The sequence below is a fragment of the Coregonus clupeaformis genome, unplaced genomic scaffold (assembly GCF_020615455.1).
Source record: "Coregonus clupeaformis isolate EN_2021a unplaced genomic scaffold, ASM2061545v1 scaf1332, whole genome shotgun sequence".
Classification (NCBI taxonomy): Eukaryota; Metazoa; Chordata; class Actinopteri; order Salmoniformes; family Salmonidae; genus Coregonus; species Coregonus clupeaformis.
The window spans coordinates 27826-99914 of record NW_025534786.1 but is presented as its reverse complement, the minus strand read 5'-3'; the positions used below and the strand labels follow the sequence as shown (position 1 = coordinate 99914).

General features: G+C 44.3%; 1 protein-coding gene and 1 long non-coding RNA gene across 2 annotated transcripts; one reads left to right on the top strand and one right to left on the bottom strand.

The window, feature by feature from the left end:
• Positions 1-18048: 18048 nt before the first annotated feature.
• LOC121561193 lies at positions 18049-19126 on the bottom strand. The gene is made up of 2 exons (XR_005999169.2): positions 18973-19126; positions 18049-18707 (listed from the first exon to the last, which is right to left on the bottom strand). It is a non-coding gene; the product is annotated as an uncharacterized LOC121561193 (long non-coding RNA).
• Positions 19127-51397: 32271 nt separating this feature from the next.
• Positions 51398-66889, top strand: uchl3 (ubiquitin carboxyl-terminal esterase L3 (ubiquitin thiolesterase)). The gene is made up of 9 exons (XM_041873811.2): positions 51398-51553; positions 51744-51755; positions 52497-52625; positions 53057-53213; positions 54611-54696; positions 54896-54943; positions 55201-55276; positions 55843-55901; positions 66066-66889. The coding sequence occupies exons 1-9, from the start codon at positions 51512-51514 to the stop codon at positions 66147-66149; spliced, it is 693 nt and encodes a 230-aa protein (XP_041729745.2). The 5' UTR covers positions 51398-51511; the 3' UTR covers positions 66150-66889.
• Positions 66890-72089: the final 5200 nt, after the last annotated feature.

Here is a 72089-nt window from a genome sequence, read left to right as displayed (position 1 = left end):
GGAAAGTTGATTGAAAAAATAAATCAACAGATCACTGTGGACTGTGCCTCACTGCTCAACGTCAGAACGGCTCACCACCCCACTCTGACATGTGAACATTTATACAATAATGTACATCTTGATCAGGACAGTATCAGAACCTTTGCCAAGGACCTAAAGGATGCAACACTTGGCAGGGACCCACACACCCATAACCTCAGCAACAGAGCCCCGGCCCATCACAACACAGCTCTACTAGACCCGGCCCATCACAACACAGTTCTACTAGACCCGGCCCATCACAACACAGTTCTACTAGACCCGGCCCATCACAACACAGCTCTACTAGACCCGGCCCATCACAACACAGCTCTACTAGACCCGGCCCATCACAACACAGCTCTACTAGACCCGGCCCATCACAACACAGCTCTACTAGACCAGGCCCATCACAACACAGCTCTACTAGACCCGGCCCATCACAACACAGCACTGCCCACTACTCCAGGGTCGGGCAGAACACTGTCCTTCAGAGAAGTACACCACATGATGCAGTCCACACCATGTATCATTCAGATCATCAGCCTACATATGCTGAGGTAACCTCTGGCAAAAGACACCTAGAACTATCAGAGATTGGAGAGGTGCGCCAACTACTGCATCTAATATGCAGACTACTGGGATAGAGAGACCCTTTCATTCACACGCACTAACACACACACACACACACGCACAGGGTTGCAGAATGCATTGTACTTATTTTTTGGGCCATTCTTATTAATTTGTTTACAACTATCCTTTATTTTATTGGCACTGGTATTTTAATATATATATGTGTGTATGTGTATATGTATGTATATATATGTGTGTGTGTGTGTATGTATATATATATATATATATATATATATATATATATATATATATATATATATATATATATATATATATATATGTAACCCTCTCACCAGGCTCGAATTTGACTCTCACAATATTACCTTATTTAGAATATCTGAACAGCATGGGATATTAGGTGAGAAGGACATCTCCAATAAGAATCCCTATTGTAAACTTGCTAGGGTGAATGACAAATAGGGTATTAACTTCAGATAGAATGATTATAGACTTGGTTATTATTATAAGGATATGCTTTCCCATGCATTAAATGAAACTGAAAAAGTAAATGACTCCACCAATACAACAGACATAAGGTTCAATATCTATATTAATCACACTTTCAATGTATCACATTAAAAAAAATAAACCCCAATGATTTTTCCACAACCCATGTCCAAATTATTTGCAAGCTTGCTTAAACCCTGGGCGCACGTTGGAGCTCATAAAAAAATGACGACATACATAAAGTCCCGAAGTCCACCCCACATTTGTAGTTACTCACTACTTGTCACACCCTGGTTCTGGGACTCTATATGTTGAGCCAGGGTGTGTTCATTCTATGTGTTCTGTTTCTATGTTGGGTGTTCTAGGTTGTGTATTCTATGTTTGCCTGAGTGACTCCCAATCAGAGGCAACGAGTGTCAGCTGTTTGGCTGGTTGTCTCTGATTGGGAGCCATATTTAAACTGTATGTTTTCCCTTTGTGGTGGGGGTTTTTTTGTTCCGTGTTCGGTCATTGATACCGTGGACGTCACGAGTCGTGTTTTGTTTTGTATTTTGACGCTTTAACTAATTAAAGTCATGTTTGTTCATCACGCTGCGCCTTGGTCTACTCCTTACCTCGACCTTGACAGAAAAACCCACCATGCAACGACCAAGCAGCGTGTCCAGGGGCAGCTCTTGGGCTGGACATGGGAGGAAGCGCCGGGAGAAGAGTCGGTGGAGGCACGCCGTAGAGAGGAGCTACGGCGTGATCAGGGTCATCGTCAGACGGTCGTGAGGCAACCTCAGAAATTTTTTAGGGGGGGGCACACGGCATGGACGACGGGGCTGACGGAGGAGAAAAGGGGGCGGATCCAGAAGGCCACCAGGCCAGGGGTACACCGCCCTGTACGTCCTGTGCGGATGCCTCACAGAGAGTGTGTGAGGGTAGGCATTCAGCCAGGACGGGTGGTGGCCGCTCTTCACTCCAGGCCTCTTATCCGTCTCCACAGCCCGGTTCGGCCTGTCCCTGCTCCACGCACCAAGCCTACGGTGTGCGTCGCCAGCCCAGTCCGGCCTGTCCCTGCTCCACGCACCAAGCCTACGGTGTGCGTCGACAGCCCAGCCCGGCCTGTCCCTGCTCCACGCACCAAGCCTACGGTGTGCGTCGACAGCCCACCCCGGCCTGTCCCTGCTCCACACACCAAGCCTACGGTGTGCGTCGACAGCCCAGCCCGGCCTGTCCCTGCTCCACGCACCAAGCCTACGGTGTGCGTCGCCAGCCCAGCCCGGCCTGTCCCTGCTCCACGCACCAAGCCTACGGTGTGCGTCGACAGCCCAGCCCGGCCTGTCCCTGCTCCACGCACTAAACCTACGGTGCGCGTCGCCAGCCCGGTCCGGCCTGTTCCTGCCACCCGCACCAAGTCTACGGTGCGCGTCGCCAGCCCGACCCGGCCTGTTCCTGCCACTCGCACCAAACCTACGGTGCGCGTCGCCTGCCCGGTCCGGCCTGTTCCTGCCACTCGCACTAAGCCAGGGGTGCGAGTCGTCAGCCTGGTAAGGCCCGTTCCTCCTCCACGCACAAAGCCAGTGGTGCGAGTCGTCAGCCTGGTAAGGCCCGTTCCTCCTCCACGCACCAAGCCAGGGGTGCGAGTCGTCAGCCTGGTAAGGCCCGTTCCTCCTCCACGCACAAAGCCAGGGGTGCGAGTCGTCAGCCTGGTAAGGCCCGTTCCTCCTCCACGCACCAAGCCAGGGGTGCGAGTCGACAGCCTGGTAAGGATCGCTCCTGTTAAGTCCAGTCCTGCTCCAGCCGGCGGGGCCAGACTGGACCAGGGGCACTATGGGGGGTGTATTGGAGGGTGGTGGTCAAGGCCGGAGCCAGAACCGCCGCCGAGGAGGTATGCCCGCCCAGCCCTCCCCTGGTTTGTTTAGTTGAGGCGCGGTCGCAGTCCGCGCCTTTAGGGGGGGGTACTGTCACACCCTGGTTCTGGGACTCTATATGTTGAGCCAGGGTGTGTTCATTCTATGTGTTCTGTTTCTATGTTGGGTGTTCTAGGTTGTGTATTCTATGTTTGCCTGAGTGACTCCCAATCAGAGGCAACGAGTGTCAGCTGTTTGGCTGGTTGTCTCTGATTGGGAGCCATATTTAAACTGTATGTTTTCCCTTTGTGGTGGGGGGTTTTTTGTTCCGTGTTCGGTCATTGATACCGTGGACGTCACGAGTCGTGTTTTGTTTTGTATTTTGACGCTTTAACTAATTAAAGTCATGTTTGTTCATCACGCTGCGCCTTGGTCTACTCCTTACCTCGACCTTGACACTACTTGTAGATAATGCCTCAGCAAAATATAGTAGTTCCGTGCAGGTGTCCGCACAAGATCCACAGCGAACACAGCTATCAATGCAGCCAGTACTCGGTAGCAGCAACAGACATCCGTTGGAAACCCGAACTCGTGGATCGTCACAAGCAATTCTCTCCAAGTCTTGCACGATGCTAGGCTAACCTCTAGGATGTCGAATGTCTCCACAATGCGACGGCAGCTTCAGTCTCCACTAGGTCTTTCTTAACGAAATAATAAACACTCTCTTTTAGAAATAAAATCAGGATTTCCCTTTAAAAAACTCTATAGGTATGGTTTTGTTCTCTCTTTATCGTTTCCTTTGGTCTTTTTTCCTTCACCAACCCCACTAACGTCTCTCCTCTCCCTTCTTTCAACCTTTCCCTCTCTTTCCTTTCCCAGCAACCAGTCCACTCTCCCATTGGCCACAACTTAACAAGTTACCTCATTGGTCAAAACTTTAACGAGATACGTGGGAAACTTAAACTTAAAAGTAAACCAACCTATTCACTTGTAATTTTTTTTAAAAACATTGCTTCAAAAGAAATGCATTAATGACATTACAAATCAGGAGCTATTCGATCACCTTTTAAATCTAATACCAATGAATTATAACAAATAAACTCTATACTTGGTTTTTAGCAAGGTATTACATATATATATGTATATATACACTGCTCAAAAAAATAAAGGGAACACTAAAATAACACATCCTAGATCTGAATGAATGAAATAATCTTATTAAATACCTTTTTCTTTACATAGTTTAATGTGCTGACAACAAAGTCACACAAAAATTATCAATGGAAATCAAATTGATCAACCCATGGAGGTCTGGATTTGGAGTCACCCTCAAAATTAAAGTGGAAAACCACACTACAGGCTGATCCAACTTTGATGTAATGTCCTTAAAACAAGTCAAAAAGAGGCTCAGTAGTGTGTGTGGCCTCCATGTGCCTGTATGACCTCCCTACAACGCCTGGGCATGCTCCTGATGAGGTGTCGGATGGTCTCCTGAGGGATCTCCTCCCAGACCTGGACTAAAGCATCCGCCAACTCCTGGACAGTCTGTGGTGCAACGTGTCGTTGGTGGATGGAGCGAGGCATGATGTCCCAGATGTGCTCAATTGGATTCAGGTCTGGGGAACGGGCGGGCCAGTCCATAGCATCAATGCCTTCCTCTTGCAGGAACTGCTGACACACTCCAGCCACATGAGGTCTAGCATTGTCTTGCATTAGGAGGAACCCAGGTACAACCGCACCAACATATGGTCTCACAAGGGGTCTGAGGATCTCATCTCGGTACCTAATGGCAGTCAGGCTACCTCTGGCGAGCACATGGAGGGCTGTGCGGCCCCCCAAAGAAATGCCACCCCGCACCATGACTGACCCACCGCCAAACCGGTCATGCTGGAGGATGTTGCAGGCAGCAGAACGTTCTCCACGGCGTCTCCAGACTCTGTCACGTCTGTCACATGTGCTCAGTGTGAACCTGCTTTCATCTGTGAAGAGCACAGGGCGCCAGTGGCGAATTTGCCAATCTTGGCATTCTCTGGAAAATTCCAAACGTCCTGCACGGTGTTGGGCTGTAAGCACAACCCCCACCTGTGGACGTCGGGCCCTCATACCACCCTCATGGAGTCTGTTTCTGACCGTTTGAGCAGACACATGCACATTTGTGGCCTGCTGGAGGTCATTTTGCAGGGCTCTGGCAGTGCTCTTCCTGCTCCTCCTTGCACAAAGGCGGAGGTAGCAGTCCTGCTGCTGGTTTGTTGCCCTCCTACGGCCTCCGCCATGTCTCCTAATGTACTGGCCTGTCTCCTGGTAGCGCCTCCATGCTCTTGACACTACGCTGACAGACACAGCAAACCTTCTTGCCACAGCTCGCATTGATGTGCCATCCTGGATGAGCTGCACTACCTGAGCCACTTTTGTGGGTTGTAAACTCCGTCTCATGCTACCACTAGAGTGAAAGCACTGCCAGCATTCAAAAGTGACCAAAACATCAGCCAGGAAGCATAGGAACTGAGAAGCGGTCTGTGGTCACCACCTGCAAAACCAGTCCTTTATTGGGGGTGTCTTGCTAATTGCCTATAATTTCCACCTGTTGTCTATTCCATTTGCACAACAGCATGTGAAATGTATTGTCAATCAGTGTTGCTTCCTAAGTGGACAGTTTGATTTCACAGAAGTGTGATTGACTTGGATTTACAATGTGTTGTTTAAGTGTTCCCTTTATTTTTTTGAGCAGTGTATATTATTATTATTATTATTATTATTATTATTATTTACATATTTTATTCCAATGTACTTTACTCAAACCAGTGAATATCACTTATTATAAATGAGATCATTAACTATCAGCTCTTGGAATATCCAGGGCCTGTACTCTTCACATTTTGGTTATAAAACAACAACTCCAGAATGTATTAAAAACATCAAGGGACAGGACATCATAATCCTACTGGAAACATGGTGTCGTGGAGACATAGGTACTCAGTGTCCCTCAGGCTATAGAGAACGTTTACTACCATCAATCAAACGTAAAAATGTTAAATGGGGCCGAGACTCAGGAGGAATCATCATTTGGCATAAGCAGGACTTAGCACTGAATGAAATGAAAAAAGGTACTAATCACATTTGGTTAAAACTTAACAAAGGTACAATCTATTGTGACAATGATGTAGACATATGTGCAGCTTATGCTCCTCCTTCAGATTCATCATATTATGATTATCCATTTTTTGACAATCTCCATACAGAAATCATTCAATTTCAGGCAGAGGGTAAAGTGCTTCTTTGTGGAGGTTTCAATGCAACAACAGGTTCTGAGCCTGACTACACTGATGCGGGAGGTAACCACCACATATTTGGACACCCCTCCTTGTACAGTAGCCCAATTATAAATAAGAGAAACAGTCCTGACCAAATACTGAACAAAAATGGGAAGGAGTTAGTGCATCTCTGTCGAGCATTAGGCCTATACATGCTTAATGGTAGAATCAGAGGGGACACTTTAGGTCAGTTTACTTACTGCTCAGCTCTTGGGACAAGTGTAGTCGATTATGCCATCACTGACATTGACCCCTCCTCCATTAGTGCATTTACTGTCAGACCACAGACACCATTGTCAGATCACAGTCAGATCAACGTGTTTCTGAAGAAATTAACCGGCAATATTAATTAAAAAAAACAGCCCAATAAACTCTACAACATGAACCATTCGTACAGATGGGCTCAAAACAGTGCAGAGAGATTCGTTGAAACATTGAACTCAAATGATATGAAATGATGAACTCAATATAGTTTTTCAATAACTCACAATACCAAAACAACAAAGAAGGTGTCAATTCGGCTACTGAAAACATCAATTTTATTTTCCAAAAAGCAGCATAGAAAACACATTTGAGAAAACCAAAGAAATGCAACATCAGAAACAAAAAACAAACTGTTTCTGAAAAATGGTTTGATAACGAATGTAAAACAATTAGAAAACACTTAAGACAAGTGTCAAATGAAAAACATAAGCAGCAAAACAACCCAGATCTACGCTTAATACTTTGAAACTCTGAAACAGTATAAACATACACTGAAACGCAAGAAATTGAATTATACCAACAAGACACTTGATGAAATTGAAAGTGCAATTGACCAAAATCAGTTATGGGACATGTGGAACAATTTAATCACAACAAAGCCACAATAATTAGCCATACAAGATGAAGGAATTTGGAAAACTTATTTTGATAATCTATACAAAAACATCCCACAAAAAGATTTACAACAGAACCAATTATTCAAGAAAAATGGAACATCCTTGAATCAGTCATTAAAAACAACCAAAATCCATTAGATTACCCAATAACCCAACAATAACTAAATGAAAAGCTAATATCTATAAAATCAAAGAAGGCCTGTGGTCTAGATAACATCAGAAATGAAATGCTGAAAAACAGCACACCTGAGTTGCAAAATGCTGTGCTTAAATTGTTCAACATAGTTTTAACTTCTGGCTGCTTCCCTGATGTCTGGAACCAGGGGCTCATCTCCCCTATCCACAAAAGTGGAGACAAATCAGACCCCAATAATTACAGGGGAATTTGCGTACTTTGGAAAGGTTTTCTGTAGCATTTTGAATTCAAGAATTCAAACCTTTCTTCAATAATTTTTTTTATAAGTAAATGTCAAATTGGCTTTCTCCCTAACCATCGCACTACTGACCATATATACACCTTACACACACTAATTAATAAACATGTCCACCAAAAAAAAGAGGGCAAAATCTTTGCTTGCTTTATCGACTTTAAAAAAGCATTTGATTCTATTTGGCATGAAGGGCTATTCTATAAAATTCTCCAAAGTGGGCTTGGTGGTAAGGCGTATGATTTAATCAAATGTATGTACACAGAAAACAAGTGTGGAATAAAAATCAAAAACCAAAGAACATAATTATTTTCACAATGTCGAGAATGGTCCACCACCCAAAGGACATCCAGCCAACTTGACACAACTGTGGGAAGCAATGGGGTCACCATGGGCCAGCATCCCTGTGGAACGCTTTCGACACCTTGTAGACTCCATGCCCCGACGAATTGAGGCTGTTGGGGGCAAAGGGGGGAGGGGTGCAACTAAATATTTAGAAGGTGTCCTTAATGTTTTGTACACTAAGTGTACTGTACATCTTTGGCACTGTCATCATAGAGATCTGTCAATATACTGTCTCATGTCTGAAATACTGTCATCAGAGACAATTGCTAGGTGCCTTTTGGCAAACTCCAAGCAGGCTGTCATGTGCCTTTTACTGAGGAGTGGCTTCCGTCTGGCCACTCTATCATAAAAGCCTGATTGGTGGAGTGCTGCAGAGAGGGTTCTCCCATCTCCGCAGAGGAACTCTGGAGCTCTGTCAGAGTGACCATCGGGTTCTTTGTCACCTCCCTGACCAAGGCCCTTATCTCCCGATTGCTCAGTTTGCCCGGGCGGCCAGCTCTAGGAAGCATCTTGGTGGTTCCAAGCTTCTTCCATTTAAGAATGGAGGCCACTGTGTTCTTGGGGAACTTCAATGCTGCAGACATTGAAGTTGTGAATGATGAATAGGAGGCCCAACCTGAATGGATCTGTAGGACCGAGGTCAACCGGTGTTCCGCTGCTCCATCCTTCTAACCGAGTGCTGCTGGAGAGAGAAGGGGTCAGCCAGGCCCCTGTGATGGCCTCCTATTTCAGGTCCTCGACCTCTCCTCCCTGCAGGCTCTCCCTCAGGATCCACCTCCTGATGACCTCTGGCCCAAGAGGCCCACAGCAGACCACAGAGAGAGGAGAGACCTCCAGCCCATGGCTACTGTCCAGGCTGGACGCTGTGCGTCTCCCGGTTGGTTTAACAGCAGCAGCAACTCTCTGGTTCCTGCCCCGCCCATCCAGCTGCCTGCCCAGACCAACAGACGCAGAAGCAACAAGGACCTCTCCTTCACTGAGGTTCTGAAGAACAACACGCTTCTGACTGATTCCCGGCCCAGCAGCCCAGAGAGCCTGCACCAGCCTGAGATGATGAGGGCAAGAAGCCCTGTAAGCATCACTAGCCCTGAGGGGAGGCCTAGCAACCCTCGGCGCACCACTAGACGGCCTATTAGCCCTGTTGGCCTGGTTCAGTCTGATGTACAGCCTTCCAGACCTGAGGGGATGCCTAGCAACCCTCGGCGTACCACTAGACGGCCTGTTAGCCCTGTTGGCAGGGTCCAGTCCGATGTACAGCCTTCCAGACCTGAGGGGATACCTAGCAACCTTCGGCGCACCACTAGACGGCCTGTTAGCCCTGTTGGCCTGGTTCAGTCTGATGTACAGCCTTCCGGACCTGAGGGGAAGCCTAGCAACCCTTGGTGCACCACTAGATGGCCTGTTAGCCCTGTTGGCCTGGTTCTATATCGTGGAGCTCCGCCCCATAGGGGAGCTCTGCTCCTAGTGGTTTACCCTCTGCCCTAAGGCAGCAGCAGCCTGAAACAAATTTATGCACACACCTGCAGCCAATGGGAGCACAGGTGTCCCTATAAGAGGGGATGCCTCCCCTCAATCTGCCTCCCATTATCTTCAGCGACTGGACGACTAGACTGAAGAAGCCAAGAAGAGACGAAGAGAAGACTCAGGAAGAAATCGCCGTCGATGAGCCAGCCATCGACGTCTTCTAATATGAGCACACCAGGAGATTTCCACCCCCAAAAGCCCTTTTCAGGGCTCAGTGCCGATGTACCTCCATGGCATCTACGGACCCCCACGACCTCTGTTTCGTGTGTTTGGGGCCGCAGCATGCCAAGGAAGGGACCGGCAATCCCCCTAATTGCGCCTCCTGCGCCCTCCTTCCTATGAAGGTGAGGAAGCAGCGTTGGGCGTTTTTTAGGGAGGATATCCCCCTAGAGGATGTACTGTCTCTTCCCGCCTCTGCTCCACAGTCTAACAACGGGTAGGTCTGAGTTGACCAGCGAGGAGATTGAAGAGGCGTCCAGGATTTCTGGCGCTATTCTTCATCTGACACAGGCGTCAGCGATATGCGCAGGCCGGTCCATGGCCACCTCGGTGGTCATGGAGCGTCACCTCTGGCTGTCAATGACGGCCATGAAGGAGACGGACAGAGCCTCGCTGCTAAACGCTTCCGTCTCTAGCGAGGGCCTCTTTGGGGTCGCCGTTAAGGAGGCGACGGAGCATTTCGGCAAGCTAGACGAAGAGAGGAAGCACCTGGCTAAACACCTGCCATTGGCAGGCAAGTTTAGCAGGGCCTCAACTAACCCGTCAACCTCTAACGCCCCCAGTAGAATTACAGGGAGGCGACGGGCCAGGCGACAGGCGCCTACCACCGACAGCAGGCGAGCGGGCTCGGCCCCCCCAGCGACGACAGTGGTGGCGACGATTCAGCCGGCGAGAGAGGTCGTCACAAAACCGTCCTGGCAACACCAGAAGGTCAGCCAGAAACGACGGCGTCAATGACGGGACGAGGGGGAGAGGACGGATGACGGCTCGGCGCTGGACGCGACAGAGCCCACTGTTACCCCCCACCCTATTGTTCAGGGCATGGAGGGAAATGTTTATTGTTGTTATGTGAATAAATAGTTGGCTCCCACTGACATTGTCACAAAAGAGCCCTTTTTCCATGACACATTGCAGAGTACTACATGTCCGATGAATCTCTCCCACCATCCTTAGTGTAGCTCAACCCACCGAAGGTGCGTAGTTGAACACACACAGGAGAGGAAGGAGAAAAAGGTAGCAAGGCGTAGCCTTAGCTCACCTAATAAAGATATTTTACTACAGACTCCTAGGAGCTCTGTAGTAAAGGTCTCACATAGCAGGCAGCTGTCTCAGTCTAAGTATGACATGAAGACGCAGCCGCTAGCTGGGAATGACGCCTTGCTTCAGGCTAACGCCTCAGCAAGCGCAGTTCAGACCTGTGCGACGTTCACGGAGGGCCGAAATACTAGAGTTACAGGTGTAACCGATGTATGGGCGCCCCCGGTTAATTCAGAACGTAACAATACCCACTACTCTGAGTACAGCTCACCACACCTAGAGTGTGTAGTTGAGCAACCTCATGAGACCAGTGAAAAATAGGTATTGTGGCGCCACCTTGTGGTACCAGTTAGAGACCACACTTTCCAGACTCTGTTGAGTACTGCAGTGGACGGATCTCATGGCAAGCAGCAGTCTCAGTCAGACAATGCTATCCGGGGAGGGCGCTCTGTCTCAGGTTAATACCTCAGTCAGTGCAGCTCAAAACCGTGCTACGTTCACGGAGGGCCGGAATACTAGAGTTACAGACATAACTGACGTATCAAGGCCTCCGATTCTCTCAGAACGAGCTGATGTTTCCTCTCCCTTTCGAGGGGGGCCCGCCTTGGGCTATTCCACCAACCCAGTGTTGGGGAATAGCGGCGGCGAGGGCCATAGAGGAATACAGGTCCTTCCTACTGGATGCACCACAGCTTCGTGCGCGCCCGCTTTCTCTGCATTGCTGGCAGTGGCATCGAAGCTGTACCCTCTCACACTGGCTAGAACAGACGTTGCAGAAGGGTTATGCCCTCCAATTCCATCGAACCCCACCCCCGTTCAGGGGAGTGGTGGAGACGGTGATGAAAACGCCAGACAAAGTGGCCGCTCTGATGTCAGAGATTACGGAACTTTTGGCGAAGGAGGCGGTCACAGTAGTTCCCCGGGAGCAAAGGAACAAAGGGCTATATTCGCCTTATTTCCTAGTGCCCAAAAAGACGGGGGGAGTGAGGCCGATTTTGGATTTACGCACTCTCAACGAGAGCATAACCAAACGACCCTTCCGAATGCTGACGACAAAACGTCTACTGGAATGTGTCCAGAAAGGAGACTTTTGTACAAGCATAGACCTAAAGGACGCGTACTTCCATGTGCCGATACAATCGCGTCACAGGAAGTTTCTGCGGTTCGCCTTTCAAGGGGTGGCGTACGAGTTCACGAGGATGCCATTCGGGTACGCCCTGGCACCTCAAACGTTTTCCAAATGTGTGGAGGCGGCATTGGAACCGTTGCGTCGTCAAGGGATAAGGCTATTAGCCTACCTAGACGACCTGCTGGTTCTCGCCCCGTCAGCAGAGCTGGCGTTCACTCACACAACACAGACAGTGATTCATCTCACGCGTCTGGGGTTCGCTGTGAATTAGAAAAAGAGCGCACCCTGGCCCAGTCATCAGATTGTCTACCTGGGGCTACAGCTAGACACTGTAATGATGAGGGCTCGAATTTCGGACCCTCGAAGGGTAGCATTGTTGCTAGCCCTGAGGAAATGTCGTCCGAATCGCACAGTGACGGCGCTGTCGATCATGTCACTTTTGGGTCTCATGTCGTCAGCCCACTCTGTGGTCCCGCTGGGACTCCTGCACATGCGCAGAATACAGCGATGGTTCACCCAACTAAGACTAGACCCAGTGCGTCAACGTCATCGGTTGGTGGTGGTTCCTCTCTCGCTAAGAGCAGACCTGGACTATTGGAGGAATCCGAGCGTTCTCACGCACGGAGTCCCGATGGGCAAGGTGTCATCCTACATTCCAGTATTTACAGATGCTTCTCTGACTGGATGGGGAGGGACATGTCAGACTCAAGCGATAGGAGGTGTGTGGCCTCAATCAGGTCGTCACATAAACATCTTGGAGTTGGAAACGGTTCGACTGGTTCTGACCCACTTCGCGCCTACCCTTCGGGGTCGCGATGTGCTGGTCTGGTCAGACAACCGGACCACAGTGGCTCACATAAATCGCCAGGGAGGAGTCAGGTCTCCTGTTCTCCACCGGGCGGCAGAGGAATTGTGGCTATGGGCTCACAAGCACCTTCGCTCGTTGAGAGCAGCACACATTCCGGGCTACTTGAACGTAGGAGCAGACCTCATGTCAAGAGGGGGTCCTCGAGACGACGAGTGGTGTCTGCATCCGGACATTGTTCTCCAAATTTGGGAACAGTTCGGGAGAGCCAAGGTGGATCTATTCGCGTCACGCGTGAACGCGCAATGTCCCCTATGGTTCTCTCTGAGGGAACAGGACGAACCACAACTGGGAAGAGACGCATTCGCGCACTACCCATGGCCGAAAGTTCTCCTGTATGCATTCCCTCCGCTGTCTTGCATTCTCCCACTGCTAGCCAGGGTGAGGTCAGAGGGGCTGTCAGTGATACTGATAGCGCCCGATCGCCCGGGGGCTCCGTGGTTTGCGGAGATGAGTCAGATGTTGATTGCGCCACCTTGGCCAATTCCACATCGACGGGACGCGTTGACCCAGGCGAGAGGCTCGATAGGGCAGTGGCCCATAATCGGCCAACCACTGAAGGCTTGGTTCCTGAATGGGACAGGTTGAGGCGCCGTGGGTTATCTGATGCAGTGATCAGAACCATACAAGGTGCACGAGCCGGTTCCACTTCTAGGATGTATACCAGCAGATGGAACGTTTTTTCACGATGGTGTGACACACAAGGTGTGGACCCCATGAACTGTCAGGTTGAGAGTGTGCTCTCTTTTCTGCAGTTTATGTTTGATAAGCAGAAATCGCCCTCCACCATTAGAGTGTTTGCAGCGGCAATTTCAGCTGGTCATGAGGGGTTTGGCGGAACGAACGTGTTCAGCCACCCTTTAGTGAAACGTTTCTTATTGGGAACGCGGCGGCTTAGGCCAATGCCTAGAGCCACGCTGCCCCAGTGGGATTTGGCTTTGGTACTCGAAGCGCTATGTAAGTCGCCGTTCGAGCCATTGAATCAAATACCCCTCAAGATGCTGTCTATCAAGACGGCACTGTTGCTCGCCTTGACTACCGCTAAGCGTGTCAGTGATTTGTGTGCCCTGTCGACGAGACCCGACTGCCTTGCCATTAATGGCGATCTGAGCAGAGCGGTGTTACGTCCTAACCCGCCGTTTGTGCCGAAGGTTATTAGCAGTGCATATAGATCACAGACCGTGGAGTTGTGGGCTTTTTCTCCCCCTCCTCATGGGGAGAGGAGTGAGGAAAAGCTTCATTGTCTGTGCCCAGTGCGCGCTTTGGCGTGTTATGTTGAGCGCACAGCAGCGATTAGGTCATCGCCTCAGCTGTTTGTGTCACGGTGCGGCTGCATTAGGTAGACCACTTTCAAAACAGCGATTGTCTCACTGGCTTTGTGAAGGTATTGAGACAGCTTACGAGGCAGCGGGCGACAACTGCCTCAGGGTATCAGAGCTCACTCCACTCGTGGAGTAGCAGCTTCTACTGCCCTCTTCAGAGGAACAGGGGTAGAGGATATTTGTAGAGCAGCGTCATGGTCGACACCGTCTCCATTTATCCGTTTCTATCTCTTAGATATGTCTTCTAACTCTTTGGCTCGGTCTGTACTCAGCAAAGCTGAAAGGAGATTTTGAGCCAGGAAGAGAGGATAAAGCAGGACTATGGACAGGTTCCAATCAGGTCCGCTTTGGTTAGGAAAACATGTTTTTTGATAGATAGGCTTTCTATCTCTCTGGCTCGATTGTACTCAGCATAGCTGAAGGGGAATCTTGAGCTAGAAGAGAGAAAAGCAGGACGATGGACACAGGTTTCTATCAAGTCCGCTTTGGATGGAAAGCATATCTTGTGGCATGACTCTTGACTGACAGGTTCAGTACAGTAGAGGCATGTATTGAATTGACAGAATGTGAGGTCATCTATCTGATTGTTCAGTTTAGAATGACTTATATTTTGTTCCTGCCTACTAATCTCTGGGATTCCATTGAGTGAGTGAGGCGGTCTACTGTGCACATAATGTAGAGTGACACTTGGTGTCATTCCATTAGTGGTCGGTAGTGTTTTCACAGGATATTGAGGCACATCTATCTGCTAGTACAGATTAGTGTAGCTTCTATTCTGGTGATCTGCCCACTAGTCATTGGCATTGCCATTGAACTAGGTGGGGCGGGTCTTTAACCGATGACGCGGTATATTGTGACGCCCGGAGGGGTTTTTAGTTGCAGTACTGCGGGAATTGGTTGCGGCCATTGCTAGGCTTGACCTTTTCATTTTTTAATGGGAAGTGTTAGGCTCGGCAGGGAGTACATTTTGGAGCGCTACGCTCCTACTTAAACCACTAGGAGCAGAGCTCCCCTATGGGGCGGAGCTCCACGATATAGAACGATTAGTTACCGGAGTGTAACTCCAGTTCTATGAGTGGAGCGGAGCCCCATAGGACTTAAGGCCCTGCCGACCCTCTCTAGTCTCGCTGAAGATAATATCTCGGGAGGCAGATTGAGGGGAGGCATCCCCTCTTATAGGGACACCTGTGCTCCCATTGGCTGCAGGTGTGTGCATAAATTTGTTTCAGGCTGCTGCTGCCTTAGGGCAGAGGGTAAACCACTAGGAGCAGAGCTCCCCTATGGGGCTCCGCTCCACTCATAGAACTGGAGTTACACTCCGGTAACTAATCGTTCAGTCTGATGTACAGCCTTCCAGACCTGAGGGGATGCCTAGCAACCCTCGGCGCAACACTAGACGGCCTGTTAGCCCTGTTGGCCTGGTTCAGTCTGATGTACAGCCTTCCAGACCTGAGGGGATGCCTAGCAACCCTCGGCGCACCACTAGACGGCCTGTTAGCCCTGTTGGCCTGGTTCAGTCTGATGTACAGCCTTCCAGACCTGAGGGGATGCCTAGCAACCCTCGGCGCACCACTAGATGGCCTGTTAGCCCTGTTGGCCTGGTCCAGTCTGATGTACAGCCTTCCAGACCTGAGGGGATGCCTAGTAACCCTCGGCGCACCACTAGACGGCCTGTTAGCCCTGTTGGCCTGGTTCAGTCTGATGTACAGCCTTCCAGACCTGAGGGGATGCCTAGTGACCCTCGGCGCACCACTAGGAGAAAGTGAGGCCCAGTAATTCTGTGTGTCCCATTATGCTTGAGTCTCGTCCTACCTGCCCTGCAGTTAGTCTGGTCCAGCCTGAGTCTCGTCCTACCTGCCCTGCAGTTAGTCTGGTCCAGCCTGAGTCTCGTCCTACCTGCCCTGCAGTCAGTCTGGTCCAGCCTGAGTGTCATCCTACCTGCCCTCTGACTATGAAAGAGCTGTTCCTGCCAGAGCCATGCAGCTTTAGCAACAATGTGTTTTTTCTCTCCATGCCGGAGGCTGCCCAGCCAGAGGAGGCTGCCAGAAGGACAACCAGCCCCCCCAGGGACATCACCAGGCCTGAGGCCTTCGTCCGGACAGGACCCCTGCTGGCCAGGAGAGCCCAGAGGGATGCTCCTCCTCCAAAGATGGTCCCCAAACCCCCGGTTGCCCCCCGGCCCAAACTGCTTCCCTCCCTGGGCCAGGGCAACATGTCCCTGGTCAGTGCCAACACCTGGGATGAGAGCACCAAGAAGAAGGGCAAGAAAGGTTAGCACTTCTTGTGCAATGACACATTTTTCCTATTGAATGTATTGTCAATATTGTATAATGACAGTGCCTCAGACAGAAAATACAATAATCCTGTCACTGTCGGACACCATGCCTTTACATTTCCCTGAAGCAGTACATAAATAAAAACAAAGCATTGAAGAAAATACAATCTTTGGAGTTTTGAGTGCATACACTGCTGAATATATGAATTATAAGATGATACAAGATAAAAACATGTCATAACTGACAGGCTAAATTACATGGCTAAAATGCAAGCATCAAAAGGGAGTACAGCTTTTAAATAAATAAAATATGTTTATTTATTGCATTATTATTGATCCATTCCAGATTATCTACAATGTCAATCAAACTGTGCTGTATGAATCATATTGCCTCCCAGACTCTCAGGCTATTCTCCGAATGGCACCCTATTCCCTATGGGTCCTGGTCAAAAGTAGTGCACTACATAGGGAAAAGGGTGCCATTTGGGACACAAGCAGCCAGACACACAGGACTCAGGACATGTCAGTCACATTACATACATACACAGGCAACAGCATATTGTTCAACAATACTGTATCATGAGGACAGTTACCACATGATGACGTAACATCATTACAGCATTACTGTCAAAGTTAAAGGGACAGACTGCTAAAAAAAAGGCTACTTAATATCACTAGACACTGAAAATCTTACAGTACTTTTTTATGTTCAGCAAGCAATACTAATTTAGCAGTATTCCATCTTATTATTCTTAATTATGCATTTAATAATCATTTAATTCATGACTAAAGGCATTTGAATTAGAAAGAAGAGATTATGCCATGAAAAAAAAAGCCTTGGCCTGAGGCATATCCCCCGTGACCTAGAGCTGGCGATGATGAGGCCCCGTCTGTTCAAGTCGGCCGTTCCCTCCCAGCGGCCCTACCAGCCGTGGGACGACGAGGACGAGGTGGACATTTACGCCCTGAGGCGCACCGCCTACATGTGCCCCATGTACGACCAGGAAGAGAGAAGCGGCAGGGGCAACAAGAGGGTGGCAGTGGAGGCCCTGGACAACATTCCTTTCAGAAGGGAAAAAAACAACATAATTGAATGCATGAATTTAGCTAAAAACTATAAACCATCATAAAAGCCTTTGGAGTCATACAGTAAAGCTCAGATGAAAGACACCTTGGAGATCCTGATATCTAACACATTGTAATGTTGCTCCTTCTAAACAGAATGGCTGTTTCACCTAGTAGTCCCTCACATTGTAATGTTGTTCCTTCTAAACAAAATGGCTGTTTCACCTAGTAGTCCAACACATTGTAATGTTGCTCCTTCTAAACAGAATGGCTGTTTCACCTAGTAGTCCAAGACAGAAGTAGGTGGTCAGTAATGGTTCTTGTTTTACAATTAAGCCAACTGGTTCAGTAAGTCTCAGATTGCATCTGAGATATGTGACTTGAAGGTTATTCCTGAAACAGTGTCCATCCATTTCCAAAAGTGAAAACCCAGCCCACATTTAATAGTAGATACTTGATGTGTTTGTAGACCAAAGAGTGATAAGTTATGAAGAGAACAATGTGGATGTTGATTCCATTGTGTTCTTTCATCCATCCTTCAGCAGCCAGCCAGCCAGTCTCCACTTGATTCATCAACATCCTGCAATGTCATATTTCGACCAGCAGAGGTCACTGATTCCACTATCTGAATTGTATCACTGTTCAAAGGCACCTATGTCTTATCCAAGGTTCCTCCTCCATTTCATGGCTTAAGGTAAACAGACATACACATGCATGGATCCAGAGTATTATTTTATTAAAGCCTTTTATAAAACACATCATCCACAGACTGATAGTCTTCCATGGTCCTATTGCAAAGTCAAGTCCTTTGGAATACGCATAGGAGATACTGGATCTTTCCACGGTCAAAGAAAGCATGTTTCCTTTTGCATAGAAACACTATAATGTTCTCTTATAAGACACTGAAGAAGAATAAAACATCTAAAAGCCCTTTCATGGTTTTAGAACTGTTGTCCAAATAAGCCCAACTTTGGCGGTTGTGACTGAAAGTCATCAAGCATCTGAAGTCATCAGCTCTCTGTGATTGTAAAGTCATCAAGCATGGAGTCAATCAACAGCTCTCTGTTCAGCTGCCATATTCCTTTCAGTCCAACAACCCAAATGATCAATATCATAACTTAAGTCATATAGTCATATTGATTGATAAAGATAATGCAAGCAGTAGCAGGCATGCTATGTTCAGGCATTCTGGAATCCTCCAGGGAGATTCCGATTCAGAGGGGGTCTGGGTTTAGGCTAGGTAGCTGTCTGTCTGTCATCAGAAGACCAGCGTAGATGCCTTGAGACAGGCGAAGGAGGCAGTGAGACAGGTGAGGAAGAGAGAGACAGACGGGTAGATCTGTGATGCACCTCCACACTCCTTGGCGTTTTCCTGTAATCAATCAATAACAACACATACAGTTACAACCTGTGGTATAATGAACACACTACATAAGGCTAGAAAGTTCATATTTTTGATTTTTAGGATAGAAAATACTCAGTTTGATGTTTTGTTTTTCCCAAAATATTAAGGGAGCTTTGTGAATAGTACAGCAGATGTTCTCTTCTGATGTCAATCCATCCACTTGAAGTGATTGGTTCAGAGAGGTGTCACTGGACCAATAAGGGGAGGCAGTGGACCAATATGGGGTGCTGACCTGAGGGTGGTATGCGTGGCAGGACTCGGGTCTCCTACGGACCTTCTGAGATTTCATCCTGTCACACTTTACTGAGGCGTTATGTACACAGAGGTCAAGGACACCAACACACTTAACAACAACAACAAGTATCTATGCTGCAATACCAACACACTTAACAACAACAAGTATCTATGCTGCAATACCAACACACTTAACAACAATAACAAGTATCTATGCTGCAATACCAACACACTTAACAACAACAAGTATCTATGCTGCAATACCAACACACTTAACAACAACAAGTATCTATGCTGCAATACCAACACACTTAACAACAACAACAAGTATCTATGCTGCAATACCAACACACTTAACAACAACAACAAGTATCTATGCTGCAATACCAACACACTTCTCTCTCTCTCTCTCTCTCTCTCTCTCTCTCTCTCTCTCTCTCTCTCTCTCTCTCTCTCTCTCTCTCTCTCTCTCTCTCTCTCTCTCTCTCTCTCTCTCTCTCTCTCTCTCTCTCTCTCTCTGTATAAGCACTTTGTGACATCTGCTGATGTAAAAAGGGCTTAATAAATACATTTGATTGATCAAAATTTGATTGAACATTGATGTGGGATATCAATTTGATTTATGAGAGATTTAATGTGATTCAATGTCTCAAGAAGAAGAGTTTAAGAAGAGACTGCTCCCCACAGTGTAAAACAGCAATTCCTAACTGGTTTAAATGAAAGAGAACATAATAAGATAAGTGATTTGTCTGATATATGACTGGAACTGCTTATTCATAGATATCAAATCCCACTTCCACAACACCATTATACCTCTTTCAATCACTGTCTGTGTCAGGGAGAGGGCTTGTGGTAGTGAACCAGTAAGTTAAAGGATATATTTCACTTCCTTGGGTTCCATGGTGATAGGAGGGTACTGACGGGAACAGTCACAGTCTGCCTGTATCACCAACATCAGCAGGTTACTGTCAGGGACCACCTGGGTTACAAACATCCTGGAACACACACACACACACACACACAGACAGAGAAAGACAGAGAGACAGACAGAGAGACAGACAGAGAGAGACAGAAAGACAGACAGAGAGAGACAGAGAGAGACAGACAGAGACAGAGAGACAGAGAGAGAGAGAGACAGACAGAGAGAGAGAGCGCAATGAAATGGTTAGAACACAATTTGTACGAAACAATCAGGTAATCAAAGGTAAAAGCACACTGCCATAATGAAAAAAGATCTTAAATCTTCAAATGAAATGTACAGTTGAAGTCGGAAGTTTACATACACCTTAGCCAAATATATTTAAACTCAGTTTTTCCACAATTCCTGACATTTAATCCTAGTATAAATTCCCTGTCTTAGGTCAGTTAGGATCACCACTTAATTTTAAGAATGTGAAATGTCAGAATAATAGTAGAGAGAATGATTTATTTCAGCTTGTATTTCTTTCATCACATTCCCAGTGGGTCAGAAGTTGACATACACTCAATTAGTATTTGGTAACATTGCCTTTAAAAATTGATTAACTTGGGTCAAACGTTTCGTGTAGCCTTCCACAAGCTTCCCACAATAAGTTGGGTGAATTTTGGCCCATTCCTCCTGACAGAGCTGGTGTAACTGAGTCGGGTTTGTAGGACTCCTTGCTCGCACACACTTTTTCAGTTCTGCCCAAAAATGTTCTATAGGATTGACGTCAGGGCTTTGTAATGGCCACTCCAATACCTTGACTTTGTTGTCCTTAAGCCATTTTATTTGCCACATGCGCCGAATACAACAGGTGTAGACATTTCCGTGAAATGCTTACTTACAGCCCTTAACCAACAATGCATTTATTTTTTTATAAAAAAGTAAAATAAAACAACAAAAAAATGGTTGAGAAAAAAAGAGCAGAAGTAAAATAAAATAACAGTAGGGGGGCTATATACGGGGGGTACCGGTGCAGAGTCAATGTGCGGGGGCACTGGCTAGTTGAGGTAGTTGAGGTAATATGTTAAAGTGACTATTCATAAATAATTAACAGAGTAGCGCAGCGTAACAATATGGGGTGGGGGTGAGGGGGAAGTGCAAATAGTCCGGGTAGCCATGATTAGCTGTTCAGGAGTCTTTTGGCTTGGGGGTAGATGCTGTTGAGAAGCCTTTTGGACCTAGACTTGGCTCTCCGGTACCGCTTGCCGTGCGGTAGCAGAGAGAACAGTCTATGACTAGGGTGGCTGGAGTCTTTGACAATTTTGAGGGCCTTCCTCTGACACCGCCTGGTATAGAGGTCCTGGATGGCAGGAAGCTTGGCCCCAGTAATGTACTGGGCCGTACGCACTACCCTCTGTAGTGCCTTGCGGTCGGAGGCCGAGCAGTTGCCATACAAGGCGGTGATGCAACCAGTAAGGATGCTCTAGATGGTGCAGCTGTATAACCTTTTGAGGATCTGAGGAGCCATGCCAAATCTTTTCAGTCTCCTGAGGGGGAATAGGCTTTGTCGTGCCCTCTTCACGACTGTATTGGTGTGTTTGGACCATGATAGTTCGTTGGTGATGTGGACACCAAGGAAATTGAAGCTCTCAACCTGTTCCACTACAGCCTTGTCGATGAGAATGGGGGCGTGCTCAGTCCTCTTTTTTTTCCTGTAGTCCAAAATCATCTCCTTTGTCTTGGTCACATTGAGGGAGAGGTTGTTATCCTGGCACCACACAGCCAGGTCTCTGACCTCCTCCCTATAGGCTGTCTCATCGTTGTCGGTGATCAGGCCTACTACTGTTGTGTCGTCGGCAAACTTAATGATGGTGTTGGAGTCGTGCCTGGCCATGCAGTCATGGGTGAACAGGGAGTACAGGAAGGGACTGAGCACGCACCCCTGAGGGGCCCCTGTGTTGAGGATCAGCGTGGCAGATGTGTTGTCACCTACCCTTACCACCTGGGGGCGGCCCATCAGGAAGTCCAGGATCCAGTTGCAGAGGGAGGTGTTTAGTCCCAGGATCCTTAGCTTAGTGATGAGCTTTGAGGGCACTATGGTGTTGAACGCTGAGCTGTAGTCAATGAATAACATTCTCATGCAGGTGTTCCTCTTGTCCAGGTGGGATAGGGCAGTGTAGAGTGCAATAGAGATAGCATAATCTGTGGATCTGTTGGGGCGGTATGCAAATTGGAGTGGGTCTAGGGTTTCTGGGATAATGGTGTTGATGTGAGCCATGACCAGCCTTTCAAAGCACTTCATGGCTACAGACGTCAGTGCAATGGGTCGGTAGTCATTTAGGCACGTTATCTTAGTGTCCTTGGGCACGGGGACTATGGTGGTCTGCTTGAAACATGTTGGTATTACAGACTCAGTCAGGAACATGTTGAAAATGTCAGTGAAGACACTTGCCAGTTGGTCTGCACATGCTCGGAGTACACGTCCTGGTAATCCGTCTGGCCCTGCGGCCTTGTGAATTTTGACCTGCTAAAAAGTCTTACTCACATCGGCTACAGAGAGTGTGATCACATAGTCATCCGGAACAGCTGGTGCTCTCATGCATGCTTCAGTGTTGCTTGCCTCGAAGCGAGCATAGAAGTGGTTTAGCTCGTCTGGTAGGCTTGTGTCACTGGGCAGCTCGCGGCTGTGCTTCCCTTTGTAGTCTGTAATAGTTTTCAAGCCCTGCCACATCCGACGAGCGTCAGAGCCGGTGTAGTACGATTCAATCTTAGACCTGTATTGACTCTTTGCCTGTTTGATGGTTCGTCGGAGGGCATAGCGGGATTTCTTATAAGCGTCCAGGTTAGAGTCCCGCTCCTTGAAAGCGGCAGCTCTACCCTTTAGCTCAGTGCGGTTGTTGCCTGTAATCCATGGCTTCTGGTTGGGGTATGTACGTACAGACACTGTGGGGAACACATCATCGATGCACTTATTGATGAAGCCAGTGACTAATGTGGTGTACTCCTCAATGCTATCTGAAGAATCCCGGAACATGTTCCAGTCTGTGCTAGCAAAACAGTACTGTAGCTTAGCATCTGCGTCATCTGACCACTTTTTTATTAACCGAGTCACTGGTTAATCCTGCTTTAGTTTTTGCTTATAAGCAGGAATCAGGAGGATAGAGTTATGGTCAGATTTGCCAAATGGAGGGCGAGGGAGAGCTTTGAATGCGTCTCTGTGTGTGGAGTAAAGGTGGTCTAGAGTTTTTTTTCCTCTGGTTGCACATTTTAAAAAGTCCCCGGCAAATAGGAGTGCTGCCTCTGGATGAGCGTTTTCCAATTTACATATGGCCTTATACAGCTCGTTGAGTGCAATCTTAATGCCAGCATTGGTTTGTGGTGGTAAATAGACAGCTATGAAAAATAGAGATGAAAACTCTCTTGGTAAATAGTGTGGTCTACAGCTTATCATACGATACTCTACCTCAGGTGAGCAAAACCTCAATACTTCCTTATTATTTGATTTTGTGCACCAGCTGTTGTTTACAAATATACACAGACCGCCACCCCTTGTCTTACCGGAGTCAGCTGTTCTATCCTGCCGATGTAGCGTAAATCCCGTCAGCTGTATGTTGTCCATGTCGTCGTTCAGCCACGACTTGGTGAAACATTACAGTTTTTAATGTCCCATTGGTAGGATAACCGTAATCGTAGGTCATCTAATTTATTTTCAAATGATTTAACATTGGCTAATAGGATTGATTGAAGAGGCAGTTTACTCGCTCGCCATCGGATCCTTACAAGGCACCCCGACCTACGTCCACGATATCTCCATATCTTTCTCCTGCGAATGACGGGGATGTGGGCCTTGTCGGGTGTCTGTAGGATATCCTTTGCGTCCGACTCGTTGAAGAAAAAATCTTCGTCCAATATTAGGTGAGTAATCACTATCCTGATATCCAGAAGCTCTTTTTGGTTATAAGAGACGATGGCAGAAACATTATGTACAGAATAAATTACAAATAACGCGAAAAAACACACATAATAGTACAATTGGTTAGAGGGCTGTAAAACGACAGCCATCTTCTCCGGCACCATCTCCGCAGATGCCTTTAAACAGCTTGGAAAATCACCCCCACAGCATGATGCTGCCACCCCCGTGCTTCACGGTTGGGAGGGTGTTCTTCGACTTGCAAGCAACCCCCTTTTTCCTCCTAACATAACGATGGTCATTATGGCCAAAGAGTTCTATTTTTGTTTCATCAGACCAGAGGACATTTCTCCAAAAAGTACGATCTTTGTCCCCATATGCAGTTTCAAACCGTAGTCTGGCTTGCTGAGTGACCTTTCAGTACCTTTTGTACCTTTTTCCTCCAGCATCTTCACAAGGTCCTTTACTGTTGTTCTGGGATTTATTTGCATTTTTCGCACCAAAGTACGTTAATCTCTAGGAGACAGAACGCGTCTCCTTCCTGAGCGGTATGACGGCTTCGTGGTCCCATGGTGTTTATGCTTACGTACTATTGTTTGTACAGATGAACGTGGTACCTTCAGGCGTTTGGAAATTGCTCCCAAGGATGAACCAGCCTTGTGGACATCTACACATTTTTTTTTTTAGGTCTTGGCTGATTTCTTTTGATTTTCCCATGATGTCAAGCAAAGTGGCACTGAGTTTGAAGGTAGGCCTGGAAATACATCCACAGGTACACCTCCAATTGACTCAAACAATGTCAATTAGCCTATCAGAAGCTTCTAAAGCCATTTTCTGGAATTTTCCAAGCTGTTTAAAGGCACAGTCAACTTAGTGTATGTAAACTTCTGACCAACTGGAATTGTGATACAGTGAATTATAAGTGAAATAATCAGTCTGTAAACAATAGTTGGAAAAATTACTTGTGTCATGCACAAATTAGATGTCCTAACCGACTTGCCAAAACTATAGTTTGTTAACATGAAATGTGTGGAGTGGTTGAAAAACAAGTTTTAATGACTCCAACCTAAGTGTATGTAAACTTCCGACTTCAACTGTATGTCTCCTTTACTATGTGACTAGCTCTCAGCACGTCTCAGATATCACTGGGGTAATAGAATAGGACTACAGTACAAAAAGACTGAAAAGGAAATTGAAAGTGATGTCAGACAGATGACAGGAGTGATATTGTAAAGACATCAGCTCTGGGATACAAAGTCTCATCTTCTCAGAACTGGAGTCATAATATTTCACTTTACTGCTGAGGGTGCAGAGTGTAAAACACACACACACACACAGAGACAGACAGACAGACAGACACAGACACACACAGACACACACACGCAAGAAAACTGTACTTGTAATCAGTTATGTTACCAGCAAAAACATTATAATCAGATTACAGATACTTTTGAAAAACTAGATGATTACTTCTTGGATTACCTTTAAATTCAGAAAGGAAGTTTGCGAAAAAAATATTGACACTTTTCTCTTCACTCAATGACTTTCAATTCAGCATTGAAACAAGTTTTAGTTTGTTCCACCTGAGAGAGTCTGACCACCAATCAGAAACGACTATGATGACACACCAAATGATGACCACCAGTCAGAGACCACTATGATGACACACTTTATGATGACCACCAATCAGAGACCACTATGATGACACACCAAATGATGACCACCAATCACAGACCACTATGATGACACACCAAATGATGACCACCAATCACAGACCACTATGATGACACACCAAATGATGACCACCAATCAGAGACCACTATGATGACACACCAAATGATGACCACCAATAAGAGACCACTATGATGACACACAAAATGATGACCACCAATCATAGAACGCTATGATGACACACCAAATGATGACCACCAATCAGAGACCACTATGATGACACACCAAATGTGTTTGATGATCCTTTTTGTCTTCTTCTAATGCCTCTTAAAGGGACAGTAATCAAAATGTAACTGAAAGTAATCAGATTACATTACTCAGTTTGGGTAATCCAAAAGTTACGTTACTGATTACAATTTTGGACAGGCAACTAGTAACTGACATCATCTTCTGCACATCTATCACTCCAGTGTTTATACTAAATTGTAATTATTTTGCACTATGGCCTATTTATTGCCTTACCTCCATAACTTACTACATTTACACACACTGTATATAGATTTTCTATTGTGTTATTGACTGTATGTTTTGTTTATCCCATGTGTAACTCTGTGTTGTTGTTGTTTTTATCGCACTGCTTTGCTTTATCTTGGCCAGGTCGCAGTTGTAAATGAGAACTTGTTCTCAACTGGCTTACCTGGTGAAATAAAGGTGAAATAAAAAATTTTAAAACTGTAACACACACTATATTACAAACAAACACGATGAAACACTGCCACCTAGTGCTCATTAAACAGTTTAGCAGTATGAACAGACGCACTCTTGAACCATTCTATTGTCTGGTATGGACTTTAATCTATGGATTAATCTAAAATCCAAAATTAATGTGTAATCTATGGATAAAGATCAAGTTTAAGTAAGATAGTATATTTCTCTCTCTCTCTCTCTCTCTCTCTCTCTCTCTCTCTCTCTCTCTCTCCAGTCTATCTCTAAAAAAAGAAATCAACAGATCAACTTGGACTGTGCCTCACTGCTCAACGTCAGAACGGCTCACCACCCCACTCTGACATGTGAACATTTATACGATAATGTACATCTTGATCAGGACAGTATCAGAACCTTTGCCAAGGACCTAAAGGATGCAACACTTGGCAGGGACCCACACACCCATCACCCAGCAACAGAGCCCCCCCGCCCCGCCCCGCCCCACCTTCTGAAACAACAGTACCCCCACCATTCCCAAGAGAGAATAGCCAGACACGGCTTATTACAGCACAGCTCTACAAGACCAGGCCCAACACAGCACAGATTTACCAGACCAGACTCGCCTCAGGACAGCACGACCAGACCCGTCCCATCACAACACAGCTCTACCAGACCAGGCCCATCACAACACAGCTCTACTAGACCCGGCCCATCACAACACAGCTCTACTAGACCCGGCCCATCACAACACAGCTCTACCAGACCAGGCCCATCACAACACAGCTCTACTAGACCCGGCCCATCACAACACAGCTCTACTAGACCAGGCCCATCACAACACAGCTCTACCAGACCAGGCCCATCACAACACAGCTCTACTAGACCCAGCCCATCACAACACAGCTCTACTAGACCCGGCCCATCACAACACAGCACTGCCCACTACTCCAGGGTCGGGCAGAACACTGTCCTTCAGAGAAGTACACCACATGATGCAGTCCACACCATGTATCATTCAGATCATCAGCCTACATATGCTGAGGTAACCTCTGGCAAAAGACACCTAGAACTATCAGAGATTGGAGAGGTGCCCCAACTACTGCATCTAATATGCATACTACTGGGATAGACAGACCCTTTCATTCACACGCACGCACACACACACACACACACACACAGGGTTGCAGATTGCATTGTACTTATTTTTTGGGCCATTCTTATTAATTTGTTTACAACTATCCTTTATTTTATTGGCACTAGTATTTTAATAATAGTGATGTGTAATGGTGTGTGTGTGTGTATATGTATATGTATGTATGTATATATATACAGTGGGGGAAAAAAGTATTTAGTCAGCCACCAATTGTGCAAGTTCTCCCACTTAAAAAGATGAGAGAGGCCTGTAATTTTCATCATAGGTACACGTCAACTATGACAGACAAATTGAGAGAAGAAAAATCCAGAAAATCACATTTATGAATTTATTTGCAAATTATGGTGGAAAATAAGTATTTGGTCACCTACAAACTAGCAAGATTTCTGGCTCTCACAGACCTGTAACTTCTTCTTTAAGAGGCTCCTCTGTCCTCCACTCGTTACCTGTATTAATGGCACCTGTTTGAACTTGTTATCAGTATAAAAGACACCTGTCCACAACCTCAAACAGTCACACTCCAAACTCCACTATGGCCAAGACCAAAGAGCTGTCAAAGGACACCAGAAACAAAATTGTAGACCTGCACCAAGCTGGGAGGACTGAATCTGCAATAGGTAAGCAGCTTGGTTTGAAGAAATCAACTGTGGGAGCAATTATCAGGAAATGGAAGACATACAAGACCACTGATAATCTCCCTCGATCTGGGGCTCCACGCAAGATCTCACCCCGTTGGGTCAAAATGATCACAAGAACGGTGAGCAAAAATCCCAGAACCACACGGGGGGACCTAGTGAATGACCTGCAGAGAGCTGGGACCAAAGTAACAAAGCCTACCATCAGTAACACACTACGCCGCCAGGGACTCAAATCCTGCAGTGCGAGACGTGTCCCCCTGCTTAAGCCAGTACATGTCCAGGCCCGTCTGAAGTTTGCTAGAGTGCATTTGGATGATCCAGAAGAGGATTGGGAGAATGTCATATGGTCAGATGAAACCAAAATATAACTTTTTGGTAAAAACTCAACTCGTCGTGTTTGGAGGACAAAGAATGCTGAGTTGCATCCAAAGAACACCATACCTACTGTGAAGCATGGCGGTGGAAACATCATGCTTTGGGGCTGTTTTTCTGCAAAGGGACCAGGACGACTGATACGTGTAAAGGAAAGAATGAATGGGGCCATGTGTCGTGAGATTTTGAGTGAAAACCTCCTTCCATCAGCAAGGGCATTGAAGATTAAACGTGGCTGGGTCTTTCAGCATGACAATGATCCCAAACACACCGCCCGGGCAACGAAGGAGTGGCTTCGTAAGAAGCATTTCAAGGTCCTGGAGTGGCCTAGCCAGTCTCCAGATCTCAACCCCATAGAAAATCTTTGGAGGGAGTTGAAAGTCCGTGTTGCCCAGCGACAGCCCCAAAACAACACTGCTCTAGAGGAGATCTGCATGGAGGAATGGGCCAAAATACCAGCAACAGTGTGTGAAAACCTTGTGAAGACTTACAGAAAACGTTTGACCTGTGTCATTGCCAACAAAGGGTATATAACAAAGTATTGAGAAACTTTTGTTATTGACCAAATACTTATTTTCCACCATAATTTGCAAATAAATTCATAAAAAATCCTACAATGTGATTTTCTGGATTTTTTTTTCTCATTTTGTCTGTCATAGTTGACGTGTACCTATGATGAAAATTACAGGCCTCTCTCATCTTTTTAAGTGGGAGAACTTGCACAATTGGTGGCTGACTAAATACTTTTTTCCCCACTGTATATATACACTGCTAAAAAAAATAAAGGGAACACTTAAACTACACAATGTAACTCCAAGTCAATCACACTTCTGTGAAATCAAACTGTCCACTTAGGAAGCAACACTGATTGACAATACATTTCACATGCTGTTGTGCAAATGGAATAGACAACAGGTGGAAATTATAGGCAATTAGCAAGACACCCCCAATAAAGGACTGGTTTTGCAGCTGGTGACCACAGACCACTTCTCAGTTCCTATGCTTCCTGGCTGATGTTTTGGTCACTTTTGAATGCTGGTGGTGCTTTAATAATAATAATAATAATAATAATAATAATAATATGCCATTTAGCAGACGCTTTTATCCAAAGCGACTTACAGTCATGCGTGCATACATTTTTGTTTTGTTTTTGTGTATGGGTGGTCCCGGGGATCAAACCCACTACCTTAGCGTTACAAGCGCCGTGCTCTACCAGCTGAGCTACAGAGGATCACTATAGTGGTACCATGAGACGGAGTCTACAACCCACACAAGTGGCTCAGGTAGTGCAGCACATCCAGGATGGCACATCAATGCGAGCTGTGGCAAGAAGGTTTGCTGTGTCTGTCAGCGTAGTGTCCAGAGCATGGAGGCGCTACCAGGAGACAAGCCAGTACATCAGGAGACGTGGAGGAGGCCGTAGGAGGGCAACAACCCAGCAGCAGGACTGCTACCTCTGCCTTTGTGCAAGGAGGAGCAGGAGGAGCACTGCCAGAGCCATGCAAAATGACCTCCAGCAGGCCACAAATGTGCATGTGTCTGCTCAAACGGTCAGAAACAGACTCCATGAGGGTGGTATGAGGGCCCGACGTCCACAGGTGGGGGTTGTGCTTACAGCACAACACCGTGCAGGACGTTTGGTATTTGCCAGAGAACACCAAGATTGGCAAATTCGCCACTGGTGTCCTGTGCTCTTCACAGATGAAAGCAGGTTCACACTGAGCACGTGACAGACGTGACAGAGTCTGGAGACGCCGTGGAGAACGTTCTGCTGCCTGCAACATCCTCCAGCATGACCGGTTTGGCGGTGGGTCAGTCATGGTGTGGGGTGGCATGTCTTTGGGGGGCCGCACAGCCCACTGTGTGCTCGCTAGAGGTAGTCAGTGACTTGGTGTATAGCGAGAATAGAAGAGGGCCTAGAACTGAGCCCTGGGGGACACCAGTGGTGAGAGCACGTGGTGCGGAGACAGATTCCCGCCACGCCACTTGGTAGGAGCGACCTGTCAGGTAGGACGCAATCCAAGAGTGAGCCGCGCCGGAGATGCCCAACTCGGAGAGGGTGGAGAGGAGGATCTGATGGTTCACAGTATCAAAGGCAGCAGACAGGTCTAGAAGGACAAGAGCAGAGGAGAGAGAGTTAGCTTTGGCAGTGCGGAGAGCCTCCGTGACACAGAGAAGAGCAGTCTCAGTTGAATGACCAGTCTTGAAACCTGACTGGTTTGGATCAAGAAGGTCATTCTGAGAGAGATAGCAAGAGAGTTGGCTAAAGACGGCACGCTCAAGAGTTTTGGAGAGAAAAGAAAGAAGGGATACTGGTCTGTAGTTGTTGACATCGGAGGGATCGAGTGTAGGTTTTTTTGAGAAGGGGGTGCAACTCTCGCTCTCTTGAAGACGGAATGGACATAGCCAGCGGTCAAGGATGAGTTGATGAGCGAGGTGAGGTAAGGGAGAAGGTCTCCGGAAATGGTCTGGAGAAGAGAGGAGGGGATAGGGTCAAGCGGGCAGGTTGTTGGGGGGCCGGCCGTCACAAGTCGCAAGATTTCATCTGGAGAGAGAGGGGAGAAAGAAGTCAAAGCATAGGGTAGGGCAGTGTGAGCAGGACCAGCAGTGTCATTTGACTTAACAAACGAGGATCGGATTTCGTCAACCTTCTTTTCAAAATGGTTGACGAAGTCATCCACATAGAGGGGGGGTGGGGGGAGGATTCAGCAGGGAGGTGAAGGTGGTAAAGAGCTTCCTAGGGTTAGAGGCAGATGCTTGGAATTTAGAGTGGTAGAAAGTGGTTTTAGCAGCAGAAACAGAGGAAGAAAATGTAGAGAGGAGGGAGTGAAAATATGACAAACCCGCAGGGAGTCTAGTTTTCCTCCATTTCCGCTCGACTGCCCGGAGCCCTGTTCTGTGAGCTCGCAATAAGTCGTCATGCCACGGAGCAGGAGGGGAGGACCGAGCCGGCCGGGAGGATAGGGGACATAGAGAGTGAAAGGATGCAGAAAGGGAGGAGAGGAGGGTTGAGGAGGCAGAATCAGGAGATTGGAGGGAGAAGGATTGAGCAGAGGGAAGAGATGATAGGATGGAGGAGGAGAGAGTAGCGGGAGAGAGAGAGCGAAGGTTGCGACGGCGCATTACCATCTGAGTAGGGGCAGAGTGAGTAGTGTTGGAGGAGAGCAAGAGAGAAAATGATACAAAGTAGTGGTCGGAGACATGTAGGGGAGTTGCAGTGAGATTAGTAGAAGAACAGCATCTAGTAAAGATGAGGTCAAGCGTATTGCCTGCCTTGTGAGTAGGGGAGGACGGTGAGAGGGTGAGGTCAAAAGAGGAGAGGAGTGGAAAGAAGGAGGCAGAGAGAAATGCGTCAAAGGTTGACGTAGGGAGGTTAAAGTCACCCAGAACTGTGAGGGGTGAGCCATCCTCAGGAAAGGAACTTATCAAGGCGTCAAGCTCATTGATGAACTCTCCAAGGGAACCTGGAGGGCGATAAATGATAAGGATGTTAAGCTTGAATGGGCTAGTGACTGTGACAGCATGGAATTCAAATGAGGAGATAGACAGATGGGTCAGGGGAAAAAGAGAGAATGTCCACTTGGGAGAGATGAGGATTCCTGTGCCACCACCCCGCTGACCAGATGCTCTCGGGGTATGCAAGAACACATGGTCAGACGAGGAGAGAGCAGTAGGAGTAGCAGTGTTTTCAGTGGTAATCCATGTTTCCGTCAGCGCCAAGAAGTCGAGGGACTGTAGGGTAGCATAGGCTGAGATTAACTCTGCCTTGTTGGCCGCAGAACGGCAGTTCCAGATGCTGCCGGAGACCTGGAACTCCACGTGGGTCGTGTGCGCAGGGACCACCAGGTTAGAGTGGCAGTATATCGCTCAGCGTGGGAACTTTTGGTGGGGGGGAAGTAGCCTTTATAAGTCTCCATGGCGGGTAAAGACCATCACTTCGTTGTCTTGTTGGGAATAGTAATAATTCATGACAGTACGCATTGTATTAGTCTAACAGTAGTTTTTCATTTTATTTCTCACATTAAACAGACATTTGAGAAGGATTTGAGAAGCGAATTGCTTGCAGTTGTACCAATGACGCACAGACACACTAAAGCTGTACAGTGTAGTTAGAAAAGTCAGTTTACATTATTTGCAGATGTGTTCCCTTTTATTTACAAATCGAAAAATGTAACATTTGAAATGAATGTGGCAGAACAGTTAAGCCAAGAGTTCCTGTGGGAGTCTTCTCCTTCAGTCTTTTTGCCTCCTATGCCTCGTTTCCCATTAGATGGGATTTTCCCAATGCCAACTTCACCTGAGACAGCCACTATCCAGTGTCATGTGTTGCTGAATTACAGATCTCGCTATCCCAATGTCGCTGCTGTCCATGGTGCTGAAATATCCAATCTCGGCTATTTGCATACATAGGACCATCCACACTTGACACCACACACACAAGTTAATGCTTTTTCTCTCACACACTTTTGAACATTGCACAACCTGCAACAAGACACTGAAACAACACTTAATTTCAAGTTAGTTTTTTTCTGAATAAGATGAAATCAATGTGTGGAAGGAGATTGGACAATGTATAGGCATTCCCTATAGCTGTTTTTGACTGGAGCATGATCAGATTGCTTTGTTTGAGCCAGAATGGAAATTTGGTCTGAGAAACTATGCCCATTATAGCATGACTATTTCAGACAGAATTAACTTTATGTTATATGTAAAAATATAAATAAGGCAATGTTTATATGACCCCCTTTCAAACAGTCACTTATTTATCACTTTCTTGCAGATATACAGTGCATTCAGAAAGTATTCATACCCCTTAACTTATTCCACATGTTGTTTTCTTACAGCCTGAATTCAAAATGGATTCAATTATAATATTTTCTCTCACGCAGCTACACACAATACCCCATAATGACAAATTGAAAACACGCTTTTGAAATTTTTGCAAATGTATTGGAAATTACATACAGAAATATCTCATTTACATAAGTATTCCCACCCCTGAGTCGATTAAAGCTGTGTCTTACTTGATAAATCTCCAAGAGCTTTGCACAACTGGATTGTAAAATGTATGCATTATACATTATATAGACAGCCATTTTTTTTTGCCATAGGTTTTCAAGCCAAATTAAGTCAAAACTGTAACTAAGCCACTCAGAAACATTCAATGTCATCTTGGTAAGCAACTCCAGTGAATATTTGGCCTTGTGTTTTAGGTTATTGTCCTGCTGAAGAGGGAATTTGTCTCCCAGTGTCTGTTGGAAAGCAGACTGAACCAGGTTTTCCTCTAGGAATCTGCCTGTACTTAGCTCTATGCCGTTTATTTTTATCCTAAAAAAGTATCTAGTCCTTGCCAATGACATGCATACCCATAACATGATGCAGCCACCACCATGCTTGGAAATATGAAGAGTGGTACTCAGTGATGTGTTGTGTTGGATTTGCCCAAAACATTACGCTTTGTATTCAGGACATAAAGTTAATTTCTTTGCCACATTATTTGCAGTTTTACTTAAGTGCCTTATTGCAAACACAATGCATGTACAGGTTTCCTTCTTTTACATTTACATTTTAGTCATTTAGCAGACACTCTTATCCAGAGCGACTTACAGTTAGTGAGTGCATACTCTGTCAATTAGGTTAGTATTGTGGAGTAACTACAATGTTGATGATTCATCCTCAGTTTTCTCCTATCAAAGCATTAAACTTTCTAACTGTTTTAAAGTCACCATTGGCCTCATGGTGAAATCCCTGAGCGTTTTCCTTCCTCTCTGGCAGCTGAGTTAGGATGGACACCTGTATTTTTGTGGTGACTGAGTGTATTGATACACCATCCAAAGCGTAATTAATAACTTCACCATGCTCAAAGGAATATTCAATGTCTGCTTTATTTGTACCCATCTACCAAAAGGTGCCCTTCTTTGCGAGGCATTGGAAAACCTCCCTGGTCTTCATGGTTGAATCTATGTTTGAAATTCACTGCTCGACTGAGGGACCTAATAGATAATTGCATGTGTGGGGTACAGAGATTATGTAGTCGTTCAAAAATCACTATTATTGCACACATAGTGAGTCCATCTAACTGATTATGTGACTTGTTAAGCACATTTTTACTCCTGAGCTTATGTAGGCTTGCCATAACAAAGGGGTTGAAAACAAATTGATTAGATTACTAGATACTAGACTCTGTCAATATGTTTTTGGAAGTGGCTCTGCATTTCTTGCATTTCTTGCATACATATCATATTTATTTAAGGATTATGACGATTTTCTAAAAGGACAAAGCTGTTTCTGTGTGCTCCCTTGTCTCCACTGTCACCACATCCCTCGATGCGTGCAAACAGAGCATCTATATCAGGGATGGGCAACTCCAGTCCTCGGGACCTGATTGGTGTTACACTTTTTCCCCAGCCCCAGCTAACACGTTTGACTCTAATAATCAAGTACTCATGGGTTTCAGTTTAGAATGCAATACGTTTAATCATCTGTGTTTGCTAGGGATGGGGAAAAAGTGTGACACCCCTCCGACCCCCAAGGACTGTTATTGTCCATCCCTGATCTATATGGTAGAACCAGTACCAGACCTGAATGAATGTGTCTGTTTTGAATATTCACGGAGACAGAATGATGTGGTTGATAGCAGAGACGTCATGCCCAAAGGGGGCACAGGGTCACTTGCCCCCTCAGATTTGTGATGTTTAAATTTGTCTTGTTATATTTTCTCTGTCATACTACTAACCATGAAGTTGGCTTTAGCTAGCCCAGATAGGATCCCAATCTCCCAACCTAATAACTACACTGAACAAAAATATAAACGCAACATGTAAAGTGTTGGTCCCATGTTTCATGAGCTGAAATAAAAATCACAGAAATGTTCCATTCGCACAAAAAGCTTATTTCTCTCAAATTGTGTACACAAATTTGTTTACATCCCTGTAAGCGAGCATTTCTCCTTTGCCAAGATAATCCATCCACCTGACAAATATGGCATATCAAGAAGCTGATTAAACAGCATGATAATTACACAGGTGCACCTTGTGCTGAGGACAATAAAATGCCACTCTAAAATGTGCAGTTTTGTCACACAACACAATGCACAGATGTTTCAAGTTTTGAGGCAGCGTGCAATTGGCTTACGGACTGCAGGAATGTCCACCAGAGCTGTTGCCAGATACGTTTATGTTAATTTCTCAACCATAAGCCAAGGCGGCTTTAGAGAATTTGGCAGTACTTCTAACTGGCCTCACGACCTCAGACCACTTATAAAGCAGCGTATGGGCGAGCTGTTGGCTGATGTCAACGTTGTGAATGCTCCATGGTGGCAGTGGGGTTATGGTATGGGCAGGCATAAGCTACGGACAATGAACACAATTGCATTTTATCGATGACAATTTGAATGCACAGAGATACCGTGGGATAGTGTACGTGCACAAAGTGAGTTTGTAACATGTATATCATTCTTGCTTGTTGTTCTTTATAATTACTACCATTGCCTATTGTAAGTTGCCTCTCTGTGTTTTACTGTGTTGTGTAATACTCTGCAGGTAGCATTATGCCATTAATACAGCCCTTCCTTTGTTAATAGCGTTGTTGCTCTACTTGTGCTATCAGTTATTGTGCATATTCATTACCCCTGTTATCTGTCCATTACAGGACCACTATCATTCCACTACCTTTCCATGTCCATTTCATCCGTGTGTGTCAATAAAGTATCCTTGAATGTAACTCTGAGGTTGCCTTATTCCCCTCTTACCGGGGGAGGTGAAAGCGCAACCTGGTCTCAGAACATTTCGTATTATTCTGTATGTACAAAGCTGTGATCAAGGCAAAGGCTGGCTACTTTGAAGAATCTCAAATCTGAAATATATTTTGATATGTGTAACACGTTTTTGGTTACTACATGATGCCATATGTGTTATTTAATAGTTTTGATGTCTTCACTATTATTCTACAATGTAGAAAATACACAAGACACAGAGGAGGAGAAACTATCCAACACCCTGGGAGAGAGAACGAGTGACCTCAGTCGAACTCACAGCCAGAAGGATGGGTTAGATACAGGAGAGGAAGAGGTTACCCTGGATGCCATCACCCCTGCTCCTGTGATCAGGCCAACGGGCAGGCGGAGCGAGAGGTCATAGTGATAGTGATTCACACCCAGAGAGAGACAGACAACCCATACAACCTCTTGGCTGAGATTAACCACACAGAGGTAGAGGCAGAGGGCCTTCAGGGCAAGCCAGTCAGCCTGCCTGCTCTGATCCTCAAGTCAATTGTATTTAAATTCATATTCATTCAAGATTTTTAGTCAAGACTTGAAAAGTGCCATTTATTTCAAATGATAATTATTCAGTGTCTGCAACCCTCAAGAACCAGGGTGAGTCTGGGTCCCCCTTTAACTAGGCAAACACAACTTGCATATCGTCATAGACTAGGCCGAAACGTTAATCTTTTAACCTTGCTTAAATAAAACAATGCATTTTTAATAGTGAGCAAGAGTTTTCTATGATGATTAAAGTTTTTTGGTCGCGCCCTTCACTTTTTTGTCAAATAATACATCTAAAAAAAATTTAATAAGTTAATTATTAAAAGCATTAAAATTGGGATTGGGATGTTTCCCACTTATTTATACAATCTACTCCACAAAGTTTAGAGAAATGTTCTGAAATTAATTAAGAATTAAACAGAAGAAAATCAGAATTGAAGGCAACTATAATGCAAAGAATTTAATGGTCTATGGTTCAATCCTGTTTCTGGTCTAATGAATAATTAATATTGTTCCTCCTCTTCCTTGTGGCAAGCGCAGCAGCACACTGCCCTCCAAAGCCTGCAAAAAAAACGCCGGACTGCCCCTTTCCTCGCCCTGCATGGAACATCCAGGGTCACGTCCTTGGTGACGTGTAGGGTGACGTCCAGGGTGACCACAGCAACATCCTCTGGAAAGGGACAAAAGCGGGGAAGAATGTAAATAAATGCAAACCGTAGGTTCTAAACACTGGCCAGTTGAATGGGATCTTTTATTTCAGCTCATGAAACATGGGACCAACACTTTACATGTTATCATGATGAACGGCACCTGTCAGAGTGCTTTCTATAAGTCTTACTCACCTGCTTGGATGTCAGATGGCAGAGTGGCATAGACGGCCACCATGAGAGGCTTTTCTTCAGGTGTGACGTCCGCAACCTCCAAGAGTGAAGAAGCAGGGTATTTATCTGTGTTAGGGGTGAGGTCCAAAACCTCCAGCTGAGAACAAGCCGGATCTGCCTCTGTGTTAGGGGTGATGTCCACAACCTTCAGGTGGGTAGAAGCCGGGTCTGCCTCTGTGTAAGGGGTGATGTCCACAACTTCCAAGTGGGAAGAGACGGGTTCTGCCTCTGTGTTAGGTGTGACGAACACAATCTCCAAGTGGGAAGAGACGGGTTCTGCCTCTTTGTTAGGGGTGATTTCCATAACCTCCAGGTGAGAAGAAGCCGGGTCTACCTCTGTATTAGGGGTGATGTCCACAACCTTACGGTGGGAAGAAGCCGGGTCTGCCTCTATGTTAGGGGTGATTTCCACAACTTCCAGCTGGGAATAAGCCGGGTCTGCCTCTGTGTTAAAGGTTATGTCCACAACAACTAGGTGGAAAGAAGCCGGGTCTGCCTCTGTGTTAGGGGTGATGTCCACAAGCTCCAGGTGGGAAGAAGCAGGATCTGCCTCTGTGTTTGGGGTGATGTCCACAACCTCTAGGTGGAAAGAAGCCGGGTCTGCTTCTGAGTTATGGGTGATGTCAACAACCTTACGGTGGGAAGAAGCAGAGTCTGACTCTGTTTTAGGGGTGATGTCCACAACCACTGGGTGGGAAGAAGCCAGGTCTGCCTCTGTGATAGGGGACATGTCCACAAGCTCCAGGTAGAAAGAAGCCGGGTCTGCCTCTGTGTTAGGGATGATGTCCACAACCTCCAGGTGGGAAGAAGCTGGCTCTGCCTCTGTGTTAGGGGTGATGTCCACAAACTTCAGGTGGGAAGAAGCCGGGTCTGCCTCTTTGTTAGGGGTGATGTCCACAACCTCCAGGTGGGAAGATGCCAGGTGTGCCTCTTTGTTAGGGGTCATGTCCACAACCTCAAGGAGGGAAGAAGCCAGGTCTGCCTCTTTGTAAGGGGTGATGTCCACAACCTCCAGGTTGGAAGAAGCCAGGTGTGCCTCTGTGTTAGGGGTGATGTCCGCAACCTCTAGGTGGATAGAAGCCGGGTCTGCCTCTGTGTTAGGGGTGATGTCCGCAACCTCCAGGTGAGAAGAAGCCGGGTCTGCCTCTGTGTTAGGGGTGATGTCCACAACCTCCAGGTGGGAAGAAGCCGGGTCTGCCTCTGTGTTAGGGGTGATGTCCACAACCGCTAGGTGGGAAGAAGCCGGGTCTAACTCTGTGTTAGGGGTGATGTCCACAAGCTCCAGGTGGGAAGAAGCCAGGTGTGCCTCTGTGTTAGGGGTGGTTTCCACAACCTCCTGATAGGAAGAAGCCGGGTCTGCCTCTGTGTTATGGGTGATGTCCACAAGCTCCTGGTGGGAAGAAGCCGGGTCTAACTCTGTGTTAGGGGTGATGTCCACAACCAATGGGTGGGAAGAAGCTGGGTCTGCCTCTGTGTTATGGGGGATTTCCACAACCTCCAGGTGGGAAGAAGCCTGGTCTGCATCTGTGTTTGGGGTGACAATTAAAATCCTGATTGGCTTTACTACTACAAGGCACCAGGATGTCATGACAAAAGGCATCTGTCAGAGTGCTCTCTATGAGTGCTACTCACCTGCTTGGATGTCAGCTGGTAGTGTGGCGGAGACGGCCACCACTAGGACAGGGGGACTGGCAGGGTGTCTGCAGTAGGCTGGAAGTAGCTTTTCACCTCGTCCGCCACAAAGGCACAGACAGAGCTCATAAAAAAAGGGGGTTGTGAGGTCATCCAGGGAGAAGGACTGGCTGATTCTCCCGAGGATCGACCTCACAGAGTCAAAAGCAGCAGCCCGGGAGAAAGGGGTGTGAGGAGAAGAGGCCTTCAACATGCTGGAGAGCTTCTCCCCTACGGCCACCACCATACTCACAGCCATCCCACTTAGGAGGATGGGGTGATCTGAATGGCCTTCCTCTGGCTGAAGCCACAGGGCCAGGAGGATCCTGGGCACCAGCTCCACCACCACCTGGGATGGGCTGAGCAGGTTGCTACAGGGCTTATTGGACAGCTTGTCCTGAATGCTCCTCACAGCTCTCTCCATGATGATGTGGACCTTGGGGTCGCTGAAATCAACAAAAAGCAGCAGAGAAAGCTAAACTATGTGCAATGTTCACACAGAGAACACTGCCCTAGTTTTTTTCTGCAAAGCTCCAGATGTGTAGATGAATGGAGCAAGCCGTATGCGGGGCAGTACATGGAACTCACATGTCAGCGCCAGCTGGAGAGGTGGGGTGCATAGAGCGGCGGAGCTTGCAGACAGCCTTGTGCTCCATGTCAATCATTTTTAGGCAGGTGTTTACTTCCCAGGTCTGCCGTAGGAAACAGGAAGTCCCATTAGTGTAATTTCACAACAGATATATTCTGCTGTACTAACTAGTTGTTGAAAGGCTAGAAAAGAGCTCACTGACTGATAGTCTAAGTCTCTAACTCTCATTCTCCTACCAGCCGAGCGAGTTCGTTCCCTTCCTCCAGGGTTTCCTTCCACACCCTTCAAATAAAACACAAAGCATTTCAACTTTCCTGGCTTCCTATTTATCTGTTGTTTATTTTACCCACACCTCCTGGAGTGCTGCTGGTGACAGAGAATGGCAGTGAAGGTGAGAGCTGACGTGGTACTCACCTCTCCCTAAGGGATTTTTTGCCCTGAGACACCAGCCAGTCGCTCATGTGCTCCATGGTGACATGGGGCGAGACCTGGCCTCGACTCTGGAGCAGCAGATAGTGGACCATGAGCTTCTTCTGCAAGATGAGGTAAGGTGTGAGACCGTGCCACTAAAGACCATATAATGTGCTTTCAGAAGGGCCTCTCGCAACATTTCACAACTGCTCATGTCTCACAATTTGCAAGTGATATTAAGAACTCTTATGACCATCTTCTCTAAACTGTCTTGAAATAAAACTCTTGTTTTGGGATTAAATCTATCTCTTTTTTTCTGTGGTTACTGTTTTTGTGGGATGAATCTTACCTGTTTATTGTAATATGCTTCCTCCCAGCAGGCCTGCAGAGTCTGAAAATAAAGGCTGCTTCTACAGAATTCCTTTGAAGATAATTAAAATAATTATGCTTTACTAGGTACATTATGCACAGGCATTTACAGTATGCCAAAAGGAATATCTCCTAAGATTACCTTAGTGGGACCATAAATGAACTCAGGAATGCTCCCAACCCTATCCATGGTCAGAGGGGGACGAAATGCAGCGCTATAAATATACGGGATGCTCTAGAGATAACAGGAATTACTTAAAGTCGCGAATGATCAATGCCTGTGGAGTCGTCCAATTTGCTGCGCTGAGAATTGAGTTGTAGGCGATATTTAGTTATGTTTGGCGCAATATACATGTTTACATTCTATTGCCATGGAGAAATTGAGTTTCTAGAACCTGTTTTCTTCTATGTCTTTATTTCGTGAAAGATTAAGATCTTTATTTTGTCATAATGTGTATATGAGGACGTTGGAGCCCGTTCCGATTCATGACGCGGTAATCCAGGTGCATGTTGCATAGACCTACTAATCCAACCTTGGCTTACAAGTTAAATTAAATTAGTATATATGCCTACACAAATATATTGACCACATCCATTTAAATCAATGATTGTCAATTGAACATGTGGTTGTTGTGTTATCCTGTTGTGCGTGTCAGGTGTCCTCTTAAGCACGTTATTCCAATATTTCCTAGAATTGACGCAGGTTACACTTTTGCAAAACTACTCGGTTAAAAATAAGAGCATGAATGACAATAAAGGTATGACTTGAATTATATGTGTAGTAGTGTGATGTTTCCCCTAGATTATGCACCAAATTGCACACAAGGACAGTTCAAGTAGGCCAGGTCAAGAGGGGATGTTAATAAATTAATAATAATAATAATTCAATGTGGTTTCTTTATTTAATTACAGCTCCATAGCTAATGTTTTTTTTTGGTGTACAAACATTTTTATGTATCTATATTGTAAATACACCTAATTGTAAAAGTTTTGTATATTTTGGTTTGGTCCATCGAGGGTTATCTGTATTTATGTACCCTCTTATTGTTCTCTTTTGCCTGACCTTCAACTAGCAAGGTATGTTGTCCTTGGCGCCGTAATTCGTCAATATAAAACTGTGGTAAAGTTACACAAAGTGCTGTTACGCAACTACAGGTTTTGTTACAATGTGGACAATATAAAGATTTATGTTAACAACTTTCACCGAGCTCGCTAATTAGGGTACCTATTGTAACTCGGGAGTATTTGGGGCAGTGTTTGAGTGAGTTTCTATGTGCTCACGCAGGTGCCCGAGAGCTGTGGCTGCACCAAGGGCTAACATATTGTGTGTTGTCTCTTCGTGTGCAGGTATGTCTTTTATTTTGTCAGAATTATGTTGTATATCATTTTACTTGTATTGTATAGTGTGTTGTTAGGCACTGAATGTGTGCATGCAGCACCTGTTCTCTTTTTCCTGACCTTCAACTAGCAAGGTGCCCGAGAGCTGTGGCTGCACCAAGACCTAACATATTGTGTGTTGTCTCTTCGTGTGCAGGTCGAATAAAAATTATCCAACCATCAGAATTCCAGTTGTGGCAGTGTCCTAATTACGTGACCTGCCGACTGGTCAGCTCAAGCCGACCGCCGGAGCTGTGCATGTGGATGAGGTGCAGACCTGCGCATGTGAATTTGTTGATGGTTTACTGTAAGTGAATATATACTGTAAACAGTGAAAGTGAATGTAGCATATTCATTAGATACAGGTATTCGTGCTTATTTGTATGTTTTGGATGAATTTGTTTATTGCATTTATTTTTGGGGGTATTTGAATGCACTAAATTACATTGTATTTTAGTGCTCTGTTGAGCCATGGAAGATTCTCAAATCCATAAAACGTGTTATGCTGGGGATTTTAGTGTGGGTAGAGGGAGGGGTGTCCTTCCATTTACACCAATTGTACACCTGGGAGTAGAGCGTTTGCTAGTCCTGAGTTTGCAAGCACTGGGAGGGGTAGGCTGTTTGTTCCACCTGACCAGGGTATCCCACCTCTGTCTTTTGATGTACCATCATCCACAGTACTCGGTGATAATGGGACGCCTCCGAGTCAGCTTAGTGACCTTATTAAGCAGATTGGTTCAGAGATAGGAGAATCTATCAGAGCGAGTTTACTGCAGCCTGGGGTTTCAAGTCTTTCTCCTGCCCGTCCCCCTCACCAACCCCAGCAGTTTCCCCTGCCTGAGCAGTGTGGGTCAACCTTTATTGATGCGTCCAAGCTGAATCTGGTTGTGAAGTCAGATGTTAGTGCTCCACCTCTTTTTAGGGGTGATGGCTCAGATAAGTACTCTGTCCTGGAGTGGGAGGAGTTAATGGAAGTCTACTTAGAGAAGAGGGGTTACACTGGGTCTGGGAATGTTGGGGAGGTGATGTCTAGGCTCATGGGGAGGGCACGGGATGTGACCAAAGTCTGGAAGCGTAACAACCTTGTTGTCACAAATGTTAAGGCGGTGTTCAGTGTTTTCAAGCAACACTTTGGGGATACTGTCTGCTCAGGTATGCCATTAGCTGATTTCTATTCAATCAAACCATATGCTAATGAGGGTCCAACAGATTTCTGGATTAGGCTTAACAAAGCTGCAGAGGCAGCCGAACAGTACCTTGTGAGTGAGGGCAGGACCTTACCCAATCAGTGCTCAGAGTTGGCAGTCATGTTTGTACCCAACTGTCCTGATAAAGAGTTGGCCCAAGTGTTCAAGAGCAAACCCATTCGTGACTGGACAGCCAGTGAGGTACAGCATCGGTTGGATGAACTGTTAAGGGAACGTAAAGCATGTAGAACACAACTTCCACAGCAGGTGGCTGCCGTTTTTGACTGCCCTCAGGAGGGAGTGGGTCCTGTGAAAATACCTAATGTTTCATATTTTTCTCAATGTGGCCGTGAACCAGACCAGGCACCATCTGTATCTGAGGGTGGGACATTAATGAAAGTTTTGACTTTGTTAGAGAATACTCTGGTCAGCAATACTCAGTCTGTGAACAGAGGGCCCCGTAAACAGTTCCACAAACATCAGCGTGAGTGCGCTGTCTGTGGAAGCACTAATCACTGGACCAAAGCTCACTGTCAGATGCACCAGCTGTGCTTCAAGTGCTTTTCTCCGGGCCACATGAGCTTTGACTGTAGTGAGGCTGGGCAGCGACAGAGCCCTGGATGTGGACAGACTGGCAGGTCTCAGGAAAACTAGAAAGCCTCCATTCTGAGGAGGGCAATGTGGGGCATTCTTATTTTTCCTCCACTGATGATGATTTCCAATCTGTTCATTCTTACTTTTGTGAGTCAGTACCCAAGAACAACACAGTCATTTTTCAGAACACAATGAGAATTACTCAGAATGACAGTTTGTTTTACACCACCGTGCTAGTACAGGATAAAGTTGAGCTGAAGGGGATGTTAGATAGTGGGTCCATGGCTACTACTCTGCGCGCAGATATTGTACCTCGGTTGAGGGAGGCAGGAGTGGTAGAGGGGAACTTTCTAGCTCCTTCAGACATCATCCTGGTAGGTTGTGGTGGGAAGCAAACTAGCCCAGTGGGCATGTGTGACTTAAAAATGCAACTTCATGGCTTCAGTTATGTAGTCCCAGTGCTTATTGTTGATGGGCAGGTTGAGGAACTCATTGTGGGCACTAATGTGTTGAAGTCTCTGATTAGACAGTTCAAATCAAATGACAGCTACTGGCGGGTGGCGGGTACACCAGGTTCCTCTAGCCAGTGTGATGTCAAATCTGGAGAGATGGAGAGGAGACTCCATCCCAGATAAAGTGGGCACCATTAAGTTGAAGAGAGCAGTAACGCTCCAACCCATGAGTGAGCATCTGGTGTGGGGCCGCCTACCCCCAAAGACAAAACTCTCTGTTGGCAGTACTGTTGTTGTCGAGCCCAGCACGTCTCGTTGTGTGAATCGACACATACTAGTGGGGAGAGTAGTTAAGCCTCTGTGGGGGGATGGATGGCTTGTGAATCCAACAACATCGCCAGTTACCCTGAGACGAAATGCTATAGTGTCGGATGTGTACCCTTGCATTGCATTGGAGTATTTTGATGATGTCAAGCAGCAAGCAGCTCATCAGAATGTGGCAAAGGCTCAATGTGACAGATCACATGGCAGTCTGACAGCTAAGAGTTCAGTTGGTGGCAGTGTAGATAATGGCAACAGTACACTGAGGAATCTTGGACTTCAAGGCCTGTCTGTTGAGGAGTGTCCAGTTTCACAGTTCTGGAAAGATAAACTTGTCAACTTAATTGGGAAGTATGACACAGTGTTCTCTAGACATAGCCTAGATTGTGGCGAGGCAAAGGAGTTCCATAAAGGCAGGCCAGTCATAGTGTGTATTTTGTCAGGATGTATCGGAAAATATGGCCTTCTCATGTGCTGTTTGTCATCATTCTCCCAAGTCGTCATATCCACTGAACAAAAATATAAAACGCAACATGTAAAGTGTTAGTCCCATGTTTCATGAGCTGAAATAAAAGATCCCTAAAATGTACCATATGCACAAAAAGCTTACTTCTATAAAATGTTGTGCACAAATCTGTTTACATCCCTGTTAGTAAGCATTTCTCCTTTGCCAAGATAATCCATCCACCTGACAGGTGTGGCATATCAAGAAGCTGATTTAACAGCATGATCATTACACAGGTGCACCTTGTGCTGGGGACAATAAAAGGCCACTCTAAAATGTGCAGTTTTGTCACACAACACAATGTCTCAAGTTTTGAGGGAGTGTACAATTGGCATGCTGACTGCAGGAATGTCCACCAGAGCTGTTGCCAGAGAATTTAATGTTCATTTCTATACCATAAGCCTCCTCCAATGTCGTTTTAGAGAATTTAGCAGTACGTCCAACCAGCCTCACAACCGCAGACCACGTGTAACCATGCATTTGTTCCAAGACAGACCAGAGATATGACCATTCTAGTCAATCAAAAGCTTTTTTTGCATCAAGAGATAATACAGCCCAAGGAGTTGTTATTTCTGATGAAGAAATTAGGGCCTAATGAATTTATTTCAATTGACTGATTTCCTTATATGAACTGTAACTCAGTAAAATCTTTGAAATTGTTTCATGTTGCGTTTATATTTTTGTTCAGTGTAATTAATGTGGCCACCAATATGCTCACACATGCCCAGTTATTCACACAAGCTTTCTGTACGCTCAGCGTTCTCTCCTCTCCAAACAGCCTAGAGCACCTAGAACCAAGAACGCTTCAATAAAACACGTTTTTGATTGGTTGTCAATGATTTATCATCGGAGGGACAGAAATTTTTTTTGCCATGAAAGTGATCCAAACGATAACTCTCGTTATCGTTCTCCACTCTTTTTGTAGTTATCGCTGTCGTGTGAACACACCTGTTCACTTGAATTAGAACGATTTCGATTTTTTGTTATCGTTATAGTTATCATCCTTGGTGTTGATGACCCTTAATGGTGCTTTCAATACAACTGGGAACTCTGGGGGAAAAAAAACTAGGTCAAATCATGACGTCAGTGATCTTCAGGTCGGAAAGTCTGAGTTCTAGAAAGATGCCCCAGTTCCCAACATGGAATTCCGAGTTGGATGACCGTTCAAACCGATTTTCCCAGTTGAAGCTCGTTCCCAGTTGTCTTGGAACACATTGAAGTCGGAAGTCTGAGATTTCAGCGTTCCGAATTGTTTTGAATGCGGCACGAGTTTACAAACGAGGCGTTGCAAAAAATAATGTCACAGGATGTTCCATCACAGGCCGCTAAGCCTGTAGGGATGTGACACTATTAAAACAACTGCTAAGGAGATTTTTTGGGAACAGGCAAATGGTTCATGTACAAAGATGGGCATTTTTTTGTTTGTTTAAGGTCAGGGAATTGGCAATAAAGCATAGTAAAGATATATATAAAAAAGTAATTCAGCCAAGGAAGTGAAAATAACGGAAAATCTGAATGATCTGATTTATAAAAGATAATCTTACAGAAGAAGAGGAAATAACACTTAAGAAATGTACAGCAAAAATTGACAAGATATATGTTGACATGTTTTTCAGAATAATTCAAATCAGACTGTGAGTTGTGAGATTTCTGAAGCAATTCATTCAAAGAAAAAGGTACATCTCCTGGTAATGACGGACTTCCGGTTGAATTGTATGTTTGTTTCTGGAACATTATTGAATCTGCTTTATCGGGAATGTTTAATGAATGTCTAGATAGAAAGGAAATGTCAAGGAAACAAGGTTTGATTACTTTACTACCCAAAACAGATAAGGATCATTTATCTATTGAAAATTGGAGACCTATAACTCTTTGAAATGTAGATTACAAAGTAATCTCTCATGTATATGCTAATTGTTTGAAAAAAGGTCTTAAGAAAATTATGAATGAGACTCAAACTGGCTTTATGGCCAATCGCCATATTAGTTGTAATATCAGGTTGATTTTGGACCTTATAGACTATTCAGACAATTTGGAATCTGATGCTCTGTAAGGGTTGGTGTGAGGTGTGACCCAGGTGCGGTGCAGGATAGACAGTAGGCAGGGATGGTGAAACAAGGATCTTCACTGGTGGTTCAAAAGCCAGGATATAAAACAACAGACTATACACGAAAGCAAACGAGGAGCACATAGGTCTCCAAAATATAGGCAAACAATAGGAAATACTAACTCTGACTGGAAAAACACAATGACACAGGGAGTGTCATTGAATATGTGGCTTCAAAGAGATATTTATATTTTAGGAAGGGTTCTATTAACGAAGGCTGAGGGTGTATCTAGGTTTGTTTATCCAGCTCTATCTCTTTTTGTACATGAATCCACATGTAAGGAGATTAACAATCAATTTACCAATTTTGTGTGGAAAAACAAACATCACCACCTTGAAAAGTACGAAAATAAATAAATGATGCACTCACTAACTGTAAGTCGCTCTGGATACAGTGGGGAAAAAAAGTATTTAGTCAGCCACCAATTGTGCAAGTTCTCCCACATAAAAAGATGAGAGAGGCCTGTAATTTTCATCATAGGTACACGTCAACTATGACAGACAAAATGAGAATTTTTTTCCCAGAAAATCACATTGTAGGATTTTTAATGAATGTATTTGCAAATTAAGTATTTGGTCAATAACAAAAGTTTCTCAATACTTTGTTATATACCCTTTGTTGGCAATGACACAGGTCAAACGTTTTCTGTAAGTCTTCACAAGGTTTTCACACACTGTTGCTGGTATTTTGGCCCATTCCTCCATGCAGATCTCCTCTAGAGCAGTAATGTTTTGGGGCTGTTGCTGGGCAACACGGACTTTCAACTCCCTCCAAAGATTTTCTATGGGGTTGAGATCTGGAGACTGGCTAGGCCACTCCAGGACCTTGAAATGCTTCTTCACGAAGCCACTCCTTCGTTGCCCGGGCGGTGTGTTTGGGATCATTGTCATGCTGAAAGACCCAGCCACGTTTCATCTTCAATGCCCTTGCTGATGGAAGGAGGTTTTCACTCAAAATCTCACGATACATGGCCCCATTCATTATTTCCTTTACACGGATCAGTCGTCCTGGTCCCTTTGCAGAAAAACAGCCCCAAAGCATGATGTTTCCACCCCCATGCTTCACAGTAGGTATGGTGTTCTTTGGATGCAACTCAGCATTCTTTGTCCTCCAAACACGACGGAGTTGAGTTTTTACCAAAAAGTTATATTTTGGTTTCATCTGACCATATGACATTCTCCCAATCCTCTTCTGGATCATCCAAATGCACTCTAGCAAACTTCAGACGGGCCTGGACATGTACTGGCTTAAGCAGGGGGACACGTCTCGCACTGCAGGATTTGAGTCCCTGGCGGCGTAGTGTGTTACTGATGGTAGGCTTTGTTACTTTGGTCCCAGCTCTCTGCAGGTCATTCACTAGGTCCCCCCCGTGTGGTTCTGGGATTTTTGCTCACCGTTCTTGTGATCATTTTGACCCCACGGGGTGAGATCTTGCGTGGAGCCCCAGATCGAGGGAGATGATCAGTGGTCTTGTATGTCTTCCATTTCCTAATAATTGCTCCCACAGTTGATTTCTTCAAACCAAGCTGCTTACCTATTGCAGATTCAGTCTTCCCAGCCTGGTCCAGGTCTACAATTTTGTTTCTGGTGTCCTTTGACAGCTCTTTGTCTTGGCCATAGTGGAGTTTGGAGTGTGACTGTTTGAGGTTGTGGACAGGTGTCTTTTATACTGATAACAAGTTCAAACAGGTGCCATTTATACAGGTAACGAGTGGAGGACAGAGGAGCCTCTTAAAGAAGAAGTTACAGGTCTGTGAGAGCCAGAAATCTTGCTTGTTTGTAGGTGACCAAATACTTATTTTCCACCATCATTTGCAAATAAATTCATAAAAAATCCTACAATGTGATTTACTGGATTTATTTTCTCAATTTGTCTGTCATAGTTGACGTGTACCTATGATGAAAATTACAGGCCTCTCTCATATTTTTAAGTGGGAGAACTTGCACAATTGGTGGCTGACAACAACCTCTCCCTCAACGTGACCAAGACAAAGGAGATGATTGTGGACTATAGGAAAAAAAAGAGGACTGAGCACGCCCCCATTCTCATCGACGGGGCTGTAGTGGAACAGGTTGAGAGCTTCAAGTTCCTTGGTGTCCACATCACCAACGAACTATCATGGTCCAAACACACCAAGACAGTCGTGAAGAGGGCACGACAAAGCCTATTCCCCCTCAGGAGACTGAAAAGATTTGGCATGGGTCCTCAGATCCTCAAAAAATTCTACAGCTGCACCATCGAGAGCATCCTGACTGGTTGCATCACCGCCTGGTATGGCAACTGCTTGGCCTCCGACCGCAAGGCACTACAGAGGGTAGTGCGTACGGCCCAGTACATCACTGGGGCCAAGCTTCCTGCCACCCAGGACCTCTATACCAGGCGGTGTCAGAGGAAGGCCCTCAAAATTGTCAAAGACTCCAGCCACCCTAGTCATAGACTGTTCTCTCTGCTACCGCACGGCAAGCGGTACCGGAGTGCCAAGTCTAGGTCCAAAAGACTTCTCAACAGCTTCTACCCCCAAGCCATAAGACTCCTGAACAGCTAATCATGGCTACCCGGACTATTTGCACTGCCCCCCCACCCCATCCTTTTTACGCTGCTGCTACTCTGTTAATTATTTATGCATAGTCACTTTAACTCTACCCACATGTACATATTACCTCAACTACCTCAACTAGCCGGTGCCCCCGCACATTGACTCTGCAACGGTACCCCCCTGTATATATAGCCTCCCTACTGTTACTTTATTTTACTTCTGCTCTTTTTTTTCTCAACACTTTTTTTGTTGTTGTTTTATTTTTACTTTTTTTGTTAAAAATAAATGCACTGTTGGTTAAGGGCTGTAAGTAAGCATTTCACTGTAATGTCTGCACCTGTTGTATTCAACGCATGTGACCAATAAAATTAGATTTGATTTGATTTGACTAAATATTTTTTTTCCCCACTGTAAGAGCGTCTGCTAAATGACTAAAATGTAAACATTTTAAATTTTAAAAGGAAGTTCTCGCTGCAACTAGGGCAGATGAGGTTTTGAGTTATTGGATTTTGTGGATATAAATAATACCTTTAAGATTAAGTGGTTGGAAAACATGCAGAGAATCTCCATAATCTTTATGGTTCTTTATTTGTAATATTTTTAAGAAATTGGGGGTTTACAGTTTTTGGTGTCTTGTAATTACAACATAACCAAACGGTCACTTCAATTTTATAAATGTTATCAGCAAGCCCTTGTGGCACGGAAATTATGTTTTGTGCATGACTTTTCGCCTCATAAAGCTATTCTGTGGAATAATGGTAATATCACTGTTAAAAACAAAAGTATTTTTATGCAACATTGGATAGAGAAAAATATCATCTTTGTAGGTGACATGTTTGATAGTGGTGGCCAAATCTTAAGTTATGAGGTATTTTCAAGAGTCAAAGCCTTTCCTGTTGCATACAAAGGATATCCCTCTGTGGTTAATGCTATTCCCTCAGGTATTTCCCAGCTAGTGCTATGTTTTCAAGATAGACATTTAGAACCTAGTCTATTTATTAATGGTACTGATATCAAAAGTCCCAAGTGTACAAATAAACACATAAGATAATATTTTATAGCAAAAGAAAGATCACACCAACTATCAGACATTCAATGGCAAATGGCCTGGCTTTGTCCCTTCAAATGTTGTATTTCTAATAAGATAAGAGAGGTGCACCAAAAGATTGTGCACAATATGTACCCCTCCAACACAATGGTGTCAAGGTTTACAGACATTGATGACAAGTATACCTTCTGCAGTGATGGACTTGAAATGCTGACACGTTTTTTTGTTGTTGATTGTTTGTACACTATTACATTTGGAGCGATATGGAGGAGTATATAATGAGTAAAACTGGTCACTCTAATGATATTAAATGCAATGGTATAAACTTTTTTGACAGTACTCTGAAGTCTTTAAAATGTTTAACTAATGTCATGATTTTGGTTAGTAAATGTTATATCCACAAAACCATTTTTAAATCAACCCCCTCCTTTAAAGTGTTTTTGATAGACTTTGTTTTTAATTGAGTCTCTGAAATTACTAAATAATATGAAAAGCTTATCTAAAATCCAATATTATAACAAATTCTTTTTTGAATAAGTGTCATTGTCACATTGCTGTCATAAGTACTTTTTCTGTTTTTGTTTTGTTCGTCTTTTATGTTCTTGTCAATTCTTGAACTTAAGTGATGTCTGTTATATTTTATTTAATAAAAATACTAAAATGTTAAAGTGACTTTATTTTTCTTAAATAGTTTACCAGCCGTACAGTAGGTGGCGGCATGCACCTCTAACGATTGTTTGCGGACCGCCATAATACCCTAAAAGAAGAAGCAGAAGCAGAAGAAGAAACGCGCTTCTTCTGTTTAGCCGAAAAATAAGTTGGAGCAGTTTCACTTTAGTGAAGATTTTTGCTAGCTATAATATCATTAGAAATGAACGGCCAGCGCTGGTTACCACTGGAAGCTAACCCAGATGTTAGTATACATACTTTGTATTTATCCAATTTTGCAAAACATGTAATCACAACTAGCTGCCTCATTCGTTCAATCTCACATGAGTGGGCTTTCTGTGGCTAGTTAGCGTGATTCTTCTAGCTAGCTATTATTGTTGGCTGGTTTGTCAAAGAACAAAAGCTAACGGCTTACTTTTTGTTCTTTCTTTTAGGTGATGAACCAAGTGAGTCAGTCTTATCATCTTGCTAAACCCATCATGGAGGTTTCAAGTGTTGCTGTTCAAGGAGATCGGAATCTCACTCGCAGATTCCATGCTAAATCTTAGCGAGCTAGTAAGCTAGCTAGCTAACAACACAGTATCCAGCTAGGAGGATAGCTAGCTATAATATTTAATATCTAGCTAGCTAAGGGTGGCTAGCTATCAAAAGCGGAGGTGCTGTTCATCTTAACTACCTACCCTCTAAAAATAGCATATCCAACAGCTAACGTTATGCTTGTATCAGCTGATATTTAACCCCTAATAATAGCAACTAAGTAGCTAACTAGACAGCATTGCCATTCATATCAGAGACAGTTGCTCTTTGTTTTAGAGAGCTGAGGCAGGATTTTGATGGTGATTATGTAACTAGCTAGCTAGCAAGTTCTGTGAGCCAATAATTACTGCAGTAAATGTGCACATGATGCCGACGAGCTCCAAATAGAAATAGAGAACAGAAGTCAATCTGAAACCAAAGTTGGTCGAATCAAATGTGATTCTTTGATCTGATTAAATTACCAATGCTTAGGCTTCTGGTATTTGGTGTGGTTTGCTAAAAGGATAGTGTGGCAGCTACAATAATGATCACCTGCTGATTTATACATGTTCATATCCTAATTTATATTTTAAAGCACCCCTGAGCTTTGCCCTGTCTCTTGCTTTCCTATTTTCATGCATGATGATTTAACTCCAATATTCTACCCCAAGTTTCTGCGACAGTTGGGTTTGCTGCCGACCTGGCAGTTTGGCGATGTGTATGGAATGGACCCCGAGCTTCTGAGCATGGTGCCCAGGCCTGTGTGTGCTGTCCTGCTGCTCTTCCCTGTCACAGAGAAGGTAGGTCTGCTCCAGCATCTCCAATCTAGTGTGTTTGTTTGACTTAGGCTATTTAGTAGAAATCAGTCACAGCTGGTAAGTGTAAAGGTTGGTAACCTGTCTTCTACACTATGCTAAAAAAATATACTCTGTTGTCCTGATTGATCAACCTGTGTTTTCAGCAAGTGTGAAATGGTATTTTACACTTGAAAATGATTTGACAGTCAAATATACTGGTACACGCATGTAGAGTTGTGGTGTTTGCCGGCATTCACCACACGTGCATTCTGCAATAATTTTGTATTTTATACATTTATTTATTAACATTCTGGAATTGTTAAAATTCCAGAATTCCAAAAAAAAAGTAACTACAGTAGAATATAATCAAAAGAAGAACACACAAGTTAGGAAAACAACATGACACACTTTCCCTCTCCTCTGCCATTTTTCAGTACGAGTCTTTCAGGCTGGAGGAGGAGGCCAAGATCAAGGCCCAGGGCCAGGAGGTCTCCCCAGATGTCTACTTCATGAAGCAGACAATCGGCAACGCCTGCGGAACAATAGGCTTAATTCACGCTGTGGCCAACAACCAGGAGCATCTGGAATTTGGTACGTGGCTGTCACACCCTGGGTGACGTTTCCCCTAGGTACAGATCTAGGATCAGCTTCCCTCCCCCCCAATCCCTGTGGGGGAAATGAAAAACCCTACATCACCTGTCACAGGGCGGATGACTGTCCTTATTGAGATGGCGAGGGTCAAAATGGCATGCTCACAGTTTGGCAATGTCAAATGACTAGTCGAGGATGGCTTTGATAAATTATTGAAAAAATGAGGATATGAAAAATGTCATTGCGTTGTCGTTCCGTAAAATTATTTCACTAATTTAATCGTGCAAAGGATTTTCCTGTAGTGGCAAGATTAATTTAGTCAATCAATTATTTGCTATCCCTTTTCCTTTCTTTGCCACCAAATGTTTGCATATAGCCTACTGGTAATGTTACCAGGGCCACGTTCAGTTGCAAAACATTCTCGAACATTGCGTTATTCCTTATTCAACACGTCCTGCTGAACGCGCCCCAGGTTGTTATCTATAGCTAGCTAATGAAGTAACATGACTGAACAAGGTGTAGCCTAAACAAATGGTTAACGGTCCGATCCACTTTATGAATGTAAAATGCGGCCCGACAATGCGCGATAGAAGGAAAGAAAACATAGTTCCGGTATTATGGATCATATATTTTGAACGGTAAGGGCTAGAATCAAGCCATGTTCTCTGAGGAAAAGAGGGAGACTTGGCTACGTTGGTTACAGAACCTGGCTATGAAATGCAGTGGGGAATGTTAAGCGAGACTACAAGTTCAAAGACGGCCTACTTTTCTAACTCAAGGGAGAGAAAAACATAGCTAGACTGTTGTTTTTACGATTAAACTCAATGCTACTATTGTTTTTAATTTCGTAAAGCAGCTTGTTTCTTAACCAGGCAAAGGGTAGCTAACTAGAAGGCTGGGGGTGACTGGTTAGCTACCGGGAAGCAAGAGTGTCACCTGTGCCAGGGTGTGCCTATAATAATCTGAGCCGGAGTGGAGCCTGTCTGCCCACATCCATCGCTTGCTCCCCCGCAGCTCACCAGCTGATGTAGGCTGTGTGTGGCGCTTCCTTCCCACTGCTCAACACAACTGCGCATCTGTGCTGCCAATATTCACTGTGCTTATCAATGAAAAGCTCTCAATCTCTCCCAAAACTCTTGTCCAGTCCACTTAGTAGTCAGATTTTAGTCACAGAGATAATTTCATCTCTTCTCGTTTTAGTCAACTGAAATGAAAATTAATTTTCATTTGGTTATAGTTTTTTCTGGGTCTATTTAGTCAGTTATTAGTCTCGTCAATTGCCACTGAAAAGTAGGTGTTTGACAAAAATGTTAGTCACTATTTCTGTTGATGAAATAACACTGCTCAGTGGTATAACTTTCTGTATGTTTCGTGCTTATCTCTACTCGTCCTCCCAGAGGCTGACTCTCCACTGAAGATGTTCCTGGTACAGTCCACTAAACTGAGCCCAGAGAACAAGGCCACCTTCCTGGAGAAAGATGAGGTATTTCCATCATAATCTTCATCATACAAAGATGATAATTTATCAGATTAGCACTAGTGCTTAGCTTGGTAGTTACAGCAGGGTGTGCCTATAATAAGTGGTGACCACGCTGACAATGCACTGAGTGGATGGTGTCATTCTAGCCATGGGGAAATTATGTGATTGAAATTAAATTGAATTATGTTTTCTTCCTTTACAGAGCATCCGTGTTACACATGAATCCAGTGCACAGGAAGGACAGACTGAGGTGAGTATTAATTTTAAGGGTTTTCTTTTCTAAAACAACTTAATTTGAGTTGATTTTGAACATGGTCAAAGGCAGTCAATAAGTAACTCCAGGGAGAACTTTTTGAAAGAGCGTGAAATGGGGAGGTACTACCTAAACTTGTCCTTTGCAAACTCTTCTTTTCATTTTCTATTTGCCCATACTGAACATGACCCAGTTGTGCGTTTGAATTACATTCATTTTGTCGACGGGCATAACCTTTATTTTTTGTTTTATAGGCACCAAGCTTAGATGAAAAAGTGGATTTGCATTTCATTGCTTTTGTGAATGTTGGGGGACATTTATATGAACTGGGTAAGTGAAACACCCCTTTCCACTTGAAATGCTTTGTAGTGAACATCTCACTAGCAGGAATAAGATACACAGAAATGGGTTTGGTAACACTTCTTATGAATAACCTCTTCAAAATGTCTTGTAAGCACATTTATAATGCGTTTGTAGCCGACATGAGGGGTAATTTCCTTTTGGTCTAATGGTGAAGACATTGGTTTCTCCCGTGGGAGACCAAGGTTCAGATCCCGCATGTGACAATGGCGCCCAACGTGGGGTGGTGTCTCGTGGGGAGGCTCATGGTCTCGTGATGAGGTAGCCCAGCCTGTGTCTTCAAAATCAGTCACCCTCAGCCCAAGGGGGAATTTCCTTCAGATCCCGTCCGTGACATGTTCATTAAAAATGTGCTTATAATGCATTATTAAGAGGGTATTCTTAGGAAGTGTTACCATGAGTTTTCTATGCAAATAATCCACATTACAATGGGATTGTTCTATCAGACTTGCTCAGTCACTGCAGTGTGATATTGATCATGTGCTGCTGGAGCACTATCTATAGCATTTGTTTCTCATCTTGTGTTTTCTCTCAAGATGGCCGCAAGCCTTTCCCTATTGCCCACGGGAAAACATCAGAAGTCTGCTTCCTTGAGGTAAATGGCTAATCAATGCATCTCATTGTATGACTCGATGCAATTATGGGTTGGTAGAGGCAACCACGGCATTTGTTGAATGAGTGGCGGCTATTCAGAAAAAGTTTGATTAATGATATTTCCATATTCAGTAGTTGTACCTTACCTGCATTGTTATAATCATGAGTGGAATTGGAAAGGGAAATCTCTCTGGGAACTTACATACCTACTTACTTAATCCTCTTTGTGCCTTTAGGCACATAAGGCATCCACAAGAGAGCACCACTGTATCTGCTCTGCAGCCCTCTGGGAATCGCCAGGAATTCAGCTCTTAACAAATTTTTACATGTTGAAATTACTTTCACTTTGGGAACTCAGTTCCCATAATAGAACTGGGCAAGGCGTAGGGTGGATATTGAGAACAGTCTACTCAAGCAGAAGCATAACATGTCTTTACACTTCAAAGTCAGAGCGGATGGCAAGTAGGCCTACAGTAGGAAGATCACTGACAATAGTCAACTCACTTCGATTGCAGCATCTGGAGTTGCACGGAAAATAGATTTGCCGTGACTTTGTTGGGCAGTGTAAATATTAACAAAGGTCTGGGGCTTGTTCAGAAGGGTGCAACGTTACAGAAAGTTTATATGCAGCCTCCCAGCACGGTATCAGAGCTGCTGAAAGTCACCTCCCGTCTGATAGATTATTTTCAGATTTAAAGCCTTGGATTTTATAAAATGTTTATACCTTTTGATTTACTTCTAGGTATATTCTATCACCAATATTAATAGAATTTGCTGTAGGCAGCTGTCTTGCACGTTGACTTTCATGCGCTTCAAGTGACACGGCTATCGAGTCGCAAAACTCTTCCATTTCGCAGTCGGAATGTCTTAACAAAAACCAAGCCGTGAAGTGTGAGTTGTGCGAAATGTTGATAGTCTATGTCTGTCTAAAGTGCAATCAAAATGTTGAGCTGAAGGATTGGATCATCGCACTTCAAACTGAGATGGCACAACTGAAAAGTAGACAGAATCTTCGCAGAGAGGCTTCCAGAGTGGATGTGGCCTACGAAAATACGCTCCCTTGAGGCGTGGTTTGCGATGTCTGCCATTGAGACAGACCGGGACAAACTGAGGTTGATTTACCAAACTTACAGTAACACAATGGTGTTTCAACCAACTCCATGGTTTGCGATGTTGTGCGCGCGCGCGCGATGTATTTACAATAACTGTTCCCAACCATCAAAATGCAACTCCCGGACTCAAAACAAGTTGTGATTCATATCAAATTATGTCATGCTAGTGAAATCAGGAAAGCGCAAATTATTGAGACCGTACAGGATTTGGGGAAACAAGCCATAATCTCCGGTCCCATTCCCTCTTTGCGTCAGAACAGTGAGAAATTAAGATGTGGTCTGTAGATCTATTGACATTCCATTTGTGGATGACTGACCTCTTTTTGGAATAGGCCAGAGCTTTTCAGTTATGATGGGATTCATACTAAAGAAAAAGGATCCAGACTGCTGTTCACCAACATTGGCTCGGTGCTAAGAGCCCTTCAGTGATGTGACGCTGTTAGGTCTACTGGAGCAAGCACATGTAAGGTAACTCATTGACTCATTGATTTTATTCCACATCCTCGCTCGAGGCGGCCCAATGGTGCAGTTCTATGCAGTCATATCTATACCAATTCGGACCAGCCCTATAGTTTTTTCAAATGTGGGGTTGCCTACTATAGAATGCTTGTGTTGGAGACTGTCTGATTTGAGGTTGCCTTGGACGGATTCATGTAAATGCCAGAAGTTTGATCTCCAAAATGTACTTTATTACATCTCTGGCCTCATAAACCAATGTGGACGTTCTGGTAATATCTGAAACTTGGTTAAATAACAGATGTGCCTCTCACTAGTTACAATGTTTATAGATCTGGCAGAGGTGGGGGTGTCGCCATATTTACAAAGGACAACTTAAACGTTTCTGTGGCCTACCTCTGTCCCTAAGCAATTTGAATGTCTAGTCCTTGGTAATATTGCCCAACTTATGCTAGTGGGAATGTATTGCTCTGCCTCAACATGTGCTCTTGTCTGATTTATCTAACTATGCTAAATCTGAATTATACATTTTAGGTGATCTTAATCTGGATCGGTTGATGCCAGCTTCTGATAGGCTGAAATATATCTGCATTGAGCTAAATCTAACTCAGTTGATAACTGAACCAACCCGCCCCAACATTAAACACCCTGAAAGATCTACTATTTTAAATATTTTGACAAACGCCCCTCAAAGTATACAGTCAATTGAATTTTTGCTAATGATTTCAGTGACCATAAAAGATGCAAAGCTACCTTAATCTCGCCCTTGCATGATTAAAGATACATTTTTGGAATTTTAATTAGCAACAATTCTTGTCTGATCTGGGATTGTGTGAATGGGGGGTTGTCAGCTATCTCTGATTCGGATCAGGCCCTAAATTGTTTTACTTCTTTGTTTAACTCTATTGCAGATAAGCATCCACCGTTAAAGAAATTAAGGTTAAAGGATAGAGCTAATCCTTGGTTCACGCATGAACTATCAGAGAAACTTCAAGAGAAATTTAGCTTCGACTAAGGCTGACTGATTCTACGTCTGACTGGCAGTCCTTCAGACGCTTGAGAAAAATGTCTATCCCTGGTTAGAAAAGCAAAATCGACATACTTCTTGAACTGTGTATCTGAGAATGGTGGGAATCCAGCTGACTTCTGGAAGGTAGTCAAATCTCTGAAACAAAACTCCACCCCCTCATTACTCCAGCAGGTTATGACAGCCTCTGGTCCCATAACAGATATATAGGATTAGCATTTGTGGTGCTTTTAATAACCACTTTGCCTCAGCAGGCCACCTATTTGATAGAATAGCTTCTGAAAACTCTGATTCCAGTAGAGGGAGTTCTTTACTCACTTCGAGACAGGTTGCAGAGAACGATACATTCCCAGATACACGTTCATTATTTTTATTTAAACCATTTGATGTTTATGATGTAAGTGGAGATCGATGTAAACATTAATCCACTGGCGCTGACTCACTTGATCCCTTGCTGCAGCTTTCTGCCCCACTTATTGCACAATCACTAACCTAGATTTTTTACTTGACAATTGTTTCTGGGGTTATCCCTAAGATCTGGAAAACGGCACAAGTCCTCCCCCTACATAAAGGCAGAGATCCTTCTGACTTGGATAACTACCATCCAATTTCCAAGCTATATTGCCTTGCCAAAGTTTTAGAGTTCCTGGCCAACTCTCAGCTTAGAATTTATTTTTACTTATTCTATTCTGGTTTTAGACCTGGACATAACACCATTGCTGCGGCTACACTTGTCTTAGATTTACATTTTTGTCATTTAGCAGACACTCTTATCCAGAGCGACTTACAGTAGTGAGTGCCTACATTTTCACTTTTTTTTTTTCATATTGTCCCCCGTGGGAATCGAACCCACAACCCTGGCGTTGCGAGCGCCAATTGTCTACCAACTGAGCTACATAGGACTACATGATGTGTGCTATATTGTTTAGACTATAAAAATCATTGTGCTGCTTTACTGACGGTATCAAATCTAGTTTCCTCAATATTACGAAAGGTGCTGCACGATTTGGACAAAATATGTAATTCTGTTTTTTTGCGGGGGCAGATTTTGCGATTATGAATTGCGATTTTCAAACACTTGGGTAATTCCATCAGACATCAGGGATGCAAATTCTGCACTTTTTGGCGATATTCACCATTTTGATCTCAATACAATCCCTCCAGGATTGCGAATTTTTTTGCGTGATTTCTGCGGCCAAAAATGCTTGATTTTTTTCACGTTAATTTCATATAACGCAATAAAAGGTAATGTGCTCAGTTTCAGGATGATTTTAAGCAGAATACATCAAACAAAAACATTTAAAGTGCTCAATTTCGTTTATTTTCCTGAACAAACAGCTCTTTTTCTGAACAAAAAAAGGGGTGGAAGCTAGCTCAGAGTTCCAAAATAAAAAATATGCATGCCCCCATAATCTGTAGGTACTCAAAAATATTAAACTAGGACAAAAGAAACACCTGGGGTCCAATCTGCAATTAAGACATATTATATCTCAAATTCATCTTACAGAGACAAAGTGCTCTTTTTTGGGCTGTTTCTTTTTTTGTTGAACAAACACAGCTCTTTATCTGAACATAACGAGAGGTGGGGGGTGTGACCAAGGGCCTAGTTCATCTAGGCCTATATCTCAATGTAATCATCCATTTCATCCTCCATATCAATTGCTCCACTGCGGAGTCGTTGGTTGTGGTACATGAAGACCAAGGCTCGTAGGTGGTTAGAGGTTGCTCGCCTACGGCTGGACAACACAAGCTTGTAGATACTATTGCTTCGCTCAGCATCAACTGAGTTTGAGACTGCATCTTTGTAGCGTTTGGCCAGGGTGCACAGCACAGGAATTCTCTCTTGAAGTCCATCCCAGAAGATATCCAAATCCACCACCCCACTCACTGTGGCTCTCAGTGCTGGTGGTCCTACATTGGTCAAGTAGGCATCCAGTTCATCTCTCTGTACCTTACTGAAGTCTGGAATAGCCTTGTAGCTGGACACTGTCATCCATAAACGCAATGTGACGTGGATCAAACACCCTAACTTCTTCGAGGAACTCCATGGCAGGCTGTCCATCTGACATGTACTTTGTAAGTTTTTCCTCTGCATTGCTGTATGCCTCTTCAACAGTGCTCAAGATTTTTGTTTTCACAGCAAAGGGCAAGTCGTCAACTGCGTCAAAGTAGTTTGAACAAGCCTCATACTGTAGTTCTTTGTTGTCTACAATGTTCATCTGCAAGTCCTCGAAATAGTACTAAGTCATGTTTTGCAGAGGGGTCAAATACTTATTTCCCTCATTTAAAATGCAAATCAATTTATAACATTTTTGACATGTGTTTTTCTGGATTTTTTTGTTGTTATTCTGTCTCTCATTGTTCAAATAAACCTACCATTAAAAGTATAGACTGATCATTTCTTTGTCAGTGGGCAAACGTACAAAATCAGCAGGGGATCAAATACTTTTTTCCCTCACTGTAGGCAAAAATTCTCCCTGAGGTATCCTTTTCAAGTGGTGCGATGAGGATGTTTTGTACACATCTTCCTTCATGTTTCATCAAAGATGACTGCCGCTGGCTTCCCTGCAAGATGTTGCTTGAGTTCTTCCTTCACCTTCAGGTAGACATCTCCCAAGTACTTGTCCTGTAACTGGTGGTATCCAGGGATGTCACCTCCATTGATTATGATCTCCTTCAGAAACTGCCTCATTGAGAGGTGATCACTTTTGGAAAGGGAAATGTTGACTACTGTGCAAGTGCGTACCCAATCTTCACAAATCTGAAAAATAACAATTACACCAATTAATTAGAAAAAATAGATCTGTGTGTCATAAACCACTCACACACACATACCTCTCCACCAGGCTTGGGGTTTGCTATCAACACGAGATGCACCTCCCATTCCCACTCACGCTCTCTCTCTAAAAAAAAAAAAAATAGATTCAAAGCTGATCAATCGCTATCAATTTGAGGATCGATATTTATTTCGCATAAATTGTCAAAATACTTGATTGTGATTTTTTTCTTTAAGGGTCATAAGTGAGATAAAGAACAGAACACGTAAAAATAGAGTATAGTGGTTGATATGAACTTTTAAAACAGTATTACAATTCCTTGAAAATCAAGGAAGATTGTGCTTTCGTGATCCGTATTAAGTTTTACACAGTGTTTAAAACGGCAAAGCTGACAAATTGCACTCAGTGCTTTGAGCAGCGCTCTCCATAGACAGACTGGGGAGAGCAGAGTGCCGACCACCCTACTAAAGCCAAGGTTAGCGGAGTAAAAGTTTGAGTAAAACGCCACTCACCTTGATTCTTTCAGCGCTTGCCACAGTCCTCCATGCTACCACTCCAGTCATGTTGATCTGCCGCTGCTGTGGGAACTGTTCTGACATTCTCATATGCTTTACTGATTCGAAGTGACTGTTGATTGTCGACTTTCTCTTGTGTTCCAGCACAACGTTGCACGGAGTACAAAACAATTTCCCCCCACTCTCATGTAAAACATTTGGAAATTTATTTCGCACGGTCTTTAGCTGTTATTTTTGTTGGCAAATTAGATTTCTGTTCATTGTACTGCCTGTCATCCATCAACAAGCAGCCATCATCTTCACACGTAAATACGCTGACAGGCCAGGGGCAAAAACTTTGACGTGTGGTTTGATTGTGCCATTTTCCACGGTAACAGTGCAGTAATTGGTCAAAATTACAAACCTGCTTTTGATTGGACCCTTTTATGCGCTAAAAGTGTGGGGATTGGTCAAAATTGTGAGCTCTCGCATAATATACGCTGATTGGTTGATTTTGCATTAATTATGCGATCGCGGAATCCTGGAGTGACTGTCAGGTCATCCACGTGAATCGTTTGGGAGGCAGGGTTGTCTGATAAAGTGAGCAGATTGTTTCACCCATTGAGCGATGAGCGCTTCATCCAATATCACATGTGACAGGTGTGAGCAGCCAGCTGCATCCCCTAACCTACTCAGCTGCTTCTCTCCGTCCGTTCTTTCTGCGCATCTCCATCAGTTTTAAAATGTCATTTAGCCGTGATGGCGAGCTGGGGTCTGCAGATAGTGATGGGATTTATATTGCTACATTTTGTTTAATTATTGCAGTGGCTTGCAGCGCAAGCGAAGTCGATACGTTATATTTTATGAACCATGTCACGGGCAGTTTTAAACTACTTGTGGGACGCGAGTTTTTGCTTTGATAACAAACGACCTTGTTTATTCATGTTACCTGGCTAGCTAACAACATGGTACCCCTTCGCTATGCAAACATTTGGATGGCACAGGAAAAATGGATAGATGGCCTACTCAAAGAGAAGCTTCCAAGGTAGGATGCATATGCCTAATCAATGTAATTCAAAGCTAAATCAGAATAAAAAATCCATATTAACTGAACAAAAATATAAACGCAACATGTAACAATTTCAACGATTTTACTGAGTTACAGTGGCCATCGATGGTGAGCATTTTCCCACTGAAGTCGGTTACGACGCCGAACTGCAGTCAGGTCAAGACCCTGGTGAGGACAATGAGCTTCTCTGAGACAGTTTCTGACAGTTTGTGTAGACATTTTTCAGTTGCGCAAACCCGGAGTTTCATCAGCTGTCCAGGTTGCTGGTTTCAGACGATCCCGCAAGTGAAGAAGCCGGATGTGGAGGTCTTGCGCTGGCGTTGTTACACGTAGTCTGCGTTTGTGAGGTCGGTTGGACATGCTGCAAAATTATCTAAAACTACATTGAAGGCGGCTTATGGTAGAGACATAAACCTTACCTTCTCTGGCAACAGCTCTGGTGGACATTCCTGCAGTCAGCATGCCAATTGCACGCTCCCTCAAACCATCTGTGGCGTTGTTGTGACACAACTGCACCATTTGAGTGGCCTTTTATTGTCCCCAGCACAAGGTGCACCTGTGTAATGATCATGCTGTTTAATCAGCTTCTTGATATGCCACACCTGTCAGGTGGATGGATTTTCTTAGCAAAGGAGAAATGCTCACTAACAGGGATGTAAACAGATTTGTGCACCAAATTTGAGAGAGATTTGTGCGTATGGACAATTTCTGGGATCTTTTATTTCACCTCAGGAAACATGGGACCAACACTTTACATGTTGCATTTATATTTTTGTTCAATATTTTTCTGGTGTTCCTTAAATTCTGTTTGGTACCTAACTTATGGGAGCAGTGTGTGTGTGAGGGAGAGAGAAAGATGTGTGTGGGAGCAGGAGTAAATTCAGATTGCTTTATTGGTATGAAATACAATTTGTCGATATTGTCAAATCAGTATAGTGGCACAGCATTTCAGTAAATGCAATGCAATGAGGATAATGAAATACAGTTCATTTCAGTGGTGGTGGTGGTGGTAGTAGTAGTGATAATAATAACAATGGTACTTATAATCATGTATACAGATACAACACTACTGCTGTTGTATTGTGTAATCTTCGGTCGATACATTTAATTAAATACAAATAAGATAAAAAGAAAGAATGGCTAATAAATAAACAGCAAAATGTACATGGAAGATGGCTACACTAGGTATTACTTGAAAGTTATATACAATGTAAATACTGCAGGGAATGAATGGTCATGGGATGTCCCTCAGGCTATGGCAGTCATATACATATCTGGCAGTAATATTTGCGGTTTCTCCCTCACCCAGAATAATTCCCAGCTTTATGTCATTAGTAAATGCACAGAAGTTGGGACTTGATTTGAGATATTTTCTTGAAAAAATATCTTATTTGGGAGTATTTTTCACAGTAGAGGAAGAAGTGCATCGCTGTCTCTACCTCCCATGTCATGCAGTGACCACAGACTCTCCTCTTTGGGTAGCCATTGTTAATTCCAAATAACACAATGACTAGGTTCCAGTTTAACAACGTTTACTTCACCGTATCTCCAAGGTACATACAGTAGTTGCCATTACACTCAGACCCAGTCCTACAGAGAGCGTTTATCCTATCGACTATTACATATCTTCGATGCTTCATCAGAAATAACAACTCCTTGGGCTGTATTATCTCTTGATGCAGAAAAAGCTTTTGATTGACTAGAATGGTCATATCTCTGGTCTGTCTTGGAACAAATGGGAATTGGCTCCAATTTCACTGATATGATTAAAATAGTACACTGAACAAAAAAATAAATGCAACCTGCAACAATTCCAAAGATTTTACTGAGTTACAGTTCATATAAGGAAGTCAGTCAATTGAAATTAATTAATTAGGCCGTACTCTATGGATTTCACATGACTGGGAATACAGATATGCATCTGTTGGTCACAGATACCTTAAAAAAAAGTTAGGGGCGTGGATCAGAAAACCAGTCAGTATCTGGTGTGACCACCATTTGCCTCATGCAGTGTGACCCATCTCCTTCGCATAGTTGATCAGGCTGTTGATTTGTGGCCTGTGGAATGTTGTCCCACTCTTCAATGCCTGTGCGAAGTTGCTGTATATTGGCGGGAACTGGAACACGCTGTCATACACCTCGACCCAGAGCATCCCAAACATGCTCAATGGGTGACATGTCTGGTGAGAATGCAGGCCATGGAAGAACTGGGACATTTTCATCTTCCAGGAATTGTGTACAGATCCATGCGACATGGGGCTGTGCATTATCATGCTGAAACATGAGGTGATGGCGGCGGATGAATGGCACAATAATGGGCCTCAGGATCTCATCACGGTATCTCTGTGCATTCAAATTACCATCGATAAAATGCAATTGTGTTCGTTGTCCGTAGCTTATGCCTGCCCATACCATAACCACACCGCCACCATGGGGCACTCTGTTCACAACGTTGACATCAGCAAACCGCTCGCTCCCACGATGACCATCTGCCCGGTACAGTTGAAACCGGGACTCCTCCATGAAGAGCACGTGTCAACATGTTTGAAGTGTTGGCAGCTCCATAGGCTATTCTCGTTGAGCAGTGGCGACATACTCTCTCTATCCATCGCAGTTGTAATCTACTGGGAAACCAAAATGTTCCCAAACTGGACATTTTAACGATGATGGAGAATCCTCCTGGTTTATCGACCCCACCACTCGCCATCGTACAGAATTAATTCCCGGCTGCGCCTCACAAAAGGACAGTTTGAAATGTGGCAATTTATAATTTTTATTACAATGTGCGCATAGGCTCTAGTTGTTTTAACGGAATAGCCTGAAAAATAAATACAAATAAGATAATATTTACTCTACATTTACATTTTAGTAATTTAGCAGACGCTCTTAGCCAGAGCGACTTACAGTTAGTGAGTGCATACATTTTCATACTACTCCCCCCCCCCGTGGGAAACGAACCCACAACCCTGGCGTTGCAAGCGCCATGCTCTACCAACTGCGCTACAGGGGACATACATCTAGGCATACATCACAGCGTACATATAGCCTATTTTAATTTTTTATATTTGTATGTGTTCATTCAGGTTCACAGTATGGACCAAACAGAGGTCCCCGTACTGAACACCCCTAGTGTGCACTAATAATTAGGACCCTGGTTATATTCATATAATGTATCAAGGTGTGCCATGCCATTTTTAAAAATAGTAAAATTTGTTTTTTCTGTGTTGCAGGATGCCACAGAGGTATGTAAGACATTCATGGCTCGGGACCCCCAGGAGCTTCGCTTCACAGTGGTGGCCCTGTCCAAGGCATGAACACAGCACTCACCGAACCAGAGAAGAAAATATGATTCCCAATAATTCTCAAGTGTTGAATTTTGTTAGCTCATTAGCATTTTTACTGAGTAGGTTAGTGTGTGGTATGATGACAAATGGTTAACTGGAAAAATATATATAATTAAAGTAAGCTTGCGAGGAATCAGTAGCCCGTTTCTAAAAATACAATTAGATTGTCAGATTTTAAAAATGTTGTCATGCAACTGAAAGTTATTGGGGTGTGTGCCATCACCACTTCCCCATTGCCCCTTAGTACTTTGAATGATTTAGGCTGAAGTTGCACCTAGACACTGTCCTTGGGTCTGTTTTGCAATTTTCCAGCTAATGGTTAAGGTTAGGATTGGGTAAGGTGATCCTAAATCTGTACCTAGGGAAAACATCACCCCAGATCACTTACAACACTGCAGTATTATTGTAGCAGTAATTCAGCTTTCAGTTGCACTATTCTGACCCTGCACTAAAGTATACAGGCTATTAGGCACTGGATGATTGCTAAGATTTCCAAAGTCCAGTAACCTTTCAAAGAGTATACTGACAGGTGTGGTAACGTGTATGCAAGAAGCTCAAGTGTCACAGTATTTTGATTATATTCCTCTGCAGAAATTAGAAATACAGAAAAGCGTCAGTTTCATTGACTTGCAAGGTATTGAACTATGTATTTAAAGGCCCAATGCAGACGTTTTTTATGTCTATTAAACCATTTCTCGGTAACAATTAAATACCGTACTTAATTTTCAATTACAATGGTCAAAAAGAAACCGAAATTGCTTCTTAGCAACTGTCTGGGAGTGGTCTGAGTGGGGAAGGGAAAACTGAAAACAAGCTGTTATTGGCTGAGAGGCTTGGAACTCTTTCTTATTGGTCTATTAAACTGATTTACCTCCTGGTGATGTCACCAGGTAGAACAAAACTCCATCCCACCAAAACAGTCTGAAATTTCAGGTGGTCTTTTCAAACAGCTCTTACACTAAAAGGGTATTATCATTTTCACAATTTCACAGTACTATTCCAACCTCATTATGTGGAAATGTATATAGAACAGGAAAATCTGTTTTTTGACTGCACTGGGCCTTTAAGTATGTTTTGATTATTGATTGACATGGGGAGTGGGGAAAAAAGACGTAAGTGATCTAGCTACCACCACCCACCTACCACTGACTTGGTGCCTACCTTTTTGTAAAAAGTGGCAAATAAAATACAAAAATTATTGAAATCTTACTTTGTGATTTTTCACTCACACACACCATATCATGTAACCAAGTGACTAAGAACAGTACATATTTTACTTATCAGTTTTCATAATGAAAATGACTATTTATACATATTTAATATAATGAAAACAACAACAAACCTCTTCTTACTTAGTCACTTGGCTTCATGCAATATAATATTAATTTTCATAAATGCCTTATTTGTTAGAATGTCACATTTTACCTGCTCAAATGTACTTATTTTATTTACTCTTCTTTGTTTGGGGGGGGGGGGTTACAGGTACAATATTTAAACTCATATAATTTGATATTCCGTTCATGTTGTATCTGTGGGCTGCCACAAGAAAAAACATTACAAAAGGTAAATAACTACAAACTTTTGAATATATTTTAAAGTTGAGATAATAATCAAGTTGAGGTAATAATCAATTCGGCAGTGTCTTCGGAAAGTATTCAGACATTTACATTTTAGTCATTTAGCAGATTTTTCATACTGGCCCCCCGTGCTCTACCAATGCCATGCTCTACCAACTGAGCTACACGGGACCTACCCCTTGACCTTTTCCACATTTTGTTATGTTACAGCCTTATTTTAAAATTGATTAAATTATTATTTTTCCTCATCAATCTACACACAATACCCCATAATGACAAAGCAAAAATTGGTTTTTAGACATTTATGCATAAGTGTTCAGACCCTTTACTCAGTACTTTGTTGAAGCAGCTTTGGCAGCGATTACAGCCTCAAGTCTTCTTGGGTATTACACTACAAGCTTGGGACACCTATATTTGGGGAGTTTCTCCCATTTTTCTCTGTAGATCCTCTCAAACTCTCTCAGGTTGGATGGGGAGCGTCGCTGCACAGCTATTTTCAGGTCTCTCCAGAGATGTTCGATCGGGTTAAAGTCCAGGCTCTGGCTTGGCCACTCAAGGACATAAAGAGACTTGTCCCGAAGCCACTCCTGCGTTGTCTTGGCTGTGTGCTTAGGGTCGTTGTCCTGTTGCAAGGTGAACCTGTCTGAGGTCCTGAGCGCTCTGGAGCAGGTTTTCATCAAGGATCTCTCTGTACTTTGCTCCGTTCATCTTTGCCTCGATCCTGAGTAGTCTCCCAGTCCCTGCCGCTGAAAAACATCCCCACAGCATGATGCTGCCACCACCATGCTTCACCGTAGGGATGGTGCCATGTTTCCTTCAGACGTGACGCTTGGCATTCAGGCCAAAGAGTTCAATCTTGGTTTCATCAGTCCAGAGAATCTTGTTTCTCATGGTCTGAGAGTCCTTTAGGTGCCTTTTGGCAAACTCCAAGTGGGCTGTCCTGTGCCTTTTACTGAGGAGTGGCTTCCGTCTGGCCACTCTACCATAAAGGCCTGATTGGTGGCGTGCTGCAGAGATGGTTGTCCTTCTGGAAGGTTCTCCCATCTCCACAGAGGAACTCTAGAGCTCTGTCAGAGTGACCATCGGGTTCTTGGTCACCTCCCTTACCAAGGCCCTCCTCCCCCTATTGCTCAGTTTGGACGGGCGGCCAGCTCTAGGAAATGTCTTGGTGGTTCCAAATTTTTTGGTACCCTTCCCCAGATCTGTGCCTCAACACAATTGTGTCTCGGAGCTCTACGGGTAATTCCTTCGACCTCATGGCTTGGTCTTTGCTCTGACATGCACTGTCAACTGTGGGACCTTATATAGACAGGTGTGTGCCTTTCCAAATCATGTCAAATCAATTGAATTTACCACAGGTGGACTCCAATCAAGTTGTAGAAACATCTCAAGGATGATCAATGGAAACAGGATGCACATGAGCTCAATTTCGAGTCTCATAGCAAATGGTCTGAATACTTATGTAAATAAGGTATTCCTGTTTTTTATTTGTAATACAAACATTTCTAAAAACCTCTTCGCTTTGTCATTATGGGGTATTTATTTAACTAGGCAAGTCAGTTAAGAACACATTCTTATTTACAATGACGGCCTACCAAAAGGCAAAAGGCCTCCTGCGAGACAAGAGACAACACTACATAAAGAGAGACCTAAGACAACTGTAAGTTGCTCTGGATAAGAGCGTCTGCTAAATGACTAAAATGTAAATGTAAAATGTAGCCGCACAAAACATGGTACAAACATTATTGGGCACAGACAACAGCACAAAGGCAAGAAGGTAGAGACAGTACATCACGTGAAGCAGCCACAACTGGTCAGTAAGAGTGTCCATGATTGAGTCTTTGAATGAAGAGATGGAGATACAACTGTCCAGTTTGAGTGTTTTTTGTAGCTCGTTCCAGTCGCTAACTGCAGAGAACTGAAAAGAGGAGCGACCCAGGGATGTGTGTGCTTTGGGGACCTTTTAACAGAATGTGACTGGCAGAACGGGTGTTGTATGTGGAGGATGAGGGCTGCAGTAGGTATCTCAGATAGTGGGGAGTGAGGCCTAAGAGGGTTTTATAAATAACCATCAACCAGTGGGTCTTGCGACAGGTATGCAGAGATGACCAGTTTACAAAGGAGTATAGAGTGCAGTGATGTGTCCTATAAGGAGCATTGGTGGCAAATCTGATGGCTGAATGATAAAGAACATCTAGCCGCTCGAGAGCACATTTACCTGCCGATCTATAAATTACAGCTCCGTAATCTAGCATGGGTAGGATGGTGATCTGAATCAGGGTTAGTTTGGCATCTTGGGTGAAAGAGGAGCAATCACGATAGAGGAAACCAAGTCTACATTTAACCTTAGCCTGCAGCTTTGATATGTGCTGAGAGGAGGACAGTGTAACGTCTAGCCATACTCCCAAGTACTTGTATGAGGTGACTACCTCAAGTTCTAAACTCTCAGAGGTAGTAATCACACCGGTGGGGAGAGTGGCATTCCTCTTACCAAACCACATGACCTTTGTTTTGGAGGTGTTCAGAACAAGGTTAAGGGTAGAGAAAGCTTGTTGGACACTAAGAAAGCTTTGTTGTAGAGCGTTTAACACAAAATCCGGGGAGGGGCCAGCTGAGTATAAGACTATCATCTGCATATAAATGGATGAGAGAGCTTCCTACTGCCTGAGCTATGTTGTTGATGTAAATTTAGAAGAGCATGGGGCCTAGGATCGAGCCTTGGGGTACTCAATTTGTGACAGGCAGTGGCTGAGACAGCAGATGTTCTGACTTTATACACTGCACTCTTTGAGAGAGGTAGTTCGCAAACCAGGCCAAAGACCCCTCAGAGACACTAATACTCCTTAGCCGGCCCACAAGAATGGAATGGTCTACCGTATCAAAAGCTTTTGCCAAGTCAATACAAATAGCAGCACAACATTGCTTAGAATCAAGGGCAATGGTGGCATAATTTTGGACTTTTAAAGTTGCAGTGACACATCCATAAGCTGAGCGGAAACCAGATTGCATACCAGAGAGAATACTGTAGACATCAAGAAAGCCAGTCCGTTGATTATTGACAAGTTTTTCCCAACACTTTTGATAAACAGGGTAAAATAGAAATTGGCCTATAACAGTTAGGATCAGCTTGATCATCCCTTTTATAAAGGACACACCGTGGCTGCCTTCCAAGCAATGGGAACCTCCCCAGAGAGGAGAGGCAGGTAAAAAAGTCAGAGACAGGCTTGGCGATGATAGGGGCTGCAACCTTAAGGAAGAAAGGAGCTAAACCATCTGACCCAGATGTTTTTTTGGAGTCAAGTTTAAGGAGCTCCTTTAGCACCTCAGACTCAGTGACTGCCTGCAGGGAGAAACTTATTAGCAGGGCAGGGGGAAAAGAGGGAGGAGCATCGGAGCTAGTCGCATTAGAAGGGGTGGGAGATGGCATGGCTGAGTCAAATAGGAATCCTGACTTAATGAAGTTTTGATTAAAGAGCTCAGCCATGTGCTCCTTGTCAGTAACAACCACATCATCAACATTATGGGACATGGGCAGCTGTGAGGAGGAGGGTTTATTCTTCAGGTCTTTAACCGTTTTCCAGAACTTCTTGGGGTTAGACCCACAGAGAGAGAACTGCTCCTTAAAGTAACTAACTTTGGCCTTCCGGATAGCCTGAGTGCACTTATTTCTAATTTGCCTGAACGAGAGCCAGTCAGCCTGAGTATGCGTGTGCCGAGCCTTTCGCCAAATGGAATTCTTGAGGTAGAGTAACTCTGCCAGATCACGGTCGAACCAGGGGCTGAACCTGTTTTAATTCTAATTTTCTTTATGGGGGCGTGTTTGTTAACAATACCACAGAAAATATCAAAAAAGAAGGTCCAAGCATCTTTGACAGATGGGATCATGCTGATTCTATACCAATTTACAGAGGCCAGGTCATGAATGAAGGCTTGCTCATTAATGTTTTTTAGCAAGAGTCTATGACAGGTCGTTTCACTGAGCAGCCAATAAATCAGATCAAATCAAATCAAATTGTATTGGTCACATGCGCCGAATACAACAGGTGCAGACATTACAGTGAAATGCTTACTTACAGCCCTTAACCAACCGTGCAGGCTGTAAAACTGTAAAACAGTGATCACTAAAGTCATTACAGAAAACACCAGACTGATACCTATCAGGATTAATTGTGAGGATAACATCACAGAGTTTTATTATTGTAAGCGAAAGTGATAAAAAATATATAGATATATTTTTTGGGGGTATGAAAACAATTACAATTAAAACGTATTGAAAATTATATTGCATCCAATCTTAAAGTTTCTTTGGTCAAACAACTTCTTTTCAGTCTCG

Coding starts and splice junctions, on each gene's coding strand:
- uchl3 (XM_041873811.2), top strand. CDS start 51,512: ATGAACGGCCAGCGCTGGTTACCACTGGAAGCTAACCCAGAT. Junction 55,277..55,842: donor GGGACATTTATATGAACTGG/GTAAGTGAAACA, acceptor TTTTCTCTCAAG/ATGGCCGCAAGCCTTTCCCT. Junction 55,902..66,065: donor CAGAAGTCTGCTTCCTTGAG/GTAAATGGCTAA, acceptor TCTGTGTTGCAG/GATGCCACAGAGGTATGTAA.